This window comes from Lissotriton helveticus, chromosome 1_2, assembly GCF_964261635.1.
Source record: "Lissotriton helveticus chromosome 1_2, aLisHel1.1, whole genome shotgun sequence".
Taxonomy (NCBI): Eukaryota; Metazoa; Chordata; class Amphibia; order Caudata; family Salamandridae; genus Lissotriton; species Lissotriton helveticus.
Genome location: NC_136058.1, coordinates 382690628 through 382762716, shown reverse-complemented (window position 1 = coordinate 382762716; position 72089 = coordinate 382690628).

Sequence of the window (72089 nt, the reverse complement as noted above, 5' to 3'; positions counted from 1 at the left end):
CAAGGGAGCAGAAGGGTTCCGTGACTTCCTTTGCGCCGCTTGTGAGATTACAGAGTCCGGCTTGGGATGACCTGTCAGGGCAGCCGGTCCATCCTCCGGCGCTTTATACTTTTTGTCAAGGCGCGGTAGCACAGGGACCACCGTCGCTGGGTTTTTCATGGTCTTCAAACCCTCCTCCCATAGATGTTCCACAATGGGAAGGAATGGACCTCGTAGTCTTGCGGTGAGTGTCTTTAAAATCGTACAAGAAACAGTCTGTGGTTTGCGCAGGCAATACCAACTTAAATCGGCCGGCTGCCCGTTCCATCAGTTGGTGAAAACTGCCGATGTCAGCAGGAGGAGAATCACCTAGGTCCTGGTGGGGCGAAGCTGGATCCGGGATGATGTAGTCATTGTATTCATCCCCTTCCTGATCCGAGTCCTGATTATCACCGGATGACGCATCCGTATCATTATCATGATCCCCATCCGGATCATCCGCAGTTCCAGACCCAGCCTGGGGCACTGGCCACTGTGGTTGAGGAGGAGTCTGTACTGGGTGTACAGGAGGGACAATTGAAGAGTGGTCCTTTACTGGTGTCGACGGAGTAGACCTCCTCGGCGCTGGTCGCTCAGCCTTGGACTTGTAGTCTTGCAACATCTTGTGCAGGTCATGCAGGAAGGACGTCGGGACTGAAACCATGTCTTGTGATTCACAGTCCATTAAGTGGTCTGTTTGTGGGTAGTCACCTCCACCTTGTTCATATGCCTCCTCTGAGTCCGTCTTCTGACTTTTAATGAGAAGCTGAGATGGGCTATTCGCATAATCAAAGCCATCCTGACCGTCTCCCTCAGAGTACTCCTGGTCTAGCAACATCGTTGGGGGTAATGAGGTCACCCTCCTTGGGGATGTCATTTCAGGCGTGATCCTTGTGAGAGATATTGTTATCCTTCTCTCTGCAGCCAGTATCGTTGGTTGGTCCGTCGACGCCGGTGAAATCCTCGTTGACGAGATAGGAATAGTAGATGTCGTCGTCGACGCCACCGACGACGAGCCCGCCGTCGATGTAGAAATTGTTGTCGTCGTCGAAGCACTCGTCGACGACATGACCGTCGTCGACACCGTCGTCGACGTCGTCGTCGGTACTGCCGTCGTCGACACCGTCGTCGACGATGATGGTTTCTTCGTCGACGATGTCTTCGCCTTCGTCGACGATGTCGTCGGCATACTGCCCGTCGACGCCGCAGTCGTCGAGCTCTTCTTCACCGACGACGAAGCTTTCGTCGTCGACGCTCCCGCCGACGAGCCCGTCGACGGGACCAATTGGATTTTGGGCTTCATTTTCGTCGTCGACGGAGCCACCGTCGACGAAGTCTTCGTCGTAGAGGACTTTGAACTCCTCTCTGAAGAGTGTGAAGAGGGTCTCTTGAAGGCTGGGTCTGTCTTCTCACCCTTAGGAGGCGAAACCAGTTCTGCCTTGCCCGACCCACTGTGGTGGGGGGAACCTCCTGAACCCCGGCCATCAGACTCCCTGGGGGTCTTCTTTGAAGCCTTAGAGGGGCGCCCAATAGAGGAAGATGGGGAACCTCTACCCCTTTTCACTGACCTTTTAGAGGAAGCACAGGACGCCGATTCCTCCTCATCACTGGAAACTCCATGTTTCCTTTCCTTCTGCCTCTGCAACCATGTAAGAAGCCTTCCAGCACGATCTCTCAAGGTCTTGGTGGAGAGAGTGCGGCAAATCTTACAGTCCTCTGCCTTGTGATCTGGATACAGGCAGTAGATGCAATCCTTGTGTTTGTCTTCCACAAACAGCCTTTTCTTCCCACAGGTGGAACAGGGCTTGAAAAGGGCTTTCTTCTTCTCAACCTCAGACATTTTGAAGAAGAAAGAGTTTCCTGAAGACATCTGAAGAAAATTCTGAAGAAATATCTGTAGAAATGAGTTTTAAAGAGTAGAAATAGAGCAGAGCTCAATGGAGACTCCCTAGCACAACGTGCGGTAGAAAATCTGAGGCTCTGAGGTTCCTTCAGGAAGGTTCTAAGGGTGAGGCTCTTCTGATTGGCTGACGCCTAGAGTTTGGTCTTTTTTACAAAAAGAGGCTGATATGTTACAAAAGGGAATGAGGCCTAGGCCTTCCTTTCTCTTTTGTACCTACTACTATGATATTTTTTATTACCGAGACTCCCAGTCCGACGACGGGGAATGATACAAAAGCATGGGAATCTATGAAAGTTCCAATACTGGGGTAATCTGCACATACTTGGCGTACCTGAAGGACTTGAGGGGCAAGATGTTCAAAAATTTGTAATTGAGTTAATTGAGGAAGCACTCCCCGAGCTGAAAGAATGGAAATGGACACAAGAAATTCAACGGGCATATAGATTTCCGTTTCGGCAATGACCTCCAAGGAATGGGCAACCGACACGGCAGCCGCAGGCTATTCTAATCTCTCTTAATAACTTTTTGGCTCGGCAGGCACTGTACTATCTGGCCAGGCCGGACAAGAGGAGAACAGGGAAGGGGATCCAATTTTTTGTCAGACCTGACTACTGCCATTCTACAGTGGAAAAAAGATGGCAGCTAAAACAGCTGATTACTCCTTTCCAAGCAAAGGGTGCTCAAGTGTTTCTACTCCAGCCAGCGACTTTAAAGACTATCATTAAGGGACAGATTCATTTTTTTTTTTACTTCTGAACGCCTAGCTAAAGAATATCTTCAATCTATTTAATGAGGATTATTATTTTGGCTGTTGTTGTAGAAATTGTTAGGACTTGCGCATTTGCTCAGCAAAAACCAGAAGGGTGTAATTTGTAAAAATCTGGGTCCACTTATCTCTTTTCTTTTCTCTCAGCAGTATCTTGTATATGGTTCCGGAGGGGCGAACACTAAGCGGACTACTCACCGAGGATCACAAGGGCGATGGGCCCTAAGGCATCTTTGTTTGGGGAGGGTTGTGTTGTTCAGGGGTGATGGGGGGTGAGGGTCACTTGGGGAGTGTGGGGTGGGGTTGGAGACTGGTTAAAGGGGAAACATTCAGTACATGGTTTGTGTTGTAGGAATGGTAGGATATATCTATGTTTATTGATGGCTTTGAGATTTTCATATCATAATGACAGATAGGAGGCTGCGTGTATGTACCTTTAATGTCTGTGTGCTGAATAATGTCCTTAAGGGGAAATCGGTTATAGCTGACCTATGGTTAATAAATCCTGATATTCTTTGTTTACAAGAGACACACGTTCCATGGGCCAATCAAAGGATATTATCGGAGCTGGGCTTTACATTATTAACAACCTCCAGACAGGCTACTATGAATAGGGGGTGGCGATTTTGGACCGCAGTGGTATGGTGTGCACGGGTCGAGAGAAGGTAGATAATTTGGGGAGGTGGGCTATTACGGAGTGTATATTAGGGGGTACCAAAACTGTGCTCTGTACAGTATATGCCTCAAACTTGGATGAGGTAGAGACCTTGGAGCTTTTGAACGTTGAGCTGGCATTGTGGGGGACCCCCTTGATACTATTGGGTGATTTTAATATACATGGGGACGGGCAGACGTAGGACCCTGATTTTGCAAAGTATATAGGACGCAAGCCCAAGGTATTTAGGGCCTTACAGCAGTTGCTGCAGGATCATGGATTGGTCAATGTGTGGACCGCTTTGAATCAAGAGGATCCGGGGTACACGTTCTACTCTTCCCCACACAATAAGCTCTTCCGGTTAGATTACATTTTTCTACCTCGATCGATGACTGTTGGGGCAAAGATGCAGGTTTGACCCCGTATTACATCAGATCACGGGCCAGTGGTATTGGATCTGGTTTGTTTTAGCCTCTCCAGGGAATATCGATCTTTCACATTTAATAAAAAACTACTATGTGATGAGGAATATACTCGACATATGTAAAATTGGACTATAATATATATAGAGAGTAATAGAGGCTCGACTACTTTGCCAATGGTCTGGGATTCACTTAAAGCTGGTTTAAGGGATGAAACACTTAGCTTTGGGTGGGCCAAGCAGAGACGACAGAAGGAACGTATACTGCACCTGCTTGAGGACAGAAAAATAGCTGAGCGAGAGCTTATACATGCCGTTAGAGTCAATAATGATAGTCAAGATGCACAAACCAAAGTTGCATGCTGTAAGGCTAAGATCAACGGGGTTTGGAGTAAGGAAATTTCCGCTCAATTTAAAATATATAAGACAGAAAGATATGAATATGGGGAAACAACTGGTAGGTGTTTAGCTCAGAGGATGCGGGGTCGACAAGCTGCTCAGCAAATCGAGATTCTTGAAGATGGCAAAGGGGTATAGTTGAGACAATGGAAGAAATTGTGGATGTATTTCATGCCTACTATAAAGAGCTATACACTCAAGATCCAGTAGTAGGAGAATATTGAGCAGTTTTTGCAGAATTTTGATTTAACAGAACTTGCTATACATTCAACAAGGAGCAAAGAGGGAAAAGAAACCCAGGGTCGCACTCCACTCAAAAATCATCTGCAACATGACCCGGTTTCTAAGGCAATTCTATAATTCTATATTTATATATTATAAAAAAAAATGGTCTTATCTGGTGAGTAACTACCAGTTACCCTGTTGGTGCTGTGCCCGTGAGGGGTCATTTTGTCCTTGCACATTTTTTCACAACGTGTATGTTTGGTACTGAATGTATTTGGAATTTCTTGAACATAACTTCAATCACCTTACGGTTCTTTTAGACTGTCTTTTGGAAAAGGGATTTTTTAGCAAGGCAAAGAAACGTGTTGCATACTATCTCTTAAAAAATAAAAAAGAGGAGTGTTTTGTTATGTAGAAAACTACAGTATTCTGCACATGTTTTAGAAATATAGAATTATAGAATTGCCTTAGAAACCGGGTCATATTGCATAGATGATTAACTGAACTTGCACCAGCAAAACGAGAAGACCTAGAAGCCCCGATCACCATGTTTGAACTTCAGAAAGCCCTTGATGGACTTGCATCAGGGAAAGCTGCAGGGCCAGATAAACTTCCATTAGAGATATACCGCTTAGTTATTCCTATTATAAAGGGAAATATGTTGGCAACCTTTATAGCGTCTCAGCATGGAGACCCTCCACCATCATGGGACGATGCTAATATCGTGATTTAAAAAAAAAAAGGATAAACAGCCTAGGTTGCCGGGGTCATATAGACCTATCTCATTAATAAACGCTGACAGTAAGGTATATGCCAAAATGTTAGCAACTCGGCTGGCGCAACTTCTACCTCCTCTGGTATCACGACACCAACATGGCTTTCTGCCTGGTAGGAGTACTGTTAATCACCTACATATGGTGATTGCGCTGCTTGATTATGCTACTGTACAACAAAAAGATATCGGCTTAATTTTTTTAGATGCTGAAAAAGCATTTGACCACGTATCGTGGTCATTTCTCTGGGCTACAATGTGTAAAATGGGTTTTGGACCTCAATTTTTGAAAGAGTTACAAACCATGTATAAACAACCACGGGCTAGAATTTGTGTAATGTGGCAGGAGTCATCCTATGTATATATAACTAGGGGGGACCAGTCAGGGCTGCCCCTGTTTGCCATTACTTTTTGCCATTTATATAAACCCACTGGTACAATTGTTAGAAACAACACATAACATACAGTCAATGGTTGTGGGGAACACCACGCTTGTGTCCTCGCCTATGTAGACGACATAACGGTAATAACATCTGATCCTGAGCAAGCATTGTTGGAGATAGAGAATCAGACACAAATTTTTGGGGCAGTTGCCGGGTAAAAGTTGAACTATGATCTAACGGTATGATTTACAAAAAAAATTGTATGCTATGTACTGAACAATAAAGCATAAAAAAAAAAAAAGAAACCGAGCAGCGCATATCCGACTTAGACGATGCCTCCACTACCACCATCACTAAAACACTAGATGTGGAGAAAGTGCTGAAACTCATAGCGGCAAAAAATGAGGACTTGGAATTGCTTAAGGCGCAACAATCTATGAATTTTAGGTGTACCATAATCCACCGCCACTGGCAAAATGGAGGACTATGTGGAACCCATGCTTGTGGCCGCCTTTGGCAGGGAGGCGTTCTCTGCAGTGTTTACCGTGGAGAGAGCGCACCGTTCACTGGCTCCCCATCCGGTGCAGGGAGTCCCTCCTCGTCCCATAGTCGCGAGGATCCTCAACTACTGAGACCGGGATGTGGGACTTAGTCTCGCCAGAGAATGCAAAAAAGTAATATTTCAACGAAACAGAAGTCCCCCTATACTATGAATTCACACTGACTGTTCAAGAAAACCGAGGAAAATTTCTCCCAGTTAAGAAGAAATTCCAACAACTGAACATTGAATATGCCATGCGCGCCTCAAGATCAATCATCAGGGAAAGCAGCACTTCTTTACAAACCCGCAACACATCTATCACTTCTTGAAAACTCTGCCAGGTCAGTTGAAAGACCAGTCCTCCCCACCCAGGCGCATCCAGGATGTTGGAGGTACGTCAGATGTGGAGTGACGCCTCGGGCCCAGATCCACGGCGCTCACATATACCCCAGCGAGGCAGGGTCGATGACGGCGAAATCTTCCCCCTTGATTTCTCTGTATTGTCTGTGGGCACGCATACCCCACACTAAACTGTGACACAAAATCTCCCGCTTGCGGAGACATCCACCATGGACTGAAAAAGATTACCACTAATACCCCGAGCACCCTTGCTAAAGCAAAGAGGAACTGGTTGCCCTCTCTCTACCACCCACTCAGATGAACCCTAAACAAACTTAGTTTGCAATGGTTAATGGGTTGGACTTAGCCTCCCTTGTTGGGAGCAGGACACAAAGGGACTTTGGAGAGGGGGGAGGGACACACCACAGCGGGTTTCGGCTGCTGATGTGGGGCGGGGGATGTCATTGGGACAGTTTTTTACCACTTGGAACTGTATTAACCCGCCCGTACATGCCCAGCCATCTATTCAGATCATATTCCACACACTCTACGCCACTACCAATATGCATAGCAGCCATGGAGACCCGACATAGCCCCCCCCCAATACAATTTTGTGACATGGAATGTACGCGGCCTGAGCGATCCCCGCGATCGCAGACACATCCTGTCCTACCTGGACCGATTCAATATTCACTGTGCCATGCTTCAAGAAACACATCTCTCACCCACCACAACCGCCACATTTGCATCCCGTTGGGCGACCTGCAGCTTCTCATCCTTTTCCTCTTACGCCAGGGGCACGGTTATCTTAGTGAAACGTACACTTCCCTACAGTCCCATCGGCTCCTACGGTGACCCACAAGGCCGATACAGTATACTCTGGGGGCGACTGGCCGCCCAATCCATAACCCTGGTCTCTTGCTATGGGCCTAACACTGATGATCCAGAATTCTTCCAGATACTTTGGGGCAAAATACTTGACAATGGATCCACACACTTGGTATGGGGGAGACTTTAACGTCACCTTAGACCCGACAATAGACAGATCGCACCCACAGCCTCATCACTAGTGTAACGCACACTATACCCTCAACCGCATTGTGGGGGATCATGATTTGATCAACGCTTGGCGTACCCTTCACCTACAGACTCGAGAGGGCTCCTGTTTCTCCACAGCTCATTCCTCCTGGTCGCGTATAGATGGGTGGATACTCACTAAAGGATTGGCACCCTGGCTAACACAAGCCTCTCACCTTTCGCTCACATACTCTGATCACTCACCAGTCCTCCTCACTCTCACGCCACCTCATGAGGAATCACCCTATATCTCCTGGCGTCTCACCCCACATGCCCTCTTAGACCTCAGTTTTTAAGGAAGAGCGGGAACAAGAGATAATTGATTTTTTCCCCCGAAATGATGGCTCCGTCCCACACTACTCCACGGTGTGGGAGGCCTTTAAGGTCACCATAAGTGGAATCTGCATTGCTAAGAGCGGAGGAGTTCTGAGAGATATCCGCACCACATTACGCAAACTAGAGATTGAGCTTAAACAAACAGAATCGCTAATACAAGATACGCCCACCTCGGTACTAAAGGCACGCTTGCGAGATCTCCTTACAGATTACCAGGAGACGGCAGAGCAGGAAAGTAAATTCAAGGGGAAATACCACCAAGCGCGCCACTACGGAGAGGGGGAAAGGCCGGGCAATGCGCTAGCCTCTGTCATCCACCTCCCTAGATTCTCTAGCACAGTTCTAGAAATTGAAGACGAAGATGGCCAACTACATAGGAATACCCCGAGAATAGTCAACATTTTCAAACGATTTTATAAAACTTTATACAAGACGCACAGAACGCAGCCAGTAGACTTTACCCCTTTCTAAGAAGACACTGCCATCGATTGGCTGGGAGACAACCAATGAGAATTCCTACTTGTGCACCACGAAGATGAGGAGATTATATCTGCTATAATGTAACTGCAATCCGGTAAGGCCCCAGGACCCGATGGCCTCCCAGCCGAATTTTATAAAACGTACATCTACATCTTCTTATCCCTGTACTACGGCATGTCTTCGGAGAAGCCCGCGAGACGGGCCTACAACCCAAAACAATGCGCGAAGCACTAATTATCTCTCTACCCAAACCGGGTAAACCACCATCGCAATGTGATTCGTAATTACCCATGTCTCTTATTAATGTGGACAAGATACTAGCCAAACTAATCGCGAATCGAATCAGTCCCCTTATGCCTGTATTGGTACTCCCTGACCAGTCAGGGTTTGTGCCCAGCCGAGGCACGTCTCATAGTTTACGTACACTGTTTGCGATTCTCCACGATATTGAACGCAGTGGCCATATTCCTGGACGCCACTAAGGTGTTCGATTCCCTAGAATGGGACTATCTTGCCTACGTACTTCACCGCATAGGATTCCCCACTCCTTTCCTGGCTTGGATAAATCTGCTTTACACAGGCCTATGAGCCACTGTAATGATCAATGGCATTTGTTCCTCCTCCTTCACGATAGCCAGAGGCACCCGACAGGGATGCCCCCTCTCACCCCTAATCTTCGCCCTGGCTATTGAACCCCTTGCCGCTAAAGTCCGTCAACACTCCTGGGAGCATGCCTTTATATATCCAGAGCGACAAACACTAATCTCCCTTTACACAGATGACCTCGCCCTATACTTACAGAACCCAGACGAAAGTCTTAACCCCATCCTAAGGCTACTCATACTATTTGGTCACCTCTCTGGAGTCAATATAAATTGGGGGAAATCCCGAGTATATCCTCTCACTGACGCCACACCACGCTTTGTGCCTGACTACCCCTTTACGTGGTGTGCTCACACACTTACCTACCTTGGTACTATCATCTCTCTTGATCGAGACGAACTAATGAGGTTCAATAATGGCCGTTCACTTGACCTAATAACTGAGAAAATTACCAGATGGATCGCGCTACCCCTTTCCCTGGCTTGGAGAACCGCCCTTATCAAAATGGTAGTCCTCCCCAAGCTGCTTTATCTGTTCACTAATATCCCTAATGCCCCTAGCCGCCACTTTGTTAAATCGGTCAAAACTCAACTCATACGCCTCACATGGGGCGGAAAACAGTCACGGCTATGCTGGGACACACTCACCTTTGAGGCTGGTGGCTTTGAAGACCCGGATCTGGAATTATACTTTGTCTGTGCTCAAGCTCACTTAGTGTCATACTGGATAAAACCTCCCCCCTACATGCGATAGAAGACGGGTACATGACTCCGACCCCGTGCACAGCCTATTTGAGCACCCCTGCGGTCCCTCGGCGCTCCGCATCCACCACTGTACAATGCACTACTAGTGACTGGCACGATCTACCTAAAAAGCTACAATGCACACTGATGTACTCCCCTCTCCTTCCTATCCCTGGTAGGCATGACCTCCCGGTCACACAAGAGAGGGGTTGCCATTGTCTCCTCCTCAAACTAGACGTTCAGACCTGGGGACAACTTTACATTGGGGGAAAGTTCTGCACCAGCGAATACTTTTTTGGCTCCACATCTCCCACCCCATTGGAGCGTTTCTATTATGTTAGACTGCGTCAGGATGTAAGGGCTCTCACTCCCACAGGAGTCCCCACCATGTCTCCCCTACACTCTATTCTACAACAAACTGCTCCCACACATGTGTCACTGCTATATTGCACAGAGAGACAGAACTGACAACCCCACCCCGGCCAGGTGCAGATGGGAAGAGGAACTAGGCTCCGCCCTCACTGATGAACAGTGGTCCTTCTGCTGCAGGCAAACTGGAGGATCTCTCCTAGCAGCAGATTGTGTATCATCCATTATAAATAAGTCCATCATCTTTACTACACCCCTGCGCGCTTACACTGCCTGCATCTCCGAGACAGTGATCGATGTGATTGCTGCAGGAGCGCAGGAGCAGCTTTTAGACACGTTGCCTGGGACTGCCTGCCTATTCACGGATTCTGGACGGAGGTGTTGGCAGTGCTGGACCACATGCCAGGACTACATATCCCTGATGACCCCCTAACCGCACTCTTAGGTTACACCGAGACACTGACCGTCAAGATACGGAGGTACACCTCCCTGGCACTCCTCCTCACCAAAAGAATGCTCGCTTGCAGATGGGGAAGAAGAAGGGCACCTAAATTCAAAGATTGGCTACAAGATCTCATCTACTGCCAAGAACAATTACACATTTACGCAGACCTTCTACCCTCCTCTTCTCACCCATGCAACATATGGGCCCCCTCCAAATGTATTTATTAGAACACGATGCCGCCACTGACCCAGATGTTACCGCATGCTCCAGTGCAACAGAATCACACTCCAGGGAGTTAAATTGAAGCATTAAGGTCCCTACCTAGGCCGAGAGTCACAGCCCGGGAGGGGTGACAGGTCCCCAGGTGACGTTACTCCATACCTCACCGATCGTTAACATACATGGGCATCTATCCCCTGAAAATGTATACAAGTGGTACTGTTAATCTTCTGTTTGTTTGTTTTTGACACAAAATGCTTCCGATTTTATGCTGCAACCACCCTAAGTCATTCTATCTGAAGCGGCCGGCCCAAAGTGGTTGTAGGCGGCTTGCTGCGTAACCCTTCCCTGCATACAATGCTTTACGATACATTACTTTACGCTGCCGGCCCGCCCAGGGTTGAAGGCATCATGCTGTGATCCATACTTATTGCTTCTAATAAAAGTTTTGAAAACTTTAAAAAAAAAGAGCAATGTCATACATTCACCCCAGTACAGAGATCTGGGCCAAAAGCCATCATTTTTTTGCTCATCATGCCATTCCAGTTTGAACCCAGCCATATGTAAATCAGTCTTGACACTGCTCCCAATTGGAACAGTCCAGCCTAAATTGCCAGGCCAGGTCCTCCCTGGACTGGAAACAAGCGTCGTAGGACTGGTTTCAGGGTTTCACCCTTCATCAGCCAGAATAGCTTGACTCCAGGGGTGATGCCCCCAAAACGGTCTCAGAATGCTTGTTTACGGTCCAGGAGGACCTGGCTTGGCAGTTCGGTCTGGACTGTTTGTTTGAGGCACAGGGTCAAAACTGATTTGCATATGGCTGGGTCTAAACTTGGGTGGGACGGTGAGCAAAAGAACGATGGATTTAACTCATATCTATTGACTGGGGGAGAATGTTTGATTTGCTCTGCATTCCGTCCATCATCTGTGTGTTTTTTGCTTTCTCGCCCTAAGTGCCCGGGGTATGCCCAGACGTGGGCCTCAGGCTCACTGTGCCACTGGATTCAAGCTAACCTGGCTGATGAGGGGTGATGCCCCGAAACCGGTCCCAGGATGCTTGTTTCCAGTCCAAGGAGGACCTGGCTTGGCAGTTCAGTCTGGAATGTTCCTATGAGGCTCAGGGCCAAGACTGATTTGCATATATTAGGGTCTAAACCGGGGTGGCATGGTGAGCAAAAGAACAATGGATTTAACCAAGATCTATTGACTAGGGGAGAATGTTTGATTTTCTCTGCATTCCGTTCATCATCTGTGTGTTTTTTGATGACCAAAGAGGCAGCTGCAGCATTACCTAGAGGGCTAAGAATAAGGAATTACCACTGGGACCATAGACATTGCTGCAGCACTGGCTAGAGGACTTAGAGTGAGGAATTACTACTGGGACCAGGGAATCAGCTGCAGCATTGCCTAGAGGACTAAGAATGAGGGATTACCACTGGGACCAGAGAAGCAGCTGCAACACTGTCGAGAGGACTAAGAATGAGGAATTACCAATGAGACCAGAGAATCAGATAGCGACACTGCCTAGAGTACTGAGAATGAAGAATTACTACTGTAACAGAGACACTTCTGCAGCACTGCTTATATGACTTATAATGTGGCAATTACCGGCAGGACCAGAGAAGCAGTTGCAGCACTGTGCAGAGGAGTTAGAATGAGGAATTACCGACAGGACAAGGGTAGCAGCTAGCACCACTTTTCTGAAGACTTAAAACGCGGATTTACCGACGGGACAAGAGTAGCAGCTAGCAGAACTGTCTAGAGGACTTAAAATTACGAATTACCGACGGGACCAGAGAAGCAGCTAGCCACACTGTCTAGAGGAGTTAGAATGAGGATATGCTGAGGGGACCAGAGAAGCAGCTAGCAGCACTGCATAAAGGACTTAGAATGAGGAATTTTCAACGGGACCAGAGAAGCAAAAAGCAGCACTGCCAAGAGGACTAAGAATGAGGAATTACCACTGAGACCAGAGTAGCAGCTGCAGCACTGTCTAGAGGTCTGAGAATGAGGAATTGCCACTATTGTTAACCGCCACGCTTCCTGTACTCTGTCTTTGTTTCATGATAGCCAAAACTACCATTTCCATAGTGCAATGAGACGGGTGCCACGTTGTATGCTTTCCCATGCTGCTCTGGTTTAAAGTCAGGTGACCTCGATAGCCTATAAGCTGTCAGCTCCCATTCCCAGGTGCTTGGCTTTCTTCCCTGCATGGAAACACCATTCCTGTTTGTTCGGATCCTCTTGGCGTTAGATTTGGGGGTCCCTATTTGGCACAGGTACGTACTTGTAACAAATAGGGACTCTCGCCTCTAATCAGGATAAGGGGATTAAACTCCTAAAATAACCCCTGCTCACCCCCTTGATAGCTTGGCACGAGCAGTCAGGCTTATTTCAGAGGCGTTGTGTGTTAAGCATTTGTGACCACGTACAGTAACCCAGTGACAACACTACAGATGGACACCACACAAGGTTTTATATAAAAAGAAGTATATTTTATATAGAGTTACCACAAGACCATAAACGACAAAAATACACAATACTATTACTTTAAGATGGAAGATTTAAGCTTAGTTCAGTTCAGTTCTTAGATGCGACACTCTGCGTCAATGTACCTTAGGTTGTGTTGCGCTTCCACGACAAGCGATGTCGCAGCGATGGGAATGCGGCAAAGTTCAGGTGCAAAGAAATAAAGACGTGAAGATCTTACAGATGCGGCACGCTTCTCGGGGATGCGAGAAGTTCTCGGTTCGAAGCGTGGACTGCAAAGGCGACACCCTGACGATGCGACGGCAAAAGCTCCAGCGGCGACGCTCTTCTCCCACGATGCGTAAAGCTTCCGCTCGATGCAACAACTACAGCGGCGACATACAAGATGCGACGACATCAGCTCCGACTGTGGCGCGCTTCTCTGGGATGCAAGGTGATCTTCTTCGATGCAGTGCAGTGCGACAGTTCCAGCGGCGACACCCTCCTTCGGAGTTGCAATGGCAGGCACAGCAACGGTAACACGCTCCGACCTCGTTGCGAGATTCTTCTCCTGATCCAGTGCAGTGCGACAGCTCCAGCGGCAACACCCTCCTTCGGAGTTGCGACAGCAGCAGCAGCAACGGCGACACACTCCCTCTTCGCTGCGGCACGCTACTCTCCGATGGGGTGCAGTGCGACATTCCCAGTGGCGACACCCTCCTTCGGAGTTGTGACGGTAGGCCCAGCGACGGCGACACGCTTCTTCTCGTTGAGTCGCGCTTCCAACTCCTTGCAGCACGCCGTTCCTCAGAAGGCCTAAAACTGCAGCAGACACTTCCAAAAGAACTCTGGGGAGCTGGGGGGTTGAAGTCTATTGTCCCTTAGACTTCAGCAGGAGGTAAGCTCTTTTCCAAGCCCTTGGATATCCTTCACAAGTTGAAAGCAAAGTACACAAAGTTCCTTTCTCCTTCCTTTGGCAGTAAGCAACCACTGCAGGCCAATCCCCCAAGCAGCACTTCAGCTTGGGAATAGTCTCTCCTCAGTTTCTTCAGGTTCCTCTCCTCAGTAAACGTTTCTTCTTGTAGTCCAAAAGTGATCTAATTTCATGGGATCAGGGTCCCAATATTTAAACCCCAAAATCCTTTGTTCTCCAAGGGGAGAGGGGCCTTTGTCCAGTCCAAACCAGTTCCTGAACACTCTGTTTACCAGACTTCTCCTTTCCTTTCACAGTGCAGGGCAGAAACATCAGACACCCCACAGGAGGTGGAGCCAGCATTGTGGAAGGCAAGTACAGTCCTGGAGCACTTTGTTTACAGGACTCCTTCTCTTCTTTCAATGTGCAGGGCAGAGACATGAGCCGCTCCCCAGGAGGTGGAGCCAGCATTGTGGAAGGCAGGCACTGCCCTATTCAAGGTTCAGGTGCAACTCCTCCCTCCCATCTAGATGCAGATCTCTCTATTTACCACTGGGTGACTCAGCCTGTCTTTTGGAATCCCCCAGCCCTGTCACTCACAAAACCAGACAAAGAAATACACAACCTAGCAGATGGAGAATTGAAAGGTAGGGCAAGCAAATACCTACTTTCTAAAAGTGGTATTTGCAAACACAGATTAATAAAATCAACTTCACTAAATGATGTATTTTATTATTCTGAGTCCAGTCATACTACACTCAAATTTCTACCATTTTCTCTGAGACAGTTAGGATTATAAAATGTAATACCTCTAACAGCCCATTCTGGCCTATGGAGAACAGGTAGCCTTGCAATAGTGAAAAACGAAAATGGATGTAATTCACTATTAGGACATGCCACGCACATCAGGGCTTGTCCTACATTATACTTACAATGCACCCTGCCCTTGGGCCTACCATAGGGGTGACTGATATGAAGAAAAGAGAAGGTTTAGGGACTGGCAAGTGGGTGCACTTGCCCAGTTAGCATGACAGTACCAGACTGCAAGCATGCTCTGCAATGGCAGACCTAAACACATTTTACAAGGCTACTTCTGTGGGTGGCACAACCAGTGCTGCAGGCCCACCAGCAGCATTTGGATTACACACCCTGGGCACACTCAGTGCACTGTACTAGGGTCTGACAAGTAAACCAAACATCCAATCATGGAATCACTAATCCATACATCAATTTACAACAGGGAGCACTCGCACTGTGGCACTGGGCAGCAGTGGCACAGTGCCCAAAGCATCTAACACCAGCAAAAATACATGAGGCAACAGCAAAAATGGAAGGGAGACCCATGTCAATGGTGCCAGGTCTAACACGTGTCCCTTCAAGCTGAAAAGTGGGGAGAACTACCCTAAATCCTGTGAGTTCTCTTCACTAAGGCAGAAAAATCTGGACAGACAATCAGCGTTGGCATGTTCTGTACCAGGGCGGTGTACTATCGTAAAGTCCATACCCTGTAGGGACATGGACCACCTCAACAGCTTTGGGTTCTCACCCCTCATCTGCATCAACCATCTGAGGGGCCTGTGGTCTGTCTGAAACCGGAAGTGAGTCCCAAACAGGTATGGTCTCAGCTTCTTAAGAGCCTAGACCACAGCAAAACCTCACGCTCAATAGTACTCCACCTCTGTTCCCGTGGAAGTAACCTTCTACTGATAAAGGCTACAGGTTGACCTAGGCCCTCCTCATTCATCTATGACAGAACAGCCACCAAACCATGCTCTGAAGCGTCTGTTTGAATGATAAAGTCTCTTGAGAAGTTGGGTGCCAGGAGCACAGGCGCAATGCACATGGCAGCTTTCAGGGCTTCAAAAGCTTTCTGACAGGTGTCAGTCCAGATCACCTTCTTGAGCTGCTTCCTGGAAGTCAGCTCTGTCAAGGGTGCAACAATGTTGCCATACCCCTTGACAAACCTCAGGTAATACTCTGTGAGACCTAAGAAGGCTCTCACCTCTGTTTGGGTTTTGGGCGGTTCCCAAGCCAGGATGGTTTCAATCTTGGGTTGTAGGGGCGCACTTGGCCACTCCCAACTTGGTGTTCCAAGTACACCACAGAACCCAGCCCGATCTGGCACTTACTCGCCTTGATCGGGAGGCCTGCCTTCCGCAGCGCCATCAACACTTCCCAGAGGTTGCGCAGATGTTCCTCCCAACTGTCACTGAACACTGCGATGTCATCCAGGTAGGCAGCGCTGTACTCATCCAGCCCAACCAATACCTGGTTGACCAACCTCTGAAAGGTGGCAGGGGCATTCTTTATCCCAAAGGGCATAACACAGAACTGGAAATGCCCATCTGGTGTGGAGAAAACTGACCTCTCCTTTGCCCCATCAGTCAAGGCGATCTGCCAGTACCCAGATGTTAAATCAAATGTGCTGAGGTACCGTGCAGCCCTTAGCCGATCAATGAGCTCATAAGCTCTGGGGATGGGGTACGCGTCAGTCTTCGTGACTGAATTGAGCCCTCTGTAGTCCACACAGAACCGGAGTTCGGGTGTGGCACCCGGCGCTGCAGCCTTCGGGGACCAAGACCACTGGGCTGGCCCAAGGACTGCTGGAGGACTCAATCACCCCTAGCACAAGCATCCTTGAGACCTCCTCTTTGATGCAAGCCCTCACCCTGTCAGTTACCCTGTAAGACTTGTGCTTCACAGGTAAGCTGTCTCCTGTACGAACATCATGGACGGACCAATCTGTGATACTAGGAACCAGGGGGAACAGATCAGCAAACTGTCCCAGCAACTGGCGGCAGTCATTCTGTTGCTCATGGGCCAAGGTGGAAGAGAGGTTAACACCATCCACTGACCCATCTTGCTCGGAGGCTGACAGGAGGTCAGGAAGGGGCTCAGTCTCCTCCTCCTCTCTAAGTGGGGCTTAAGGCTGTTGACATGTAGGGGTTCTTAGGAGACTGCAAGTCCACCAAGTAGGTAACTGGACTCTTACACTCCACAACCTCAAATGGTCTGGTCCACTTATCTTGGAGTGCGCAGGGCTCCACTGGGGCCATGACCCACACTTTCTGGCCTGGTTGAAGCTCTACCAGAGTGGCATTCTGGTCATACCAGCGCTTCATCTCCTCCTGGCTGGCTTCCAGATTCGCCTCAGCGAGTTGCCTGAAACGCCTAGTCTGGTTCTTGAAGGCCAGCATGTAGCTATATACATCCTGGGGAGGTTTCCTGGGAGATTGCTACCAGCCTTATTTATCCAAACCCAGAGGTCCTCTGACCGGGTGTCCATAGAGAAGCTCAAAGGGACTGAACCCAAGAGATTTCTGTGGCACCTACCGGTATGCAAACAACAGGCATGGTAAGAGAACGACCCACTTACGCCTCATGGGTTCCTCAAGATCCATAATCATGCCCTTCAGGGTCCGGTTGAACCTTTCAACCAACCCATTACATTGGGTGTGGTAAGGAGTAGTGAACTTGTAAGTTACACCACACTCCTGCCACAGGGACTTCATATACTTGGAAATGAATCACTCCACATGGGGTATCTCCGCGCTGTGAACGCATCAGGAATAGCAGTGGGGGATTAATAGTTGAAGAGTGAGGTTTTTTGTTTTTTTCTGAAGCTAAGGTAGTTAGTACAGAGGCGAATGTCCAATGGGAGCTGATTCAGGAATTGGGGCGCCAGATAGGAGAATGATTTGCCTCCCAATCTGGTTTGTTTTATTCGCGGGATGGTGAGAAGGCCTTTCCCCTGCGAGTGGAGAGTGCGCGAAGGTGAGTATCTGGTCAATTTGTTGGTCAAGTATAAGGGACCAAGCTGGTTAAGGCCCTTTAACACAAGGCAGCAGATTTTAAATGTGATTCTCATACGAATAGGTAACCAGTAGAGTTTATGGAGCAGGGGCAGTGAGGGGGTGCGGTGCGGTGAGCTGGTTACTAGACGGGCAGCAGTGTTCTGGACTCCCTGAAGGCTATCCAGGGCAGATTCTTTGGCAGTGATGAGCAGGGCGTTACTGAAGTCTAGACGGCTGAGAACCAGGGCATGAACCAGAGTTTTTCGGGTGGACTTGGGGAGAAAGTGAAAGACTTTGCGGAGAAGTTTGAGCGCGTGAAAGCAGGCTTGTTTTGTGGTGGCTATATGTTTGTCGAAGTTGAGTTTGCTGTCGATTAGGACTGCAAGGTTTTTAACAACTAGCTTGGGTAATGGTGCCTGGCCCATTTCTCCCGGCCACCAACTGGGGGACCAAGTAGAGACTGCTTCTCTTAAGAGTATTATCTCGGTCTTGTCCGCATTTAGTTGCAGAAAGTTTCTGCTCATCCAGGTTGTTATTGTCCTCATTCCTTGGAGGAAAGTGTTTTTAATGTTCGGAGTGTCTTTGTCGAAGGTGAGGAGGAGCTGCGTGTCATCTGCGTACATGATTGGGATGAACCCGCTTTTCCAGAGAAGTGTGGCGAGAGGGGCTACATAAATATTAAAAAGCGAGGGGCTAAGGCAAGACCCTTGCGGTACTCCTTTGGTCACTAAAGTGGTTTCTGAGCTGTAAGGTCCAAGATGAACCGTTTGTGTTCTGCCCCTAAGGAAGTCCCTTATCCATTCTAATGCCGTGTTCTGGATCCCAACTGCTTCTAGTCTTTCAAGCAGGATCTGATGTGAGACGGTATCGAATGCGGCGGAGAGGTCGAGCAGTATGAGAATTACCGTTCGACCTGCGTCCGCCTGCATACGGATGTCATCGATCACATTGACCAGGGTGGATTCAGTGCTGTACGTAGGACGGAATCCCAATTGTGTGGGGTCCAGACAGTTGGAGGATTCGAAAAAGTTGGAAAGGTAGGTGTTGATGTGTTTTTCCAATAGCTTACTGTAGAGGGGGAGAAGTGAGATTGGTCGGTAGTTGGTGATGATTTCAGTAGAGAGTTTGTTGTTTTTCCTAATGGGCATAATCTGGGCTGCTTTCCACTCATCCGGCAGCTTGCCTTCTTTGATGGAGCTATTCAGGACTGCACATAATGGTGCAGCCAGTTCGACTGTGAGTTTTTTGGCCACTTTGGCTGGGAGAAGATCTTTGGGAGAGCCTGATTTGGCTGAGGAAAGAAGGGATTCAGTTTCGGGAATGGTCAGCAGGGGAAATTTGTCCAGGGTGATGAGACTTAGTGGTCTGTGGGCAGGATCAGTGACTGAATTGTGGCTGAGATTGGCATTTGAAGCAGATATTTTATTGTAGATATCATCGATTTTTTGAGGGAAATGACTGGCTATTTAGTCGCACAGAGATTGAGTGGGTCCGTCAGCCGGACTGCAGGCAGTGGGATTAATGAGGCTATTAAGGACCTGGAAGAGGGATTTAGGATCGTTGTCGGCTTGTTGCAGTTGGGTGGCTATGTGCTTTTTTCGGGCCGCCTTTAGGTTCTTATGGTAGGTACCAAGAGCAGTCTTGAATTGCTCCTTGTCAGAAGGGTCCTTAGTGCGGCGCCAGAGGCGCTCGAGCTTTTTACAAATACTTTTTTCATCTCTAAGTGTGGACAAGTACCAGGGGGTCTGGGTGCGCTTGGGGGTGTGAGAGGTTTGTTTAAGGGGAATGAGGGTGTCAATGGTAGATTTAACTGCGTCCTGAAGGGCCTTAAGACGTTTGTCCACAGTGTCTTGGGTTGGCACATCAGGGGGAGTGAATTGTACGTGAAAAAGGACAGGGGAAAGTGTGTGCCATTGTCTGTGGGCCTGTCTGGGTGGGATTATCTTAGCTGCGTGTTCATAGGGGCCTTTGAGGTTGAGATCGATTATAGAGTGGTCTGACCATAAAAGGAGTCTGGTGGAGTTATAGGTTGTCTCTGTGGAGTTGGACAAGATCAGATCTAGTGTGTGACCTGCAGTATGTGTGGGCGCATCGTTGATTTTCGTCAGCCCTAATGCAGACATTTCTGATAGGAGGGAAGCAGCTTCTGGATCTGTAGGGATCTCGCTATGTACATTAAAGTCTCCGAGTAGGAGAAATTTATTGGAGGATATCACGTGAGGAGTGATCATATTTACTAGATGAGGCAGAGAAGGAGAGAGCGGGCCTGGCCGGCGATAGATCAGAGCTCCTTTCCAACTCAGCTGAGAGTGGATGTCTATTCTAAATATAAGGATTTCTATGGTGTCATTGCAGATTTGATCTAGCGTGTAGGCTTTCATAGGATCCTTATATATGATAGCAATGCCTCCACCCTTTTTCCGTGGCCTGTCTGCTTTTAAGATGCGATAGCCATCAGGAAGTGCAATGGCGATGGCCAGGGTAGAGGCCGGTTTGATCCATGTTTCAGTAAGAAAGCCGATGTCTGGGCCGGAAGAGGATATAAGGTCCCAGATATTAATAGCGTGCTTGGGGAGAGAACGTACGTTGGCTAGAAAGCAGTTCCAGCTTGCTTTGGTGGCGTCTGAGGTAGCAGGCAGAATTATAGTGTCGGGGTTGTTCGAAGACAGGGGTGGTACGGTCTGGAATTTGCAATGATTACATAAGAGGGGACCTTCCACTACAAAAGAGAATTTGTGCCTACACAGAGGAGTTGCTGTGCATGTGTCGAACGTGGGTTACCTGCTGCCTGGCTTGCAGCCTGCTGCCACAAACCCACAAGAGAAGGGCATTGTTTTTGCTCCCTGCAGAATTCTTCCCTGGAGGGGCCTCTTTCTTGCTGCCAATGGGTCAGCTCAGGCAGGTCCCCCAGTTCAGATACTTGCTCCCCGGTAGGCTCCAGGGCATCCCACTCAGGGTCTACCTCCTCCTGGGCCGTGGGAACTTTGGGGGCGGTTTCCCGCGCCCCCTGCCACTTCTCTCCAAGGCAGGTTCCTGGGCCTCCCTCTCAGGCTCCAGGTCCTCTTGAAAACCCCTATTGGCTGACATTGACCAGGTGGTCACGCACGCCCAGTCAGGCAGTACAACCATCTTCAAGTGAGTTGTTTTCTCCACCTTTTCCCAAGGGGAGCTCTCCAAATCGTTCCCCAACAAACAGTCAACAGGCATGGCCAGCCTCACAGCTACCTGAAGAGTACCAGTGACCCCCCCCCACTCAAAGGGAACCTGAGCCATTGGACAATGACTCCCTGTGTTGTCGGCGTTATCACCTCGGCAAAATGCATGAGGGACAATCTGCTCTTGAGACACCAGGTGACACCTGACAGCTGTCACACTGGCTCCGGTATCTCTAAGAGCCTCCATCTTATGGCCATTGACGGTCATCCATTGCCCATATTTCTTAGTGTTCTTGGGCAGCTGAGTTTCTGAGACCATCTCACAGTCTCCTAAAGAGACAAGGGTTACCTGTGCGGGACCCCACCCACCTTGGACATCAATCTCCTCCCCCAAGGCTACACTAGCCATCTGCCGGGACGAAGCACCAGTGGGTGCTTGTTTACCAAACAGGCGGCACCTGGTATCATTCGCCTTATGACCCAGGTCACCGCACTTGCAACATTTCAGGGGCCCCTGGGGAACAGGACTACCTGTCGGGGCTCCTTGCTTTCTCTCAGGGGGAGGCTGAGAACCTTTCCCTTGGTTCCTTTGGGGACTACTTTTGGACCCTTTGCGGAACTCCTTCTGTTTACCCTTGCCTTCCCCCAATCTTCTGCTGGGGACCCTGCCAACCTTTGGCTGTCTCCCACGTGACCCTTGTGGACCCGGGTGCACACCCAGCGGTCCGCCTCCTCAGCAAGCTTCCTAGGGTTAGTGAGCTTGCTATCTATCAGATGCTGGTGCAGCTCTGGAAAACAATTATCAGACAAGTGCTCCCATGCAACCAAATCAAAGAGACCTTGAAAATCATTAACCTTGCTGACTTTTACCCAACCATCCAATGCTCTGCAAAAGAAAGTGACATATTCAACCCAAGTACTGTTTTCTAACTTTACGCATTTCCTGAACCTCTGCCTATAGACCTCAGGTGTCAAACCATATCTAGACTAAGCCTGGGCTGAAAATTTGTTCCGCTCGCGGAATTTGCGGATTTTCCGCGATTTCGTGATCCGCGAATCTCGCGAAATCGCGGTAAAATCCGCAAATCAGCGGGGACGAATTTTCAGCCAAGCACGTACAGGGTTACAGCAGCAGGTGCAAAAGTTGAAGCGAATTTTTTGTAACCTTTTACAAAAGGGTTACAAAGAAATTAACTTCAACTTGGGCACCTGCTGCTGTAAGCCTGTAAGTGCTTCCTGGTGCCTCGTTGCCTACTAGCAACTATTCTCTGACCCTGCTCTGACCCTTGAAGCAGGGTCAGAGAATAGTTACAATGAGGCACCTGTCACGGAAATTAAACCTCAACAGGAAGCACTGACAGATATAAAAACAAGCATTTGCAATGCAATAGGTCTAGCTTAGGAAAGTTTGAGCTATTGGTCTTATAAATGACAATTTTTGTATTTATGTGTTGGTTTTGAAAATAGCTAAATTAATAGCTTTGTCATTTACAATGCCAATAGTTATAACTTTCGCAAATGTGACACCTATAGCATTTGTAATGCAATATGTTTTGTATTTACGTGACTTAGATGTATTGATAGTACAAATTACAATGGCTTTTAATTTTTCAAAATAATTAATACTTCAATTAAAGTGATTTTAATTTATAATGGCAATAGCTTAAACTTTTGTAAATAACTTTTCTGAAGATTATGTTCAGTGTATTTTATTGTGACGAAAATCCAAGAACAGAAGTGAAATATTAACATCTTTTTGTGACATTTGTAATAAAGCTTGAAACATTGAGAGAACATATTTGAACCAGTTGTTGTTGAATGGTTGCGCAGATTGATGCTGGGGTGGCGCTGAGTGGTGCTGTGGTGGTGCTGAGTGATGCTGTAGTGGTGCTGAGTGGTGCTGTGGTGGTGCTGAGTGATAATGTGGTGGTGCTGAGTGATGCTGTGGTGGTGCTGAGTGATGCTGTGGTGGCGCTGAGTGGTGCTGTGGTGGTGCTGATTGATGCTGTGGTGGTGCTGAGTGATGCTGTGGGGGTGCTGAGTGATGCTGTGGTGGTGCTGAGTGGTGCTGTGGTGGTGCTGAGTGATAATGTGGTGGCGCTGAGTGGTGCTGTGGTGGTGCTGAGTGGTGCTGTGGTGGTGCTGAGTGATGCTGTGGTGGTGCTGAGTGGTGCTGTGGTGGTGCTGAGTGATAATGTGGTGGTGCTGAGTGATAATGTGGTGGTGCTGAGTGATGCTGGGGTAGCGCTGAGTGATGATGTGGTGATGCAGAGGGCAGAAAGGCACAAAAAGCAGTCTAACAAAGGGCAGAAAAACAAGGGAAAAATGAGTCTAACAGAGGGCATAAGGGCACAAAAACCCAGTCTAACAGAGGACAGAAGGGCAAAAAAACAAGGGAAAAACGAGTCTAACAGAGGGCAGAAGGGCACAAAAAACGAGTCTAACAGGGGGCAGAAAGGCACAAAACGAGTCTAACAGAGGGCAGAAGGGCACAAAAAACAAGTCTAACAGAGGGCAGAAGGGCACAAAAACAAGGGAATAACAGAGGGCAGAAGGGCACAAAAAACGAGTCTAACAGAGGGCAGTAGGGCACAAAAACAAGGGAAAAATTAGTCTAACAGAGGGCAGAAGGGCACAAAAAACAAGTCTAACAGGGGGCAGAAGGGCAGAAAAACAACGGAAAAATTAGTCTAACAGAGGGCAGAAGGGCACAAAAACAAGGGAAAAACCAGTCTAACAGAGGGCATAATCTACAGTGGTGAACCGGAGGGTGCTGTGATGAACCAGAGGGTGGCAGTGCTGAACCAGAGGGTGGCAGTGACTACCCAGAGGGTGGCAGGGGTGAACCAGAGGGTGGCAGTGGTGAACCAGAGGGTGTTGTGATGAACCAGAGGGTGGCAGTGCTGAACCAGAGGGTGGCAGTGATGAACCAGAGGGTGGCAGGGGTGAACCAGAGGGTGGCAGTGGTGAACCAGAGGGTGCTGTGATGAACCAGAGGGTGGCAGTGCTGAACCAGAGAGTGGCAGTGGTGAACCAGAGGGTGGCAGTGGTGAACCAGAGGGTGACAGTGCTGAACCAGAGGGTGGCAGGGATGAACCAGAGGGTGGCAGTGCTGAACCAGAGGGTGACAGTGATGAACCAGAGGGTGACAGTGGTGAACCAGAGGGTGACAGTGATGAACCAGAGGGTGGCAGTGGTGAACCAGAGGGTGACAGTGGAGAACCAGAGGGTGGCAGTGGTGAACCAGAGGGTGGCAGTGGTGAACCAGAGGGTGCTGTGATGAACCAGAGGGTGCTGTGATGAACCAGAGGGTGTTAGTGGTGAACCAGAGGGTGCTGTGATGAACCAGAGGGCGCTGTGATGAACCAGAGGGGGCAGTGGTGAACCAGAGAGTGGCAGTGATGAACCAGAGGGTGGCAGTGGTGAACCAGAGGGTGACAGTGATGAACCAGAGGGTGACATTGATGAACCAGAGGCTGGCAGTGGTGAACCAGAGGGTGCTGTGATTAACCAGAGGGTGCTGTGATGAAGCAGAGGGTGGCAGTGATGAACCAGGGGGTGGCTGTGATGAACCAGAGGGTGGCAGTGGTGAACCAGAGGGTGGCAGTGGTGAAACAGAGGGGGCTGTGATGAACCAGAGGGTGCTGTGATGAACCAGAGGGTGGCAGTGGTGAACCAGAGGGTGCTGTGATGAACCAGAGGGTGGTAGTGGTGAACCAGAGAGTGGCTGTGATGAACCAGAGGGTGGTAGTGGTGAACCAGAGGGTGACAGTGATAAACCAGAGGGTGACAGTGATGAACCAGAGGGTGGCAGTGGTGAACCAGAGGGTGCTGTGATGAACCAGAGGGTGGCAGTGATGAACCAGGGGGTGGCAGTGATGAACCAGAGGGTGGCAGTGGTGAACTAGAGGGTGGCAGTGGTGAACCAGAGGGTGGCAGTGGTGAAACAGAGGGTGACAGTGATGAGCCAGAGGGTGACAGTGATGAACCAGAGGGTGGCAGTGGTGAACCAGAGGGTGGCAGTGGTGAACCAGAGGGTGCTGTGATGAACCAGAGGGTGCTGTGATGAACCAGAGGGTGGCAGTGATGAACCAGGGGGTCGCAGTGATGAACCAGAGGGTGGCAGTGGTGAACCAGAGGGTGGCAGGGGTGAACCAGAGGGTGGCAGTGGTGAACCAGAGGGTGGCAGAGGTGAACCAGAGGGTGGCAGTGATGAACCAGAGGGTGGGACTGATGAACCGGAGGGTGGCCGCGATGAACCACAGGGTCGCAAACAGGCTGGACACGTGGAAACAACATGGTCCCGACCGTTGTGACCACACATGTGGTATTGGGTTTCGTCAGGTCTACATACTCTGCAAAAACTCTCGAACACCATAAAATAGAAGTTGGCACGGAAACTGGAAAATGCAAAAGACAAGTTTATTAAGATCCCATGGGGTGGTGGTACATTCCTACAGCACCCTTCGGCAATGCAAGAAGTATCACACCGAACATCGGTGCGCAACCTCTTTTATACAAGTTTAACAGTTATAAAAAGGTAGGAGGTATACTCTTTTCACAGTTTAGGTACATATAAGGGCATTTTTGGAACACAGCCAACATGTAGGAGGAGTTTAGTACCACTGGTCAGTTGTAGAGAACATTCCTAAGAGGTGACCACTCATTAATCTGAATGTTTAAGTACGCATGCGTGAGCTTGACCAGTGCTAAAAATAGCCTGTTGCCGGGCAAGGTAAATGGCCATTGGTACAGAGGAAGGACAAAAGGGCATGCTGACCACGAGGCCGCCTGTTCATACAAAATGGAAGCCAGGAAATACAAAATGGCCCCCGCACATTTGTTCAAGTTAACGGTGAAGGTTCGTGTAGCACAGCTAAATGCTAACTCAGTTGCTGCCAAATTACGACAGACGGCCCTTTTAGCATTTAGCTGAAGCTACCTCATAATGGAGGTAATCAGGATACTCGTCATCAATATTAATCATCATTATCTTCATCGTTTCTGCGTTAATCATTTGCTAGTTTTTGGCAATAGCTCGTTTGGATGGAATACAGGCTGTAATACATACCGAGCATAAGGTAGGGCCACATTGAATACACAAACAAAGGAAAAAGAGTAATCCAATAATCATACACAGGATAGTCAGCAATTTCCAACCCCAGGTACTAAGTAAAGTCCAGAACCAATTAGAGAATGCCCATGTACCATTTTCGGGGTGTATTTCAGCAGCAATTTTGTGCAATTTAGAAATGGCATTATACACAGAAGGCGAATTATCTGGGACGTAAACAGAACAACTGCTCCCGATAATGCGACATGCACCCCCACGGTCAGCTAGTACTACATCTAGAACCATTCTATTCTGAAGCGTTACAATTCTAGTAATTTGGAGTTCTTCAGTTAAGTTCCCTAAAGCAGAGGCAGTTTCATTAGCAACAGCTTCCACAACACGTGTTAGCCGTCTTATTTTTCTGCTGTTTAAGGCAGCACCAACAAAAGAAAATAGGCCTCAATTAAAATCTACATATTGTTGTAAGGAGGTGTCGGTTTGATCTACATTTTCAATCTCTAATGTTCTCTTAACCCTATTTAATATAAAATCATGATATAATACAAAATCATTATGGTACATAGGCGGGGCAATAAATACAAGGGGTAGTACAAAAGATATATAGCAAGTTCCTATCCACCCAATGGGAAGACAATGATATCCTTTATTTCCACAAATAAAGTAAGTATTTCGCGAGGCTACAAAAGCAATACCACTTGGTGTGTCAAATGTGAGAGTAGTATTACATTCACTTTTCCCTACCGGAATTGTTCCTTTATTCCTTACACATAGGTCAGCCTTAGTATCAATAACCGTAATCACATGTAGACTGGACATATTTATAAGTCTTTGATTAGTGAAAATACGAGGTGTAGATAACTTGTCCGGTCGATATTCTTTCCACTCAAATTTAGTTCCTTCTGCCTGTGGATAACCATCTCTATCATTATAGCATATTTTATTTAGTCGAAAAAGTAGTCCACCTTTTGTTGGCCATCTCAAGGTAAAAAGAAGAGTGTACCAAGCATTACAAGAACCGTTATGTGAGAAAGGAAGAGGAATAAGTGGAGTTCCTCCTTTCTTTTGATGTCCAGGCAACATTCCACATACCCAACAGTTCGAAGTGTTCGTCATATTATGAGTATGATGCAGAATTTGAATGAAGCTGTTATTTAAGTAAGTCTGTCTATGCCTCTCTTCATGATAAGGCAGAGTAAAATGGAAATGTTCAGATTGGATTGGAGTGGTAGGCAGTAAATATTCTCGTGCAGGAAGCAATCGTTCTACAGTTCAAGCTATTACTGCTATTACCACTATAGTTGTAACAAAAAGTACTGCACCCAGAGTTCTTCTGTTTCTCATCGCAGTAGGTGCCATAGTGCAAAGAACAAAAGTTCCAAAATAAACTAAAAAATAAAAATTGAGTGCTGAGATCCGAGATAGCCGCTGGTTTCTTCTCCGAGATTCAAGACGGGTGTAGCTACACTGGACAGAACTGATCCCCCCCCTTAATATTCTCGGCTTCCGTTTTCGCAAACCTCAGAACGGTAACTCAACCAGTCTCGCACAAAACAACTGCTTTTCTTGGCCGTAGGTTATATTTCGCTCCACCAGAAACAGTGTGGTCCGGGAAGGCTCCCTCCGATTCGTGAGGCGTAGCAGCTGGGCTCTTTTCTGCATCCAAGATGTCTCGATAATCAGACAGCACCGCAGGATTCACCAGATCCGGAGAGACACGATGGCAGTGAGTGGAATGTATCCACCGCTTCTTATTCGTGACTCGCACAGCCGTCCGAGTTGCCAGCAATACCTGTTCAGGGCCACGCCACCTTGGCTCCAAACTGCTGGCTCTCTCGAATGCGCGGATCTTAACGAAATCCCCAGGACGGAGATCGTGAGCCTCTCCAATGGAATTGTCGGAGAGCGCTTCTCGAACCTGTTGATGAATAGAAAGTAAATCATTTGTTAATCGTGCCAAATAATTGTTCATCATTATACAAGGCACATCATGTATCAAACGAGGCTTTGGAACTCCCCAGATATTCATAGGCCTTCCAAACACTACTTCATAGGGTGTGAGGCCAGATCGGGAATGTGGCACTGATCTAATAGACAGTAATGCCAAAGGCAAAGCGTCCGGCCATTTCAAAGACGTGGATGCCACGATCTTTGCTAGCTTCAGCTTCAGAGTCGCATTATACCTTTCTACTAGACCTGCTGACTGCGGGTGGAATACAGCGAGGAATTTTTGTTTAATTCCCAATCCTTTCAGGACATGCTCCACTATTTTCCTAACAAAATGAGGACCATTGTCATTCCATAAAAATTTACAAACACCATAACGTGGGAAGTACTCTTTGAGTAACACCTTAGCTGTTGTCAATGCTGTATTATCCTTCGTGGGGTAGGCCTCAATCCATTTACTGAAAGCACACACCACCACTAGAACGTATTTGAGGTTATTACAGCGCTCAAGCTGGATGTAATCCATTTGCAGTACTTCGAATGGTGCAGTAGGTGGAACGAACCCTCCTTTAGGAGTATAAGTCCCTTTGGCAGGATTGTACTGTAGGCATATCAGACAGGTCTGCACTACTCTTTTGGCCGTGCTGGCAATCTCAGGATGCTCCCAAACTCGTGTAAGCAATTTAGTAATTGCAAGAGCTCCAACATGTGCCAGCCTATGTGTAATTTGAACCATTGCTTGCAAGTAAGCGGCAGGCAATTTCCATCTCTCCATATCTTTGCTACGCCAACAACCCTCATCATCCAACACTCCCTCTGTTGCCCAGGTTGCAAGTTCTGCTTCAGATGCTGATTTTTGTATGTCTAATATTTCCTCTCTAGCATCATGCCATCGCTCAGCTTGTGATCTCACCACATACATAGGAGACATTTTGTAACATGGCAGTCTCTCTCGCTATGCGATCTGCAAAAGCGTTTCCTTGTCCTATTTTGTCTGTCACCTTCTTATGTGCACTACATTTGATTATTGCTACTTTCTTTGGACATAATAGTGCATTCAGGAGGTCACGTACTAATTCTCCATGCATAATATGCACTCCATGTGAGGTCAGGAACCCTCGTTCCTTCCAGAGTAGGCCAAAATCATGCACTACTCCAAAAGCGTAACGGCTATCAGTGTAGATATTCACACATAATCCAGCACTTAACTCACATGCTTTCGTTAAGGCTATCAATTCAGCTGCTAGGGCCGATTTTTGCGGTATTCGTGCTGTTTCTACCACTGTCATAAGTGTTGTGATCGCATAGGCTGCGGAAGTCGTACCATCTGGCAACTTTAAACACGATCCATCAACCCACAGTTCCCCATCTACATCTGGAAGTGGCGTATCCTGTAAATCTATACGACCCTTTGTTTGTTCTTCAGTCAGAAAAACACAATCATGATGTTCTTCCTTCTGGGTCTCAGCAACAGGATATGGCAATAAAGTAGCAGGGTTCAAAGTGGCGCACCTCTTCAGTGTAATATGTGGCGCCAACAGTGTTAGCTCGTATCCTCTTAAACGGGCGCTAGTTAGATGCTGTGTTTTCGTTTGGTTCAATAAAGCATCTACCGCATGGGGAACTAACACCAACAATTTGTGTGACAAAACTATTCCCTCACTCTGTCGCATGGCTACTGCTGTTGCTGCAACTGCTAGAAAACATCCAGGCAGTCCTCGAGCCACAGGATCAAGTACTGCTGAAAAGTACGCACAAGGTCTCTGTTTATCTCCGTGTGTCTGCACTAAGACTGACAATGCGCACCCATCCTGCTCATGTACATATAATGTAAAGATCTTTGTATAATCTGGTGTACCTAACACTGGTGCAGAACAAAGGGCTTGTCTCAATTGTTCAAAAGCATTCTGACATTCATCTGTCCATTCAAGGGGAATTGGTGTAATTTTGGACAACAATGCTAACAAGGGTTTTTTATAATGTGCGAAAATCCTAGTATCCATTGCCTACAAAAGGACGTCAAACCTATGAAGGCACGAACATCTTTCTGAGTGCAAGGGACTGGCGTATCTAAAATTGCTTGAATTCGGTCTGATGTCAATGCACGCCCCTCCTTAGACAAAAGATGACCGAGGTAGGTCACCTTTGGTCTACAATATTGCAACTTTTTCCTCGAGACCTTGCGATTATTTTTGGCAAGAAAAGAAAGTAGGGAGAGAGTACTCTCCTCATATTGTTCCTGCGTGTCTGCTGCAAGTAAAATGTCATCAACATATTAAATAAGAGACTGTAAGTCGAAAGAATCAAGCTGTCTTTTTAAAGCCTGGCTGTAAATGCTAGGGCTTTCTGTGTAGCCTTGAGGAACTCGACAAAACCTGATTATTTGTTATTTAATGCAAAGCCGAACAAATATCGACTGTCAGGATGAATGGGAATTGAGAAGAAAGCATTCTTCAAGTCAATAACAGTGAATGTAGTGGATGTAGGTGGAATTAAAGTAAGTAAGGTGGTAATGTCAGACACCACTGGATACTGGGGTACGACTATCTTATTAATTTCTCTCAAATCAATAATGAAACGGTAGATCTTAGTATCTGTGTCTTTCTTCAGGATCGGAAGAATCGGACTGTTATAAACATTATAGGGAACTTCCTCCACCACCCCTGCCATAATCAAGTCATTTACAATATGTGTCAAGGCTACTTCACCTTCTCTGGAGATCTTGTACTGTGGTACACGAGGCAAAGATACTCCCTCCTTTACAGTAATACGTACAGAAGGAATAATCATTTGACCCACATCGGTATCATAAGTGGCCCATAAAGTGCTTGGAAGAGAAGCTAACGCATCGGCCTCCTGCATGAGGCACGATCTCTCAACCTCTGGGTAGTTCTCATTCAAAATAACCTGCACCCCTTCAGGGGCACAGCGTATGGTTGCTCGAAAATGTTTTAGCATATCAAGTCCCACAATATTATCTGGTGTGTTTGGAGATAACAAAAACGGGCATGGGGCAGTGAATTTGTCAATGTGAAATATAAGGGGTTGAGACAATGGGCTAAGAGAAGGTGTTCCATCGAACCCTATTGATGTAATCGTTTCGCCAGACAGGGGAGCCCTTGGAACCAAGTGTTTGGACAGAGCGCTACGAGTAGCTCCTGTATCGACCAGAAACTGATCAGTAGAACCCAAAACATGTGCTGATACATATGGACCCCTTTGATCGACTGGTACTTCAACCGATTCCACACCCCATCCTACGCAATCCTATGCATAATTATTATCCTGAGACTCAGTAAACTCTCCTTCAGCTATCTGATACTGATTCCGTCGATCAAAAGTATTATGATCAGCCTGACCACGACCCCTTGCTTCAAACCTACCACGATCATTCGCTCCACCTCTCGGTCCTGAATAACTATTCCGTGACCTTCCACTCCCTCGTTGTGAGAAGTTGGCCTGATGTGCAGTGCTCACTATTCTAGTGATCACTATATATCAGTCCAAACAACCCTCATTGATGATTGGTTGTAAGTCAACCTTATAGACCAGCTATCCTAGTAGCATGGATACGAGCAGTCTAAGGCTAAGACTCTAGAGGGCGTGTTAAGCCAGCTGTTTTACCATCACATTACCCCTTGAACACCCAGTGAAAGGACACCACACAAGTGTTATGAAAATAAACAATGTATTTATTAGAATCACAACAACCCTGTACTCTTTATGAGGACAGGGTGCTAAGCACACAACAAAACTCTTACGAAAATACTTAAGTTAGCACAGTATACACAAATGCCCGAGGGGCACGAAAAACCATATACTCTAAAAGTGGAATGCGAATTACTAGCAGGTAAGTAACAGTACTAATAGGCTTTGGAATCGCTAGGACTGAACTAGGGAATCGTTAGATTACTTCTAGGAGGCCCAGGGGACTCGGGTGCAGAGTGTGCACTCTCACGCGGGATGCGGGACAAAGTCTATGGAAGCTAGAATTTACAAAGTTAGTGTTCACGGGCGAACCCGACCTGGTAGGGAGACAACGACAGTGGATCCTGACCCTTGGATAGTGAGGCTATGCTGGGACACCGAAGTGCCGAAGTTACCTAGCCCAGGGGCTGCAGCTGCATAGGTCTCAAAAGACGTCGGGAATCCTCGTTGCCGGACCAGGAGCCTGGAAGAAAGATGCTGGCAGGCGACCAGTGAAGAGAGTTTGAAGTGATCCAAGCCTGGATCTCGAAGATAGATGACACCTGAAAGCAGAGGGGACCAAGTTCGTGACTACTAGCCAGTAGTCAGTGGGCACCAGGAGGGCACCGGATGGTAGTCACCTCGACTAGGTGAGTGGGCGACGCTGGCTCTGCAGATCTCACGGACCCGGAGGCGTTGTCGGCGACCAGGATGGAGAGGCGAGCTGACCCACGATGGATGAAGCTGTCGGCGTCGAAGTTACCCAGGATTGGGCAACAAGCCTTGGCTAATTCAAGCCCACGCGGTGGACTCAAAATGGCGTCTTGAGTGGACCAGGAGGGTCCGGGGTGCTCCTCTTCTGGAAGGGAGCAAGGGCCAGTCTGGAGCAACCAGACCAGCAGCAGAAATGTCGTCGGGCGTCGTTCAGAAGGCCACAAGCCAGCGGGCTAGTAGCCAAACAACGCGGTGAGCAGCAAAAAGCAGAAGGGCCCCACGCAGATCGTGGAGATGCTGGGAGGCTGCACTTCGGTGCTGGAGCTGCTCAGGGTCGGGGCTTCTCGGACCCCAAAGCACTCACCAGGAAATTACTCGGCGGGCTTGCTGTGCAGAAGTCGTGCAGTCTTGCAGATGGCCGGTCCCTCGAGGTCTCGTCGCACCCACGGTTCTCAGCTGGGCTGTAGAGGTGGGTAGAGGTCAGAGGTGCCAGGGAAGCCGGTTCTCGTCGAGCTGGGCAGTCGGATTCCGGAGGAAGGACTTGCAGCAGACCGCAGTGTTCTTAGATGGTGCCTGCGGATGCAGGGTGACTACTCCTTAGCCACAAGGGAGAATCTTGAAGAAGAAATCTTGATGTCCTTTCGTAGAAAGTCGTGTCTTGATTCCAAAGATGATCTGATTTGGAAGGGGGCCAGTCCCTACCTTTATCTGGGAAAAGGGGGCTGGCACGCGACTAAGTCCTGCCCTATGGGTGGGACCAGGAGGGGGGTGGTTACACCCACTTCCTTGGCGGGCTTTTCCCCAGCACAGGGTCTGGAGTGTCCCTGGAACTGGTTCAAGCCAGCCTATGCACAGTGAGCACCGGGGTGCCACGTGCAGTCACCTTCCTCTGAAGCCCTGCCTACCTACAATACACAAAATCCTGTCTGGGACGGTGCTGGCACCGCCCCTGGCAGGAAACCCTTTGTCCTTATCTCCTGCTCTGGGAGGACTCCCAGCAGCAGGAGGGCAGACTTGTGTCTCGGTGGCAGCATCCATTTTGTGGAGCTGAGGCTCTGTTTGAATTTAACCGGGGTTACAGGCTACATGCATGTCGTGTCCCTCTAGAAGGGTGGAATGCTAACCCCGTCGCCAGAATTGGCGAGGGGTTAGTATTCCAATTCGTATGACACCTTACTCGACATGTTTTGATAAAGCGATACCAGAGTTGGCATATAACCGCGAGGATTATAATGCATTTAAGAGTATACGGTATGCGATATCATGGAAACGGCTAAGGGATGGATCCCGAAAGCCGCAGACAGGCTCAGCTCATGCCAGAGCACCATCTCACACGATTCCAAGCACTCTGCCTTCAGGATTGTTAAGGCCTGCCATAGGAGTGACTGATAGGAGATCTGTGTGTCCATTTTAGGGTTAGATATAGGTATACTATATCTAAAGCAAAGGGTGAGCACACCACCTTGCCCCAGCTGTCGTGCAGCCAGTTGTGTCAGTTTAGTTAGTCCGCCCAGGGGTGGCATAATACATGCTTCAGCCCCTGGGAGACTTCTGGGTGCACCTCAGCCCTGGGTACAGGGACTTGGAGAGGGCCCAGTGCCAATTGGATATGTACCTAGGGTACATGGAATCCATTTTACAGAGAGAGCAGTAGGCCTGGGGCCCTGAATAGCAGGGTCCCAGGTCAACTAAGTCAGAAAACCAGCAAAACACCAGGCAGAAAGTTGGGGGCAACCATAGTCAGGGATCTACCTTCCTACAATCTGGAGATTTATTCCCACCCTTCTCTTGAGGCTTGGTTGATTCCTTTTTCTGGTCACCACCTTGGTTCTTAGGCCTAATCCTGGTTCTGACCCATTTGTCTGCCCTCTTACCCAATTCTTGTGGAGAGGTCAGATCAGAGTCTACCAGGTGCTGGTGTAATAACTGGTTCTGACAATTATTTAAGACTTGCTCTCTCATAATAAGATCATACAATCCTGTGAAGTCAGTAACCTTGCTACCCAGTAGCCAGCCTTCCAAAGCCTTAGTGGCACAATCAACAAAGTCTGACCAGTCCTGAGACTGAGTTTTCTGGGTGTCTCTGAACAGCAACCTGTACTGCTCAGTGGTTAAGCCAAACCCATCAACCAGTGCATTTTTCAGGACCTGGTAATTGTTAGCATCCTCCACTCTTGTAGTGAGGAGCTTATCTCTACCTTTACCATCAAAGGAGAGCCACAGTATAGCTGCCCACTGACTCTGGGGAATGCACTGCACAGTGCAGGCCCTCTTCAGAGCAGCCATCCATTTCTGGATGTCATCCCCTTGCTTAAAGGGGGGCACTATTTTTGTCAGGTGTTTAGTATCTAAACCCTTCTCTTTTTCTCTTGGGAGATTGCTGCCACCAGTGGGAGCTAGCCCACTCATCTGCTGATCTCTAGCAAAGGCAAGCTTCTCTTAGGCCAGGGCAAGTTCTTCCCTTTCAATCCTCAGTTCAGCCTGTCTCATCCTAGCTTCATGCTCCATTCTCTGAGGGGAAGTAAATCTCCTCTGTGGAGGATTCCTTCTCCTCTGGGAAGAGGCATTAGAGTGCAGAGATCTATTGGAGTCCCTAGAAAGAGATCTATCTCTCCTAACTCCAAGGTTAGGCCCACTTCGGGTTAGTACTGGGGGTCCCCCAGATCCTAGCCCAAGTAAGTCTAAGTTGGCCCTAGTTAGCCTTCTGACTACCTCAAGACCTTTGTCTACCTCATCCCCAGAGAGTTCCTCTTGATCCTCCTCCTCAACTGCAGTAGCAGTGGTGGGGAGGTCTGGATCCCCAGAGGTTCCCTCTAAGGCTGGCATATTCTCATGTAACTGAGAAATCTTTCTGGCATCATATGTCTCTAAGAGACCTATCAGAAAGGGAATGGTGGGGTTAGACCCCTGCTTCAGTTTCCTGGAGACACAGATTTGTCTCATCTCCTGGAAACTGAGAGCTGCATATCTTGAAGTGACCTGTGGAGGGTCAACACTTACCAGGGGAGTCTCAGTGGACTCTCCATTGGTAGCCATGCTTTTCTAGTGAGGTGTAAGTGGTGCACTTACCTACACTATATGTTTGCCTACTGATCCCTTGCTAGAGTTGTAGTTTAGGGTGTGCTAGGCCCTAGGAGCTACAACAGCTGGTTCAGTAGAACTCAGAGTATTCTAAGCTAAGTTATATGTACCTTTAGTACTTATGTGATCTTTCACAAGATATTCTTAGGGCATGTGTAGTAAAACAACAGCAAGCTCAAATCCCACCGCTGCCACCAATGTGAGAAGTTGGCCTGATGTGCAGTGCTCACTATTCTAGTGATCACTATATATCAGTCCAAACAACCCTCATTGATGATTGGTTGTAAGTCAACCTTATAGACCAGCTATCCTAGTAGCATGGATACGAGCAGTCTAAGGCTAAGACTCTAGAGGGCGTGTTAAGCCAGCTGTTTTACCATCACATTACCCCTTGAACACCCAGTGAAAGGACACCACACAAGTGTTATGAAAATAAACAATGTATTTATTAGAATCACAACAACCCTGTACTCTTTATGAGGACAGGGTGCTAAGCACACAACAAAACTCTTACGAAAATACTTAAGTTAGCACAGTATACACAAATGCCCGAGGGGCACGAAAAACCATATACTCTAAAAGTGGAATGCGAATTACTAGCAGGTAAGTAACAGTACTAATAGGCTTTGGAATCGCTAGGACTGGACTAGGGAATCGTTAGATTACTTCTAGGAGGCCCAGGGGACTCGGGTGCAGAGTGTGCACTCTCACGCGGGATGCGGGACAAAGTCTATGGAAGCTAGAATTTACAAAGTTAGTGTTCACGGGCGAACCCGACCTGGTAGGGAGAAAACGACAGTGGATCCTGACCCTTGGATAGTGAGGCTATGCTGGGACACCGAAGTGCCGAAGTTACCTAGCCCAGGGGCTGCAGCTGCATAGGTCTCAAAAGACGTCGGGAATCCTCGTTGCCGGACCAGGAGCCTGGAAGAAAGATGCTGGCAGGCGACCAGTGAAGAGAGTTCGAAGTGATCCAAGCCTGGATCTCGAAGATAGATGACACCTGAAAGCAGAGGGGACCAAGTTCGTGACTACTAGCCAGTAGTCAGTGGGCACCAGGAGGGCACCGGATGGTAGTCACCTCGACTAGGTGAGTGGGCGACGCTGGCTCTGCAGATCTCACGGACCAGGAGGCGTTGTCGGCGACCAGGATGGAGAGGCGAGCTGTCCCACGATGGATGAAGATGTCGGCGTCGAAGTTACCCAGGATTGGGCAACAAGCCTTGGCTAATTCAAGCCCACGCGGTGGACTCAAAATGGCGTCTTGAGTGGACCAGGAGGGTCCGGGGTGCTCCTCTTCTGGAAGGGAGCAAGGGCCAGTCTGGAGCAACCAGACCAGCAGCAGAAATGTCGTCGGGCGTCGTTCAGAAGGCCACAAGCCAGCGGGCTAGTAGCCAAACAACGCGGTGAGCAGCAAAAAGCAGAAGGGCCCCACGCAGATCGTGGAGATGCTGGGAGGCTGCACTTCGGTGCTGGAGCTGCTCAGGGTCGGGGCTTCTCGGACCCCAAAGCACTCACCAGGAAATTACTCGGCGGGCTTGCTGTGCAGAAGTCGTGCAGTCTTGCAGATGGCCGGTCCCTCGAGGTCTCGTCGCACCCACGGTTCTCAGTTGGGCTGTAGAGGTGGGTAGAGGTCAGAGGTGCCAGGGAAGCCAGTTCTCGTCGAGCTGGGCAGTCGGATTCCGGAGGAAGGACTTGCAGCAGACCGCAGTGTTCTTAGATGGTGCCTGCGGATGCAGGGTGACTACTCCTTAGCCACAAGGGAGAATCTTGAAGAAGAAATCTTGATGTCCTTTCGTAGAAAGTCGTGTCTTGATTCCAAAGATGATCTGATTTGGAAGGGGGCCAGTCCCTACCTTTATCTGGGAAAAGGGGGCTGGCACGCGACTAAGTCCTGCCCTATGGGTGGGACCAGGAGGGGGGTGGTTACACCCACTTCCTTGGCGGGTTTTTCCCCAGCACAGGGTCTGGAGTGTCCCTGGAACTGGTTCAAGCCAGCCTATGCACAGTGAGCACCGGGGTGCCACGTGCAGTCACCTTCCTCTGAAGCCCTGCCTACCTACAATACACAAAATCCTGTCTTGGACGGTGCTGGCACCACCCCTGGCAGGAAACCCTTTGTCCTTATCTCCTGCTCTGGGAGGTCTCCCAGCAGCAGGAGGGCAGACTTGTGTCTCGGTGGCAGCATCCATTTTGTGGAGCTGAGGCTCTGTTTGAATTTAACCGGGGTTACAGGCTACATGCATGTCGTGTCCCTCTAGAAGGGTGGAATGCTAACCCCGTCGCCAGAATTGGCGAGGGGTTAGTATTCCAATTCGTATGACACCTTACTCGACATGTTTTGATAAAGCGATACCAGAGTTGGCATATAACCGCGAGGATTATAATGCACTTAAGAGTATATGGTATGCGATATCATGGAAACGGCTAAGGGATGGATCCCGAAAGCCGCAGACAGGCTCAGCTCATGCCAGAGCACCATCTCACACGATTCCAAGCACTCTGCCTTCAGGATTGTTAAGGCCTGCCATAGGAGTGACTGATAGGAGATCTGTGTGTCCATTTTAGGGTTAGATATAGGTATACTATATCTAAAGCAAAGGGTGAGTACACCACCTTGCCCCAGCTGTCGTGCAGCCAGTTGTGTCAGTTTAGTTAGTCCGCCCAGGGGTGGCATAATACATGCTTCAGCCCCTGGGAGACTTCTGGGTGCACCTCAGCCCTGGGTACAGGGACTTGGAGAGGGCCCAGTGCCAATTGGATATGTACCTAGGGTACATGGAATCCATTTTACAGAGAGAGCAGTAGGCCTGGGGCCCTGAATAGCAGGGTCCCAGGTCAACTAAGTCAGAAAACCAGCAAAACACCAGGCAGAAAGTTGGGGGCAACCATAGTCAGGGATCTACCTTCCTACACTCGTCCACGCTGATTACGCTGTTCTCGAAGCACCGGACAATCCGAAGCCCAATGTCCAAACTGTTTACAGTATGCACACTGATCCTCAGAAATATCAGTACGAGTAGAAGACGCACCATACAATCCTCGTCTACCCCTATCGTTCCCTCTCCACTGCGTAGCATAAACCTGAGCCAACATCACCTTTGTCTTTAAATCCTTCGCTTTCTTGTCACTACTTTCTTTAGCCTCCAATTCCTGTCGTTCATAATACTGAGCCATAGTTAATAAAGAAGCGGGGGTTGCCGTGGTCCATGAACTTTCACTAGTTTTTAAACGTTTTGCAATCTCCGGTAGGAGATTGGCCACGTACTTATTAACAAACAAATGCTCGCCTGTATCCTCTGTTAATGATTGCCCACTGTAATCATGAAATGCTTCCTCGAAACGTGAAAAGAAATCAGAGACCGATTCATCCGGCTTCTGTTTGCAAGAAGCCAGCATCGTCCAATCAATTTTCTTAGGAGGAACAAGCGTTTTTAATTTATTCATAATAGCCGCCGGGAGATCTAAAATCAATTGGCATGGCCTACATGCAGGTTCTCTATCTAAATCAGCTCGGGCTAATTCCTTCCAATCTGCACCTAGAATCGTTCGATCATCAAACTTACGAATTGCCCTCCACATATCAGGAGGCAATATCAACCCAAAAAAAAGATCAATATCAACTAATGTCATAACACATGAAGAAATAGCACCTTCCACACCTTCATAGAAAGCTGCTGGATTTTTACGGGGGTCAGGCAAAGCATTCTTGAGCGCCATAACGTCTGTTCTATTCCATGGCGTATAAACCCAATTATATACAAAATAACCCTTTGCATCTTTAGACCTCCTATCCTCATCTGTGCCTTGCCCTTTAGGAGGGACATACAAAGGCGCAGCTTCTCGCATAGGCATAACATTAACTGCAGCGCTCTTATCTGTTCCAGAGATAGGGCACTCTTTGGATACTTCCGTTGATCCAGACGTAGACGAACCTGATGCCTTTTTCGCCGCTCGTAGCCGTGTTGTCTCATCCCGTAGCTTAACCAAACGCTGGAAAAACTCATCCGCATCTGCAAGAACAAAAATACCTTTACGAAAATTCTCACGACCAACTGATATATCTTTAGGTTCCAACTCAGGTGAATACCGTCTAAACCGTTCGACAACTTCATCTCCAAAATGATCTAAACAATACAATCGTTCTCGGTCGGACCACTTACACATAAGGCCATCAACCTCTGAAACAGTTTTGGAATTTACATTAAGTTTACGAGCAAACCCGCGCAATTCCGTAGCTCGATCAGTAGTTAACCTGGTACACTGATTTCCCTGATCGTCCTCGCCCGAGTCCTCATCCGGGGCCATAGGCGGAACATACGGAGACGGGCAACGATCCAGCAATGAAAAATTATCTAACTCATTAGTAAGGACAGGATAAAGAGGACGTCGAATAGGAAACTGACCATTAACTTGCAAATTACGTTCTCGAATCTCCCTCTCTTTCTGCTCCTGCAATTCTTTTTCCTGCAACTGTAAAGCTTTATCATGAGCAGCCTTTCGCTGCTCTTTGTCCCCCAAGGCTTGTTCATGCTTCATTCATTCACGCACCGCATACGCACACAATCAAACATATCCTGTCTAGACCTGCGCTGAAACAAACACTGCTCCACATACTGAACCTTTCGTAGATCAAACGACCCATGTAGTGGCCATTGCAATTTACGATCAGTTTTTGTATATTTATGCCATAATGTACTATACATAATGAGGGGAAGGCCAGATTTTACATACATTTCACGATTAGGGGTCCCCTCTGGGGGAGCCGGCTGAGATTCATTTAATCGATAACTGGTACCATTTCCAAAACAGCACATTCCTCGAAGTGTGCTTAGAACAGGCATGTCAAAATATCACGAAAACGCGATATTACATAAAATGGCACTTAAATATGTTTTTACACACGGTGTGCCGTTCAAACAAATACAAAGTCAGAGAAATATCTCTACGTGCCTGTCTATGTGAGGTGCACTCCACATATAACTCAAATCATAGGTCCAAACGTTAGCTAACTCAAACAAAGTGTCAGTAGACTACCTTACCAATCACAAGCTTACCAAATATTTTCAAACGTCCAGGTTCCAACTGCCAAGTTCCGTAATCGAATCAGCAAAACGGGAACTGCGCGACAGCCCAACCGATTAGGATCTCAGTCGAGGACCGGCGCCACCTGGAAGGTCGAGTCAGAAGGAAAGGAAAAAACACCGTGGATGCCAAGACTCGGGTCACTCAGTGGCAGCGTACGCGTCCATGGCGAGTTTCCAATCCTTCGTCGCGACCTCTCCTTCGGGCATCCGAGTCGCCGATGAGTCCCTTCGTGGTCGCCAATTTGTGGTATTGGGTTTCGTCAGGTCTACATACTCTGCAAAAACTCTCGAACACCATAAAATAGAAGTTTGAACGGAAACTGGAAAATGCAAAAGACAAGTTTATTAAGACCCCATGGGGTGGTGGTACATTCCTACAGCACCCTTCGGCAATGCAAGAAGTATAACACCGAACATCGGTGCGCAACCTCTTTTATACAAGTTTAACAGTAATAAAAAGGTAGGAGGTATACTCTTTTCACAGTTTAGGTACATATAAGGGCATTTTTGGAACACAGCCAACATGTAAGAGGAGTTTAGTACCACTGGTCAGTTGTAGAGAACATTCCTAAGAGGTGACCACTCATTAATCTGAATGTTTATGTACGCATGCGTGAGCTTGACCAGTGCTAAAAATAGCCTGTTGCTGGGCAAGGTAAATGGCCATTGGTACAGCGTAAGGACAAAAGGGCATGCTGACCACGAGGCCGCATGTTCATACAAAATGGAAGCCAGGAAATACAAAATGGCCCCCGCACATTTGGTCAAGTTAACGGTGAAGGTTCGTGTAGCAGAGCTAAATGCTAACTCAGTTGCTGCCAAATTACGACACACAAGTAAGCTTGTGTTCCCCAACTTGTAAAAAACCCTCGCGAACTGGCAAAAACCCTTGCGAACTAGCAAAAAAAAAAGAATCCACAAATTCGCACAAATTCGCTGATTATGTGAATCGCTAATTCGCTTTCGCACGAATTCGCGGAACGCGAATTCGCAAATTTCGCCCATGCTTAATCTAGACATCAATGCATCTTTTATGTGGATGTATGAATTGTAGACTTCGGAAGGCAAGTCTAACAATGTGTCCCGCGCCTCACTAAGGAACCTTCCCCACAACCCCGCTCCCCAATCTCTCTCAGGGACCCGGTGGGAAGACATGGCTACCTCATAGGCTCTGAACCACTGACCAATATCATCATTTTTTTAAAACTCCTTCACCACATCCTTGGGAATATACACTCTACTTTCTGTACAGATGGCACACTGCCACCAGAGGGAGTAACTTCTAAACGTTTAGTTTCAAACTCCAACTCCCTCAAAACTTTTTCATGCTCAAACTGCATTTTCTTTTAATCAATATCTAATCTTCTATTTTCTAATTCCAGTTGCCTATTCACCTTGAATTTGGTCATCTCCATTTCATGCTTTCTTGATCTCTCTCTGTCCTCCAACTCCTCTGGAGACAGACTTTTGCCAGAACCAACGCTACATGCGGGGAAGGTACTCTCCTTCCTCCTGAGCCCACTGGCCCTTCCTGTTGCACAATTGCATGGTCATCCTCCTCAATCTCAGGAGTTTCCCTTGCTTCTACCCAGGCCCTCGGCGCCTTGTAGAATTCTTCCTTCACTCTGAACCCAGAGGTGGAAACACTGAACTTTTTGCAAAAATACTTTAGCTGTGTAACGTTGTAGCCTTCCAATTTCTCTTCTTCCCATTCAAGATCAGTAGAGAATTCTGCTCTCTCTACTACGACTGAATCAGGCATCTTTCAAAAATAGAACAAAAATCCCAAAAGGAATCTACCAAAAAGTATGTGGTATCGTTATGGTCTGCACTCACTAAGTAGTGTTCACCAGTCACTGTACATGAGTTACAAATGCAAATCCAGAATCCCTTCTGCTGACCAACAATGTTAGATTTGGGGGTCTCTAGTTGGCACAGGTATGTACTTGTGACAAATAGGGACCCTCGCCTCTAGTCAGGACAAGGGGATTACACTCCTAAAATAACCCCTGCTCACTCCCTTGATAGCTCAGCACGAGTAGTCAGGCTTATTTCCGAGGCGTTGTGTGTTAAGCATTTGTGACCACGTACAGTATCCCAGTGACAACATTACAGATGGACACCACACATGGTTTTATATAAAAAATAAGTATACTTTATATAGAGTTAAGAGCATAGACCTTAAACAACAAAAATACACAATACTATTACTTTAAGATGGCACATTTGAGCTTAGTTCAGTTCAGTTCTTAGATGCGACACTCTGCGTCAATGTACCTTAGGTTGCGTTGCGCTTCCACGACAAGCAATGTCGCAGCGATGGGAATGCGGCAAAGTTCAGGTGCAAAGAAATAAAGATGTGAAGATCTTACAGATGCGGCACGCTTCTCGGGGATGCGAGAAGTTCTCGGTTCGATGTGTGGACTGCAGCAGCGACACCCTGATGATGCGAAGGCAACAGCTCCAGCGGCGACGCTCTTCTCCAAGATGCTATGGCGGCGCGCTTCTCGGGGATGCGAGGTGCTCTTCTTCAATGCAGTGCAGTGCGACAGCTCCAGTGGTGACACCCTCCTTCGGAGTTGCAACGGCAGCGACAGCGACACGCTTCCTCTTCGTTGCGGCACGCTTCTCTCCGATGCGGTGCAGTGTGACAGTTCCAATAGCGACACCCTCCTTCGGAGTTGCGACGGTAGGCCCAGCAACGGCGACACGCTTCTTCTGGTTGAGTCGCGCTTCCAGCTCCTTACGACACGCAGCTCCTCAGAAAGGCCCAAAACAGCAGCAGGCACTTCCAAAAGAACTCTGGGGAGCTGGGGGTTGAAGTCTGTTGACCCTGAGACTTCAGCAGGAGGCAAGCTCTTTTCCAAGCCCTTGGATATCCTTCACAAGTTGAAAGCAAAGTACACAAAGTTCCTTTCTTCTTCCTTTGGCAGTAAGGCAACCACTGCAGGCCAATCCCCTAAGCAGCACTTCAGCTTGGGAATAGTCTCTCCTCAGTTTCTTCAGGTTCCTCTCCTCAGTAAACGTTTCTTCTTGTAGTCCAAAAGTGATCTAATTTCATGGGATTAGTGTCTCAATATTTAAACCCCAACATCCTTTGTTCTCTGAAAGGAGAGGGGCCTTTGCCCAGTCTACACCAGTTCCTGAGCACTCTGTTTACCAGACTTCTCCTTTCCTTTCACAGTGCAGGGCAGAAACATCGGACACCCCACAGGAGGTGGAGCCAGCATTGTGGAAGGCAAGTACAGTTCTGGAGCACTTTGTTTACAGGACTCCTTCTCTTCTTTCAGTGTGCAGGGCAGAGACACCAGCCGCTTCCCAGGAGGTGGAGCCAGCATTGTGGAAGGCAGGCACAGCCCTATTCAAGGTTCAGGTGCATCTCTTCCCTCCCATCTAGATGCAGATCTCTCTATTCACCACTGGGTGACTCAGCCTGTCTCTTGGAATCCCCCAGCCCTGTCACTCACAAAACCAGACAAAGGAATACACAACCTAGCAGAGGAAGATGTATTTTATTATTCGGAGTCCAGACATACTAAACTCAAATTTCCACCATGTTCTCTGAGACAGTAAGGATTATAAAATGTAATAACTCTAACAGCCCATTCTTGCCTATGGAGAACAGGTAGCCTTGCAATAGTGAAAAACGAATATGGCTGTAATTCACTATTAGGACATGCCACACCCATCAGGGCTTGTCCTACTGTATACTTACCATGCACCCTCCCCTTGGGCCTACCATAGGGGTGACTGATATGAAAAAAAGGGAAGGTTTAGGGACTGGCAAGTGGGTGCAATTGCCCAGTTAGCATGACAGTACCAGACTGCACGCAGGCTCTGCAATGGCAGACCTTAGACACATTTTACAAGGCTGCTTATCTGGGTGGCACAACCAGTGCTGCAGGCCCACCAGCAGCATTTGGATTACACACCCTGGGCACACTCAGTGCACTGTACTAGGGTCTGACAAGTAAACCAAACCAGCAGCTTTGGATTACACGGCCTGGAAACACTCAGTGTACTGTACTGACAAGTAAACCAAACATCCAATCATGGAATCACTAATCCATACATCAATTTACAACAAGGAGCACTCGTACTGTGGCACTGGACAGCAGTGGCACAGTGCCCAAAGCATCTAACACCAGCAAAAATACATCAGGCAACATCAAAAATGGAAGGGAGACCCACGCCAATGGTGCCAGGTCTAACACCTGGTGTTTAGACTCTTGTGCTAATCTGGACTACTGTGTTCTTCTGTGATCTGAGATCTGCCTGTGAGCTACAGAGGAGTCAGGACCTGCTTTAAAACTCTACAGATTACATTTTGGTAATTTTGCCTCTCTCTAGTGAGAGCGAGGATGCACTACATTTCTCTGCTCCACCCCGCCAGTTAGCGCGAGGACGCGCTGAAGCCCCTTCCCTTCTCTGGCCAGGGAGCGCGAGAACGCGCTGTGTTCACATTTTCCCATTTCCCCCTGTGTCAAAGACTGAGACTGTTCATTTAAAGCATTAGGTTGCGCTACTGTATTTTGGATTTCCATTTTCCGCTGACGAGCAGCGCGTTTTTTCCTTTATTCCTTTTTTTTGTTGTTATTTCAATAGGCGCCTTGACGGAACGAAGCGGATACATTGTAGCCGCCCGATTCTGCTCGCGCCGATGGCAGTTCCTGAGCACTCTACATTGGAACAGAACGTGTAACTACACTGACATCTTGTGGACTTAAATTAGTAGACACATGCTATTAGTGGAAAGTCTGCCTCAATGCTTCCCATCCTATTTTCTATGGATTGACTATGCGCAGACGTATGCCATGAACTGTTTATTTGTAAAACTCGTAGCCCGAGCTGTTATTTCTTTTCCTCCATCCATAAAGTCACTGAAGAGACCTCCTTTATGTGAAATGCAAGCAATTGCAGAAGTAAGTATGTGAAAGTATGCAACCTGTGTTCCTTAAACCTATAGTCCTGTTCTATATTTTTGCCTATGGAGAAAAGTCTCCTTTAACCTTTCTCATTCTTGTCTCATGTTATCTATTTCTGCAGGGTTACACTGCCTACAGATCCACCCACCTCCTTACTGGTCCTACTTGAACATTCTTCTGGTGGTCCTAAGTCATCTCTTCCTTCACTCCCTAGGGGTATTAGTCTATCCTTCGGTGTGCCTTGTTTGGCCAGAGGTGACTGTATCATAGGGGAGAGAAAAGGCTCACTCTTCGCTCCTGTGGATATTGGTTCTTCTGCCTAGGGACATACCCCCGACAACTAGGTCCAGAGAAGCAGCTAACCACGCTGTGTAGTGGACTAAAAATGAGGAATTACCAGTGGGAACAGAGACGAAGCTACAGCACTGTGCACTGTCTAGAGGACTAAGAATGAGAAATTACCACTTGGACCAGAAAAGCAGCTAGCAGCACTGGCTAGAGGACTAAGAATGAGGAAATACCACTGGGAACGGAGATGCAGCTGCAGCACTGCCCAGAGGACCAAGAACGAGGAATTACCACTGGGACAAGAGAAGAAGCTAACAGCTCTGTATAGATGACTAAAAATGAGTAGTTATCGCTGAGAACAGATACGCAGCTAGGAGCACTGTCTGGAGGCCCTAGATAAGGAATTACCACAGGGACCAGAGACATAGCAGCAGCACTGCCTAGAGGATTTAGAATGGAGGAATCACTTACAGGACCAAAGAAGCACTGCCTAGAGGTGTGCGAACTACTGAATGGGACTACCACAGTTGGTACTCCAATGTATCAAAAGAATCCTTGCAATAAACTTGACTTGATGCTCAAGTTGAATTTAATGCTTAAACGCCAAGCCTTCCTTTTTATCATTTTAACCCCTCCCATGCTCATGACGAGCTCAGCTCGTCATGATCCACGGTTCCTGTGTGCTCATGACGAGCTCATCTCGTCATGACCTTTAGAACGCTTGCACGCTGGGCAAATTCCCCCGCTGTGCGAGCGTTCTAAAGAAACAGGTGTGGTCATGACGAGCGCAGCTCATCATGAGCACACGACCACCGTGGCTCAAGATGAGCTGAGCTCGTCATGAGCACCTGGGCGCTGCGCGGGCCCCCCTCCCCCCAGCACAGCGGGGGAATGTGGCTAGCAGACATGGGGTTAAGTCACTACTAAAGCCAGCATACTGGGGCTAAAGACAGAGGGCCTTATATAAAGAAGGTTGGACCTATAGTTTTTATGTGTTAAGGTCCTATCAGTAAAAACCAACAGTGTTGTTTATTTCTGTTGAAAAGATAGTAACCCACTTGGCAAGTGTAAATTTACATGCAGACATTTCAGTCTTATTAACTTCCGAATGGGACTACAAAGTTTGAAACTACAAGGTAGATGGCACTAGTGCGAAAAATCCAACTGTAGCAAGTTGCCACTTTGTCACCCAAGGTTCTCCAGTGCTTGTTTACAGTTGTACACAGAGGACTGTCCTCAACTCAGCCGCCTGGAGAGAAGTGAATGCCTACCAAGAAAGCCTGAAAAAGCAGTGCCGGGGAGGAGATGTTATCTCCTCCTGGCAGGAAAAGCTCACAGGGTGTCAGCCTAAAGATGAGCTTCAAATGGCAAGCATAAAGGAAGAGGAGCTGCTCCTTTGTTTAGGAAGACTGGCGGGAGTCAGGGACAGAGAGGGTAGAACAGTGGTTAAATCAGTTTTCCTGTGGGCATGTAGTCCACAGGTAGCCACACCCTGGGGTGGGCTACCAAGCTCCCCAAGCTTAGAAAGGGGTTCTGCCACTTTGAGAGTGGGAAGAACCTGGCATTCCAGGATAGCTAGATGCTAAACTTCACAGGTAGTTGTCATGAGGCAGGAGGGACCCAAGTAATCCATTGACTAAGGATTACCACATCCTCTGAGGGCACCTTATTGGCATAAATGTGGCACCCCTGACTCAAAGACCTCAGATTGTGCTTGTACTGGAGGGAAGAACCGAAGATGGACTGCCCTAGTGACCTGGCAAAGAAGCTGCACTGAATTTGAACTGTGCCTGAGAGAGAATTGTGCCTGTTGTGTCCTGCTTGAGGAGAAGTCATTCGTGAGCCCCAGACAGAAGCAAGGACTCCAGGAGTTAGTAGCCAGGATTACCAGATCATCACCCCTCACAGAAGTACCTTTTCAGCATCAAGTATCACTTGCAAGAGGTCCCCTAAACACTAGCTAAGAGTTTGATGTACTACCAGAATAAAAGAGACATGTTTCCACTAGCTATGTGTTTGATGTACTACATCAAACACAAAGCTAGTGTAAATACGTCTCTTTTTTTCTGGTGACAGTTTTTATGTGAGATGCAGACAACGTACAGCTAATGGCACAACCATGCATTCCCCACATTGACAGGGACACACATGTGGCACCCTCCCAGTGTCACTGCGGTTTTTCCATTTGACTAACAGTATACTGAAACACAATGGCATGCTTAATATGCACCTCTATAGATGGTCTATTTGTTGAGTAGTGCATGTTGAAACACAGTATACCGTGTGGCACTAACTGCTGACTGTTTGGAAGGCGGCCTTAATCAACTCACATTTGTGCTATTTCACAAAAGACACCTTTTAAGTCAAGGAAGGCGTCACTAAGATACTGTACTAAAGATTGCATTTTATGTTACTTGTCTTGTCCTCTTCTTTTTCTTTACAGGTTTTTTCAGATTCAGATTCAGAAAAGCTTTATTTCGGTTAGTTTTAACCATAAAAGCACATGGAGATACATAAACAGTTTTTAAACAATTCATTGATAATTAGAATTGCTAAAATACATGGTCTAAAATTCAGAGGGGAGAAGACAATATGTTAAGACTATAAAACTTTAAATTATTTTCAAATGTTTAAAAAATTAAGATAGCGTTTGCTGATCTAATTAATTCTCAAGTCTCTACAAATATATACATATGTGCCATCCTTATGTAAGCAATTTCCTTCGGGTAATCCACATAGAAAACAGAAACTTAGTTACAGCGGACACTATCACTGGATTTGTGTCAGACTTCAAAATCCTGAAGAAAGATAGACAGTTCCTGATACCCAAGTTATTGCACAGCTGTATTATCCACCTTCTCCGTATGGATGAGTAGGCTGGACAAAAGAGGATGACGTGGAGAATTGTTTCATTTTCAGTTCTACAGCCAGGACATAGGTGTACATGACCCCCCGTCCACCTGTCAGTCATAGAATAAAGGGGCAGTGTTCCATATCTAAACTGTAAGTACAGCTTCTTCGCTAGGGTGGGTTGGATTACGTCTATTTATTGTTCAAAGCTATAGAGAGACTTAGATTCAGGAAGACACCAGTCAGGCTCGTAGGTGTAACTGAGCAAAGTGTCTTCCTGAGGTTAAAGTCCCTTATAGTGATGGACAGTGTTTTCTTAGAAATAGCTGGGCAAGACGCCTCAGGGTTTATCCATAAGTTTTCATATCCAATCAGAGCGAAGGACTGTCTGACAAAACACAGCCATGGAATCCTACCTGCTCCTGGGGAATCCAGGACCACCTTTAGTTCCTCCTTGTAGCTTTCCAGCTCAGGGGTGCTCCACAGCCTCCTCCAATAAAGGAGAGGACGTGAGGCGATGGCATCAGCGATAGGGCTAATGTTCAAATCCAACCTGAGTGGAACGAGTGGGGTGCTTCTGGGCAAGGTTAAAATTTGCCTAATAAAATTATTTTCTGTAGTGGTTAACTCGGTAGAAGGAATGTGCCCCCAGAGTTCCGCCCCGTAAAGGGAAGATGACCTTGCTTGAACTTTAAAAATTTCGAGTGGGGCACTAACAATTTTGTAGGCACAGTTTTTTTGTACTTTTAAGATCCCCCCCCCAGTTGTCTGAGTTAATTTTAAGTTGGCCTTGGCAATTTGTGCACCCCACCCCATTCTATCATTTAGGGTCAAACCTAGATAGTCAAAAGTTGGGACTCTGTCTAGTGGTCTACCTTCCATCATAGGATGGAAGCAATTAGTGGTATTGGCATTAAATACCATATGCTTAGTCTTATCAATGTTGACTACCAGATTTCTTTGGTTACAAAATTTGGTGAACTGATTTAGGACCCTCCGCATGCCCATGGGAAATTTTGAGAGCAGCAGGGTATCGTCCGCAAACATTAATGCGGGAAATCTCTGTGAGGCCAATTTCGGGGAATCAATGTCTTTAATGGAAAGTAGATCTTCTATAAGCCCGTTGAGAAAGAGGGAAAAGAGGGTTGGGGCAAGCACACAGCCCTGTCTGACCCCCTTTTCAACCGGAAAAGGCCCAGTTAGTTGGCCATACATTCCAAAACGTACTCTGGCAAAAGTGCCATCGTGGAGATGTTTAAATTGATAGCATAGGTATGGTGGTACCCTCATGGATAGTAAAATAGACCAAAGTTGATTTCGATCCAGCATGTCGAATGCTGACTTTAAGTCCACGAACGTTAAGTATAAACTTCCCCGGTCCAGAACAACGTGCTTCCAGGTAAGGACCTGGAGCCGAAATAATTGATCGGTTGTGGACGTTTTGGCCCCAAACCCTGCCTGAAGGGGGGTTAAAATGTTGTTATCATTGACCCAGTCCAATAAGCATTGTAAGAGTAGCCTTGCATAGATTTTCTGACTTACATCGATAAGAATAATCGGCCTATAATTTGATGGTTCAAGCGGAGAACCCTTCTTATAAACGGGTATTATCTCCGCCCCCAGCCAAGTGCCTGGGAGAGGTAGGCCCTGCAGAATTGCATTATATAGTAGTAAAAGATAAGGGGCCCAGACTACTTGTTCCTCTTTGAAGAGGTTGCCTGGAATCCTATCTAACCCAGGCGCTTTGTTGGGTTGCAGGCTGTGCACTGCGGTATTGACCTCATCCAAAGTAAAAAACGGTGTAGACCAATTAGGATCCATGACCAGCAGGGATGAAGGGGATGCCCTATTTAAAATTGGGGGATGGAGTAAAGCTCTTTAAAATGCAGAGACCAGGATTCTTCGGGAATATTTGGATCAATAGAGGTCCTGCCTTCTGGTTTCCCGGTATGAATGAGATTCCAAAAGGTCCGTGAGTCTTTAGCCTCGAGTGCGGATCTGATGGCGTGCCATCGTTCTTCTTCCCACTCTGTTTTTGCATTAAAAATCATTAACTTGTAGGCGCGCCTGGCTTCAGTCACTGCAACCGGCGTGCCTTGTTTCAGTGCCTTAAGCATCGCATGCTTCAATTCTCTACAACCCTTGTTGAACCAAGGGTGTTTGGCAGCCTGAATCTTAGGTGTAATGGGCGCTGTTTTGTAAAAGGAGTTCGCCAATAGTGCGGTAAGTTCCTCATGTAACCCAGACAGGAGACTTTGCGCACTATTAGCAGATGGGAGAACCATAATAGAATTTGCCCTTTCTAGCAGTGGAATTAAGCTCAAATACAATTTGCCCATATCTTCAGTGGACTTCTTCAAATTTGCCCAACGGATTCTCCTCCCACCTTGAATTATTCTAAGGTCACTGTTTTCATGAGTTTCATTACCCTCAGATATCAGATCGAAATTCATCTTGATTAACAGAGGGTTATGGTCACTTTCCATACGACTAAGAATGTGGAAGTTAAGGATCTTAGACCAGAGGGGCATGCTAATCATAAAATAATCAATTACAGAAGTGTGCCCCATTCCACTATAGGTTGAATGCCCTGGGCTCTCACCCTGCAATCACCCGTTACATGCTCTTATAGAGAAAGAATAGGTGATGGAAGTTAACTGGAGTACCAGGGCTGACCATTTTTTTACTGGATATATGTTTGGATAAGGGATTGACCATATTTCATCCTCTACTGTTGAGATCTGGGGAACTCCAATGAGTGGTTCATAATGACAGTTGAAGTCGCCACCGATCATCAACGCAACATCTCCTGGAAGGGAGTGAAGAAGAGTGGTCAGGGAATCTAAGGTCTGGGAGGTGCCTCCCAGTCCTGCTGGCCTCGAGTAAATATTAATAAGTGCCAGTTTAGGTGTTTTGGTGTGTGACAGTAAAATACATATCAGATCGGGGCTATTGATGTCTATTCTTTTCAGGGTGAACCCAAGGTGGGCACCTACCCAAATACACAGTCCCCCAGTCCCCCTACAGTTTTTGTATATTTCTCTAGTGGGTGCGTAAGTACGCAGACACCACTGCATGCATGGCACACCTTAGCAAGTGTGCTGAATAAATATACACGTGACGTGTTTTTGCTTCTAATTCACTTATCATTCATATCACCTGGTCCTGATGAAGGTCTCCTAATGTTTCAAGAGGCTGAAACATGTTGACCACAGAAACAACGGAGATCAATTGATCTTTACATTGTCCTTTTTTCTCTTTTAACCTTGTCTGGGCCTTTGGGAATAAAATTTGCTTAAGGATTCCCAGAGACATTTTTAACTTGCACCATTTTTACAGCACTTTCCATTCACACAAGTACAAAACTCCAGCTCCGCTGTAATCAGGCGTTGTAGCACAACTGGGTAGCACTTGGCTACCCAGTGGGGACCCAATGCTGAAGCATGCCAACAACTAGATTGGTGGGTGAGGGGTCTTTTGATAAACCTAATGGGTTTCTGGCACTCAAAAACTACAACTGAGTCGACATTACTAGTTGGTTCAGCTACTGTGTTTTTCTGTACTGTATCCTGGGGATAAGGATGTACCCCACCATATTCCTTAGTCTCTCCATTTTTTTATCTTATGTTATACTTAATTTGTAAAGCACACGTACACCAGGTTGGTTTCTTGGCGCTACTCTGAAAATTGTTAGAGTGATAAGTTACTCTTGCCTGAAAGATGTTAGAGTGCTACGTTACTCGAATGTGTGTCTAAATAGTCATGTTTTTAAGAGTTTGCGGAAGGTCATGAGGTATGTGCAGGAGTTCCAATATCTGGGACCTAGTATGGGAAACCTTGTCCCACCAAAGCGTTTCCGTTTAAAGGGAGGTGTTATCAGGAGGTGCATGTGGGCAGATCTCAGGTTGCAGGTCGGAGGGTACCTGTCGATCAGACTATTGATAAATGTAGGGTTTCTCTCATTCAGAGATTTAAAGATAATGCATCACACCTTGAAGGCGCATCTCCGGGGTATAGGGAGCCAGTGTAACTTCCTCAAGAGGGGAGAGACGTGTTGGCGTCTGTTTTCCTGAAGAATCAATCTGGCCGCCTTGTTCTGTATAAGTTGGAGACGATGGGTGAGATAAGCCGGAATGCCAAAGTATAAGGAATTGGCGTAGTCAACATGGGATATCACCATGACAAGTACTGCCTTTATTTTTGCTTCCTGTGTTAGGAACCTGCTGATTTTCTTTATTTTTCTTAGTTGGAAGAAGCAAGTTGAGATTACTGATCCTATTTGAGTTTTCATGGTAAGATCATTTTTAATTATGACTCCCAGGGTTTTGGCATGTGTGGAAGGAGTGGGATGATGTCCCAGCTCTTTAAGACAGAAATGAGAGCTCCAGGGGTTCAATGAGCCTCCGGTGAGAACCACTTCTGTATTATCTGGGTTTAATTTCAGATGATTGCTGTTCATCCAGTCACGGATGAACAGCATCGTCATCTGGAATTCGTGAGAGGTGGCCGGGGAGTTGTTGATGGGGAGTACTAGTTGGAAATCATCAGCGTAGTTGAAGGTTTGAGCATTCCTTTCTTTCAGTTTGTGTATCAGGGGGAGAAGGTATAGTTTGAATAGATGGGGGGAAGTGTGGATCCCTGGGGAACCCCACATGTAGTTTAATCTTGGGGGTCGTAAAATGGCCAAGGCGGACCGCTTGAGATCGGTTTGTTATGAAGGATCTGGTCCATTCGAGGACTCTTCCTTGGATTCCCGCATCCCTGACACAGTCGATCAGTATGTTATGGTCGACCATGTTAAAGGCAGCGGAGAGATCCAGCAGTACCAGGGCTTGTGGGGAGCCTCTATCTTCCTTCTCTCGCAGGGTATCCAATACTGACAATATCACTGATTCTGTAGAGTGAGCCAGGCGGAAGCCTGCTTGGTGTGCATCCAAATAATCGGACTGCTCCAGAAAGGCAGATAGGCTTTTGGCTACATGGGCTTCGAGTAGTTTGACCAAATAAGGGAGCAGTGAGATAGGTTGTAGTTGGTTAGGATTCATGGGTCTGCTCCTGGCTTTTTTAGGAGGGGGATTACAGAAGCCCCCTTAAAGGTATCCGGTAAATAACCCTGGGGCAGTGACTCGTTTAGGAGGGGCATGGCTGTGTTTGGGCAAGCCGTAATCCCTTAGGATCCAAGGGGGACAGCAGTCGCTGGGAGATCCATATTTTACTTTTGCCAGTAGGTATGTAAATGTTTCTTGATTTATTACTGGGATCTGTTCCAGCCTGTGTGTGTTCTTGGGTTTTGTAGGACATGCAGGACTCGAGCATATGAGGATACTTGCTTTAATGGTTTTCAATTGGTCGATGAAGAAGTTGTTCAAGGAAGCACATAGGGATTGCGAAGGTGTGAATTTTAGTGTCACTCTGTCAGGGTTGGATAGTTCATTAATTATAGAAAAGATGTCTTTTGATCAATTTGTGGAAGTGATGATTTTGGACGACAAATATTCGGCCTTTGTAGCCAGTATCGTTTTTTGTAAGTTCTGAGTGTTTCTAGGTAGGTGCTTTTGTCATCAAGCAAGTATTTACTTCTCCACTTCCTTTCCGCTTGACGTAGTGCAAGTTTTAATTTCTTTAAGTCAGAGGAAAACCATTTCTGGGCTTCATGGTGACATGCTCGATGTATTTTCCTAAGTGGGGCACGTTTATTGCTGGCTATTAGAAGCCAGTCCAATATGTTTTTCTCACACTGATCAATGGAGGATAGAATAGTGGGAGTTGTGTCAATAGTGCTCCAGCTCCTAAATGATCCAGGATCAGTTAATGATGTTTTAGGTCGGGTAAGATTATTCATGGAGAATTTGATGAAATAGTTGTCGGACCATCTATAGGGAGTGACATCTGGATTGGTCAAAGTCAGATTAGTAGACCACACCTGGTCTAATGTATGCCCTTTGATGTGTGTGGCGGTGGAGATATGCTGAGGTTAAGCCCCTCGAGTATGTCTGTTAGTTCGGCTGAGTGAGGTCCACCTGCTGAGTCCTTGGCCCAGTAATTGAAGTCACCAATCATGAGTACTTTAGCATGATTAGTTATGAGGTGTGTCATCTGTTCACTGAGAGATAGTGGGAACTGTGGCATGCTCTGTGGTGGTCTGTAGAGCAGTACACAGACCAATAGGGAAAATTCAGATTCTAGTTAATTCACTAGTTTATCTACTTGTGGTAAGTCGAGGGGAGTGAGTGCTGTAAATTTAAAATATTGGTTTATACTTAATTAAATTTAAAGCATTGCAAATATCAGGTGAACAAACATTTGAGTAGCAAAAGAAAACAAGGGGGGGTGCATGGAACAGGCAGCCTGGGACGGCAGCTGAGTAGCAGGAAACAAAGATGCGGTGTGTGAGGGCAAAGCTGATCCTATGACCCTCCACTGGGAATGCAAGAAATGGCAAGTGATTATTCAATTGAAAAAAAGAGTGCGCCACACACAATAAATAAAGCCCAGAGTAAGGGGACATGTAGCAGGGGCAGTCCCCAGGAAAGTCAAAATACACCCAAAGGCAGGACTGCAAGCAGTGGTTCACGCATGAAAATATAGCAATTTGGACAGGCACAGGAATGAACAAATGGAAAGTGGTGGGAGTGGTCTATGCCTCCAGACTGGATACATCATGCCTCGAAGAGCAGCGCATGGGCGCTGCTAGGCTCAACCTAAAAATGGGCTAAAGGCAAAAATATATTTTTGTTCTCAAAAACGCATTACTATAGTAGTTCCTGGCACTGAAGGAACTACTTTGTGTGAAGATGTCATCCTTGGCATAGGTCAGAGTGGTGTAACTCACAATGAAGTCAGCAATATAAACATAAAAACGGCACCTTTGTGCCTCCAAAGCACCACTACTTTGTGGGTCCGGGTCCTGGGTCCTGGGTCTTCATTGCGGGCGCCATCTTAGATTGGGGCTTGGTATTCGGCGGCGGCCGCCATCTTGGAGCGGACTCGCGCGCCAAGGGCTCATTGGAGAGCCTATTTAAGGCGGTCCTTCGTGGAACAGGGGTCTCTACCACCTACCACATTGCTGCAAGCGCGCTGGACGAGCGCTGTGGACATTTTAACCTTAGTTTGTTTTTATCTGGGATTACCTCTGTGTTTTTCTGGGGTTTATATTTACCCTCGTTTTTAACCTGCTCCCTCCTGCCTACATCCCGCTCCCCTTACTGCACATAAAAACGGCACCTTTGTGCCTCCAAAGCACCACTACTTTGTGGGTCCGGGTCCTGGGTCTTCATTGCGGGCGCCATCTTAGATTGGGGCTTGGTATTCGGCGGCGGCCGCCATCTTGGAGCGGACTCGCGCGCCAAAGGCTCATTGGAGAGCCTATTTAAAGTCGCTCCCTTACGCGCAGCGGTACGCGCAGGTGGACGCCTTCTCTGTGCCTGAGTCGTGCCGGAGTCCTGCCCGTCTGCGCCCGTCAGCGTCCCGGAGGCGGCAGGACGGCGGAGGACTCTGGTCAGGTGAGGGTAAGGATGATCTACTATTCCTCGGCGACTCTTTACGCTCTGCGCGCTTCATCCAGCTTGTGTCGCTCTGTATTCCCGGGTTGTCATAGGGGGAAACGTTCCTGCCCGGCTTGTGGCTGGTCGCCCACGGGGGCACAGCGCAGTGTTATTAGGACACCCGTGGCCCATGTGAAACATCGCTGCTTGTTGCTTAACACTAGATCGGTAGCAAGGCATGCCCTGCACATTCATGATCTTCTTGTCAGGGAGAACCCGTTATGCCTGCTCCTGACCGAAACCTGGTTGGGAGAGGCGTCGAACCCAGATATTTTCACGGCAGTCCCTTCATCCTATAATATTTTCCGCCAAGACAGAGCTAAGGGTAGGGGGGGAGGAGTTGCTGTGGTGGTGAGGAAAGACATTTCCTGCTCAGTTCTTCCCGTGAACTCCATCGAGGGCTCTGAATCCCTGAGCTTTATGCTTAGACTATCTCCTGATCAAGCATTTAAGGGATTGCTGGTTTATAGGCCCCCTGGCCCGATGGGCTCTTTTTGGGACGACCTACAGATAGCCATCTCGGAGTTGGCCCTGTCTGCGCAGCATTGTCTGCTTGCAGGCGATTTTAATTTTCATCTTGATATTTTGGACGATCCGGATGGGATTAAACTCCTAGATATTACATCTTCGCTTGGACTAGCACCGTTTGTGCTATGGCCTACTCACGAGAAAGGGCATACCCTCGATCAGGTGTTCTCTTCTGTCCCTATTGTTGACATCGTTGCACGGCCGGTACTCTGGTCGGATCACTGGCTGATTGGGTTTTCCGTGTTGGAGAACGGGCGATCTGGCATCTGTGCCCCCGCGGTGCCCAGAGCTGCCTCGAGAGCGCTACACAGAGTGACGCCGGCTATGTTGGAGCAGGCGCTCACGGAACATCCGTGTTCTCTCTCGGGCGACCCGGAAAAAGACACTGAGGCCCTTCAGCGTTGGTTGACTGAGAGGCTGGATACTCTCGCCCCAAAGGTTACCCCCAGGTCCACCGCGATACGACAATCTGCGCCATGGTTCACCGAGGCGCTGCGTGTGGCTCGCAGCCAGTGCAAGGTTGCTGAGCGGGCTTGGCGCCTTCAATATGATGGGGAGGCTAAGCTCGCCTATAGGTCTGTGGTGAAGGCCTATCACCGGGCTATTCTTGGCGCCAAGCGGGACTACCTTGCCAGGAGGATTGAGGTGTCGGCGAACTCCTGTAAGGAGATCTTCACGATAGTGAAGGAATTCACGTCTCCGACCTCCTATTCACCCCCGCCTGTGTCACCTGAGGCGTGGGCGTGTGATCTTGCCACCTTCTTCACCAACAAGATTAAGGCAATTCAGGCCTCCTTCTCGGAGAGCCCAATGGAGGATGGCTGTGGCCCTGGGGCAGGACCTGGAACACCGTCCGTGTCCATGGCAGTACTGGCTGACTTTCCACCTGTCTCCAGTGACATGTCTCGGACACTGTTGGCCAGCCTTAAATCTGGCTCACCACTGGACCCCTGCCCTGCCAAATTTTTGGCGGGCATGGCGGCAGTGGTGGATCCCTTGGTTAACCCGATCCTCAACGCCTCCTTGCGGGAGGGGATTGTTCCACGCACCTGGAAAAGGGCGATGGTGATCCCCCTCCTGAAGAAGCCTGGTCTTGATGCCGAGGTGTTGGCCAATTACAGGCCAATTTCACTTCTTCCGGCGCTGGCTAAGATCACAGAGAAACATGTCCATGGCGTCTTGTCGAGCTTTCTTGAATCCAACAATCTGCTCCATCCATCCCAATCCGGTTTCCGTCCGAATTTCAGTACGGAAACAGCTTTGGTGGAGGTCTCGGAGATCCTCAGGGAGACCTTGGTGGGGGGGGCAAGGCCATGTTAGTCATGTTGGACCTGTCGGCGGCCTTCGATACCGTCCCCCATGAGGCACTTCTTGCCAGGCTTCATGACATCGGCCTAAGGGGGACGGTGTTCAGATGGTTTACATCTTTTCTGGAGGGCCGCCGCCAGACGGTCTGGGTGTCCCAGAGCTCCGCCGAGATGCCGCCATTGGGAGTTGGGGTTCCACAGGGGTCTGTGTTGAGCCCGACATTGTTCAACATCTTTATGTCCCCCCTGGCGGCGGCGGCGGCGGTGGAGGCTTACGGAGCCCAGATCGTGTCCTACGCCGACGACACGCATCTCCTCTTCACATGTGGCAAAGATCAGCCATTTGATGGGGAGAGAATTCGGGATTGTCTGGATATGGTCTTCGGCTGGTTCCAGCGTAATAGCCTGAAGGCCAACTCCAGCAAGTCGGAGGTTTTATTCTTCGGCTGTGCCATCGATCCCGAATGGCGGCAGTGGTGGCCGGTTGCTATGTGTCCTCCGGCGCAGTCCTCCGCGGTTGCCAAGAACCTCGGTGTTAGGCTTGATAACAAGCTCTTTCTGAGAGCGCATGTTCTCGGCCTGTCTGGCACCTGCTTCGGTATTCTGAAAATGCTCCGCAAGTTTCTCCCTTTACTATCTGCGGAGCACAGACGGATTACAGTGCAGGCGCTAATCGGATCTAGGCTCGATTATGCCAATGCTCTCTTTCTAGGCTTACCGGACTATTTGGTCCAGCGCCTGCAGGTGACACAGAACTCTGCAGCCCGTGCGATCTTTGGTCTGCATAGACGAACACGGGCTTCTGGGCTGCTGCAGACGTTGCATTGGTTGCCGATCCGTAAACGGATTATGTTTAAAGCCCTGACACTGGTGCACAAAGCTCTGTTTGGCACAGGTGCGGGATATCTGCAGAAGAGATTGTTTTTTTATCGTCCTGCCCGTTCTTTACGCTCTGAATCCCTTTTTACTGTTGTGGTCCCACGGGTGAGGAAGGCTCGTACGGGGGGACGTTCTTTTAGCCTCAAGGCCTCCCAGCTGTGGAACTCGCTCCCACTGGTACTTCGCAGCACTCCCAACTTGCTTCAATTTAGAAGGAACCTGAAAACTTGGCTTTTTAATCTTTCTGTTTAGGTGGGTTTTCTTTTTCCTGCGTCTGGGATCTGTTTTTCATGTCATGTTTTACACTGTAGCTGTTGTGGAAAGCGCCGGGACACTCTTTTAGAGTAGCCGTGCGCTATATAAACGCATTTTAACATTAACATTAACAATAGGCTTAAGTGGGATGATCAATTCCCCCATGATGCATACTGGAGTAGGTCGAAGACAAATGTGAATGACAAAACAACAGACAAACGGATGAAGTCTGGATGAAAAATCTGAAAAGTAACTATGTTACATGCATAATCTTGATAAAATTAAACGGACTTGGCTAACACACACCTGTCTATCGGACATTGGCAGCCAGCCTTTTGCAGTTGCTACTGCTTTTTTCTAATGTTTTTGTGAACTTTTATTACAAAGAGATAGATAAGTTTGAAAAAAAGATAGAGAGGCTTGAAAAGACAGACAGGCAGGCAGGATCGATAGATAGATAGGTAGGTCGATAGGCACTTAGAAATATAAACAAAGGTAGATAGGCAAGTAGATAGACAGAGAAGTAGATAGGCATATATATACATACAAACAGGTAGATAGATCGAATGCAGGTAGAAAGGCAGGTAGCTAGATAGACAGACAGATAATTGGGCAGATACATATAATGGTAGATAGACAGACAAACAGGTAGGTAGATAGACAGACAGATAGACATTTCTGTTCTTTGAATTTATTAAGCGCATAGCCGCCCCAAAAGGATGCCAGCGCTGGCATATACTGAACAAAGCAAAGATTGGTCAGATTAAAATAGTCATAACTGCACTGCACTGACCATTGTTTTTATACAGGCAGTAGTTGGCAGTGCAGTTGTACAAGCATTATTTTTGTTTTAAACTTATCCTGTGTTTTTGAGATTCGTCTGTGTAAAGGAGAGAACTATTAAACAACAAAAGAGTGACTGGCGGCGCAAAATAAAAAGTAAGGTAGAATCACTGAAATTTGCAACCAAATACCAACTGAAAAACAAAAGAAGGGTGAGAAAGGAGAGAACTGGCAGCTACCAAAGCTCATCGAACGGCACTAAGCCTATGGATTTTTCAACATTTCTGATGGCAACAGCAAGCAACCCCCACCTTTTGTTCTACCCTCTTCACTTAAAATACCAAGGGTAGAGAGACTCCCAAACACGGGAGAGATAGAAAAAAGCACCATGAAACCAAAACATAGCCCCCACTAATGATCACACCTACTTGATATTAACATAACATATAACAAAAAACTGGAGTATATGGATGCAGTTTTCCTTGAGAACACATTACTAATCACAATAACCAACAATAACCATGGACTAACCACTAACCTTGGGTTCCAGAGTAGCACGCTACTTGCTGTAAAGCACTTTGACACCTCATCAGAGGTAGTAAGCGCTATATAAATCGAATTACAAAACATCAACAGACTTTTTATATGTTTTAAAGAAGTAATGCATGGGGATACTTGAGAAGCAATTTTGGGAAAAAAAAGCACAAAGCCTACTTTATTAATACATTATACACCCCCCCCCCCCCAAAAAAACAGCATTAATGACTTTCAAGTGTTTTTCTGGGCAGTTGCGTAACAAAACTTGAGGGGGCCCCCCTGTAAAACACAAGGAGGGCCCCCCCCGGCGGCCTGGTCCACCACCTACCACTTTGCCCCACAGCCCAAAAATCTGGGATATTTTGATTTGAAACCTCCAACATTTAAATGAAATGCCTCTATATTGTCTTTCTCAAAGTTCTAATGAGAATGTGGGAAACCCTCTTAACATATAAGGTACGCCATTTGTAACAATAATGTCAAAAGCAAAGCAGGTTATTTAATTGAGGCAGCAATCAGAACAATGCCAAGAAGCGATCCTATTGTCTCAGGAACTGCAGCAATCATAACAATGCCAAAGAGCGGTCCTATTGTCTCAGGAATTGCCTAAGGCTGAAGAATAACAATGAAGGGTCTGAATTAGAATTGACACAAGATTTAAGGCGCACGTATTACAGACAGGTGCAAGCAACACCATAAATAACACTGCATGTAGAAAAAAAAACATATCAGCAAGTACCGAATGACATTCTACACAAGAAAACAAGTTACTTACCTGTAACTTTAGTTCCCCAGTATTGGTAACTTTCATAGATTCCCATGCTTTTGTATCATTCCCCGTCGTCGGACTGGGAGTCTCGGTAATAAAAAATACCATAGTAGTAGGTACAAAAGAGAGAGGAAAGGCCTAGGCCTCATTCCCTTTTGTAGCATATCAGCCTCTTTTTGTAAAAGAGACCAAACTCTAGGCATCAGCCAATCAGAAGAGCCTCACCCTTAGAACCTTCCTGAAGGAACCTCAGAGCCTCAGATTTTCGTAGCCGTTGTGTGCTAGACACCCTACTTGCTGAAGGCTGAGCTTTCCCCGGGGAGGTGGGTGGGCGCATGGGAATCTATGAAAGTTACCAATACTGGGGAACTAAAGTTACAGGTAAGTAACTTGTTTTCTTACCCCAGTATTGGAACTTTCATAGATTCCCATGCTTTTGTATCAGAATAGCAAGCAGTAAACCATCATAAACACATTTTGTAAATAAGTACATCATAACATTAGAAATGACAGAACAAAATGTGTTACCCATGGAAGGTGGGATAGAAAGGAAAGCTCACCAATCACTTGAAGAGGTTTCTCAGGACAGCCTGGCCCACTGCTGCGTCATCCTGCTGCAATGACTCTAAGCAGTAATGCTTAGTAAACGTGTGCACGCTGCTCCAGGTAGCAGCCCTGCAAATGTCCTTGACATGCACCCCCGCAAAGAGGGCTGTAGAAGATGCCACTGACCTCGTTGAGTGAGCACGGATCCTGCCCACCAGAGGTTTCCCTGCCATCTTGTGGCAATGCAAAATAGCACTTGAAATCCATCTGGAGATCCCTTGTTTGGACAGAGGAAGGCCTCTGCTCGGACCGCCGAAGGCAATGAACAACTGCGAAGACTTTCGAAAGTCCTTGGTGCGGTCAATGTAGAATTTGAGACATCGTTGTACATCCAGCGTATGCAATGTTTTTTCCGCTGGAGTGACTGGGTTCGGAAAAAATGCTTTTAGAATTACCGGCTCATTTCAGTGAAAGTCAGTAGGTACTTTGGGGATGAACCTGGGGTTCGTCCGCAAGATGACTGTGTTTTTCTTGAACTGCAGAAACGGTTCTTGAATAGTAAGAGCCTGCAACTCCCCCACTCGTCTTGCGGATGTAAGGGCCAAGAGCAAAGCTAGCTTCCATGACAAGAATTTCAGGTCTGAGCGGTGAATCGGCTCAAAAGGACCCTTCATCAGTTGAGCCAGGACTAAGTTCAAATGCCACGTTGGAGGAGGAGACCTTACTGGCGGAAAGACTCTAAACAGGCCCTTAAGGAATTGCTTGACAATTCTAGACGACCATAACGAAGGACCAGAATCAGATCTTCTGAATCTCGAAATTGCCGCCAAGTGGACCTTGATTGTAGAATGAGACAGATTTGACTTAGCTAGCGAGAGCAGGTAAGGTAGGAGTTGATGAGGTTTTGAGGTGAACGGATCAACCTTTTCTTTTTTGCACCAAACACAGAACCTTTTCCATTTAAGTACGTATGTCTTGTTTGTTGAAGGCGCCCTTGCTTGTGACAGGATGTCCTTGATCTCCTTGGAAAGAGGGACATTCAAGTACTCTCGCTGGTCAGGAGCCATGCCGTCAGGTGTAATGACCTTGGATCTGGGTGCCAAATTTGTCCTTCGGACATTGTCAAGAGATCCGGAACATCCTCCAGACCTATTGGAGGAACTAATGATAGTAGATGAAGCTCGGTGTACCAAAACTGTCTCGGCCATGCCGGGGCTATAAGGATCAGCTTGCATGGCTCCGTCTTCACTTTCCTGATGAGGCGTGGAATCAGGGGAATCGGTGGAAACGCATAAAGAAATCTCCCCGTCCAGGCTAGTGAGAGGGCATTGCCTAATGAGCCTTGATGGTGGAACCTGCTGGCGTAGGCTCGGCACTTCTTGTTGGTTGGCGTTGCAAAGAGGTCCACCTCTGGTCTGCCCCATGTTTGAAAGAGCCGATCCAGAACCTGTTGTTTCAGTTCCCACTCGTGACTGACAGAGGTGAGTCTGCTCAGTCTGTCGGCGCCCTCGTTTAGCGCCCCTGGTAGGTGTTCCGCCCGTAGGGAAATTCCGTGAAGAATTGTCCACTCCAGAATCTGTTGAGCCTCTCGTGACAAGGGAAGAGACCTTGTACCTCCTTCCTTGTTCACATAATGCATAGCCGTGGTGTTGTCCGTCCTGACTAGCACTTGTGAACCCTGGAGACGTGGAAGAAAGGCTTGAAGCGCTAGCCTGATCGCTCGCAGCTCCAACAGGTTGATGTGTAGCTTTTGGTCGCTTGGAGACCAATGGCCGCTGATCTGCAGCTCCTGCATCACTGCTCCCCATCCCTCCAATGACGCATCCGTCGTCAGTATGTGTGGTGATGGGACGCTTGCGAAGGATAGACCTTGGCATAAATTGTCTTGATGCGACCACCAAAGCACTGCCTCCTTCATCACTCGAGTGACAATCACCTTGTCGTCGAACGATCCGCGGACTTGCTGCCACTGAAGGTCCAGTTGCTCCTGCAGGGGACGCATCCGCAATCTGCAGTGCGGAATTAGGGGAATACACGATGACATCACCCCTAGCAGCGACTTGTAGCTGCGTACAGAAAGACACCTTTTTCTTTGAAGGCTTTGGGCCAACAATTGTAGTTTCAGAATCCAACACTGCTCCTAGGAACCGTGCTCTCCTTGAGGGCACCAGCACGGATTTGTTTTTGTTCAAGGTGAGACCTAGATTTTGGAACAGATTGGTGCAAGCCTGCACTGCGTCCTGCGCCAATGCTCTGGTCGAGGCCTTTAGTAACCAATCGTCCAGGTAAGGGAAGACCTGGAAGTGGTTCTTTCGCAGGAATGCCGCCACCGGTGCCAGCACCTTCGTAAAATTCCTTGGGGCAGAGCGAAGGCCGAACGGCAGAACTCTGAATTGAAAGTGGCTGTTGCCTACTGTGAAGCGTAGGAACCTTCTGTGCGCTGGGTGAATCGGGACATGGAAGTACGCGTCCTCCAGATCTAACGTGGCCATGAAGTCCCCCGGGCTGATCATTTTGAAAACGTCCGGTAAGGAGACCATCCGGAAGGACAGGGAGATGTGATAGGCATTTAGCTCCCTGAGGTCCAGGATGGGGCGCCATGTTTCTAGCGTCTTTCTTACCAGGAAGAACCTGGAGTAGAATCCCTGGCCCTGTTGGTTGGAGGGGACCGGCTCTATCGCCCCTTTGCGGAGCATTTGTTGGGCTTCGAGCCTTAAGAGACGCAGATGTTTGGATGGAATCTGTGTCGGGGGCCTGGGTGGAGGTACTTCCATAAATTCTAGAGTATGTCCTCGTCGTATGATGTTGAGCACCCAACGGTCCGATGTAATTTGGGACCAGTTCTGAAGGAATCGTGATACCCTGCCTCCAACTGAAGATCTCCTGGAGGAGGGTACAGTAGGCCGAGCCAGGAGGCCGCTATTGGCGTTTAGACGGATCCCGTCCACGGGCTGCCTGTTTCCCCTTGTTGTAAGGCCTTGAGTAACCCGAAGATTGCCCTTGTCTTTGCTGGTATGACTGGCGGTTTGGTTGGTATCCAGAGCTGTTCGAAGAATAACGCTGCTGTTGCTGCTGGTATGAACCTCTGTAACCCCCTCCTCTGCCTCTCGCACCCCGAAATGGAGTCTTGCGATATTGGAGGGTTCCCAGCGATCTAGCCGTCTCGGTATCCTTCTTGATCTCCTGAAGAGTATCGTCGATTAATTTACCGAAGAGGGCCTCGCCATCAAAAGGCAGATCAAGGACTTTATTTTGGATTTCTGGTCTGAACCAAGTCGCTTTCAGCCATCCCTGGCGTCTCAACACTGCCGCTCCTGCCAAAGTACGAAAGGAAGTTGTGGCAATGTCCATGGCACAGTCTATGATTTCCATAGAAACCGCCTCACCCTCTTGCAAAGTCTTCTTCGCTTCTAGCAACGACTCAGGTGGAAGTTGTTCCAAATATGGAGCTATATCGCACCATAACTGGCGATCATATCGTCCTAATATTGCCAAAGCATTGGCGGCGCGAATCAGAAGGCTAGCCATTGATGAGAACCGCTTGCCCGTGTTATCTAGCCGGCGTCCATCCTTGTCCGGGGGGGCTGTCAATGGAGCAGAGGGGTTTCGTGACTTCCTTTGCGCTGCTTGCGAGATGACAGAGTCAGGCTTGGGATGTCCTGTCAGCGCTGCAGGTCCATCATCAGGTGCCTTATACTTTTTATCCAAGCGCGGTAGCACAGGGACCACCGTCGCTGGGTTCTTCATTGTCTTCAAACCTTCCTCCCATAAATGATCCACAATTGGGATCGACCTTGTAGTTTTACGGTGAGTTTCCTTAAAATCATATAAGAAACAGTCCGTCGTCTGGGCTGGCAGTGCCAATTTAAATCTCCCCGCTGCTCGTTCCATCAGCTGATGAAAACTGCCGATGTCAGCGGGAAGAGAATCACCTAAGTCCTGATGAGGAGAAGCTTGATCCGGGATGATGTAATCATTGTATTCATCACCGTCCTGATCTGAGTCCTGAGGATCCTCTGATGACCTATCATCATCCTCGTTGTGATCCCCCTCCGGATCATCTGTTGGTTCCGACGCAGCTTGAGGCACTGGCCGCTGCGGTTGAGGAGGAGTAAGTATCGGGTGGATTGGAGGCACCCCAGATGATTGGCCCCTCACAGGTGAAGATGGCGCAGACCTACGTGGTACTGGTCTGTCAGCTTTCGACTTGCAGTCTTGCAGCATCTTGTGTAGGTCATAAAGGAATGTTGTCGGCACCGAAACCATGTCTTGTGGCTCATAGTTCCTAGAGTGGGCCGCCTGTTGATATTCACCCTCGCCTTGTACATATACTTCCTCTGAATCAGTGTCCTGACTCTTGATGAGAAGCTGAGATGGACTATTGGCATATTCAAAAACATCCTGTCCGTCTCCCTCAGAGTCCTCCTGGTCGAATAGCATAGTAGGTGGCAATGAAGTGACTCTTCTTGGCGACGTCATCTTGGGGTGATTCTTGACAAAGAAATCGTCACCCGTCTCTCCGTAGCCAGTATCGTTGGTTGCTCCGTCGGCGCAGGAGAAATCCTCGTCGACGAGATAGGAATCACTGCTGTCGTCATCGTCGACGCCACCGACGACGAGCCCGCCGTCGATGTAGATATGGTCGTCGTCGTCGATGCACTCGTCGACGACATGACCGTCGTCGATACCGTCGTCGATACCGTCGTCGATACCGTCGTCGACGACCCTGCCGTCGTCGCCATCGCCGTCGACGAGGATGGTTTCTTCGTCGACGATGTCTTCGTCGACGATGACGTTGGTACACTTTCCGTCGACACTGCCGTCAACGAGCCCTTCTTCGACGACGACGGAGGTTTAGACGTCGACGCTCCCGTCGACGAGCCCGGAGGTTTCGTCGTCGACGCTCCCGTCGACGAGCCCGTCGACGGGACCAACTGTATCTTGGGCTTCATTTTCGTCGTCGACGGAGCCACCGTCGACGAAGTCTTCGTCGTAGAGGACTTGGAACTCCTCTCTGAAGAATGTGAAGAGGGTTTTTTGAAGGCTGGGTCTGTCTTCTCACCCTTAGGAGGCGAAACCAGTTCTGCCTTGTCAGTTCTACTGTGGTGAGGGGAACTGCCTGAACCCCGGCCATCAGACTCCCTGGGGGTCTTCTTTGAAGCCTTTAAGGGGCGCCCCACAGAGGAAGAGGGGGAACTTCTACCCCGTTTCACTGACCTTCTTGAGGAAGCAGATGACGCAGACTCTTCCTCATCACTGGAAACTCCATGTTTCCTTTCCTTTTGCCTCTGCAACCATGTAAGAAGTCTTCCAGCACGGTCTCTTAAGGTCTTGGTGGAGAGAGTGCGGCAAATCTTACAATCCTCTGCCTTGTGATCTGGATAAAGGCAGTAGATGCAATCCTTGTGTTTATCTTCCACAAACAGCCTCTTCTTCCCACAGGTGGAACAGGGCTTAAAAAGGGCTTTTTTCTTCTCAACCTCAGACATGTTGAAGAAAGATAAAGATCACTGAAGAAATCTGAAGAAATCCTGAAGAAATAACTGTAGAAATGTTGTAGAAAGAGTTGAAATCAGAGCAGAGCTCAATGGAGACTCCCTAGCACAACGTGCGGTAGAAAATCTGAGGCTCTGAGGTTCCTTCAGGAAGGTTCTAAGGGTGAGGCTCTTCTGATTGGCTGATGCCTAGAGTTTGGTCTCTTTTACAAAAAGAGGCTGATATGCTACAAAAGGGAATGAGGCCTAGGCCTTTCCTCTCTCTTTTGTACCTACTACTATGGTATTTTTTATTACCGAGACTCCCAGTCCGACGACGGGGAATGATACAAAAGCATGGGAATCTATGAAAGTTCCAATACTGGGGTAAACTGTAGTTGGTAAAGTAAAAGAAAAGTGCAAATACTTTCAAAGTGCACAATAAAGCAATCACAAGTCCCAGCAATAAACAAAAATCAAGCATGTTTAGTAAAACAGTTAACTTTCTTCTTGCATCAACGTGAAAACACATTCAAAGTGCATGATAAAAACACATCCAGCAGTATGCAAAAATGAAGCCAGGTTATTCAAACAATTCCCCGTTTGGTGTGTTGTAGTGCTAGAGGCACTCTGGTGGTCTGACACTCTGTGATGACCTTTGACTACCATTATTTTAATTGACTTTGATGTGTTATTTTACCCTAGCCTGAATGTATGACGTCCTGCATATGTCTGTTTCTCTTAACACCTTGGCTGCTTGGCAGATTTTTCCCCTGAGCTGGGACTCATTGTAAATGGGTGTGGTCATGACAAGCTGCTCGTCATGAGCACCCTAGAGGTATACCTCATGACGAGCTGAGCTCGTCATGAGCATGGAAGGGGTTAACCCCTCCCATGCTCGTGACGGAACTGTTCCGTCACGAGCCTCGGGTGGGATGTGCTGGTGACGGAACGGCCCGCTCGCCGCGCCTGCGCGGCGCGAATTCAGCGCCTGCGCTGAAGGTTCTACTAGGTGGGCGGGGCCGTGACGGAACCGTTCCGTCACAAGCACAGCTCACCCGCGGGCCGTGACGGAGTGGTTCCGTTACGAGCACAGGACTGCCGCGCGGCCCCGACTCCCCCTTAGCGCTGTGGCGGAATAGCCGCCACAGCGAAGGGGTTCAAAGTTTCTTTCTTGTATGTAATATTGCAGTCTTTCAGTGGGAGCTGTCACAGAGTAGGACAGCCTTGCCAAGAACAGAATGTGTGGGCTGTGCCTTTGAAAGCATGTGAAAGAGAGGTGTGGAATGTACTTTTTGGTCTTGAAATGCAGTCTGTGAGCAGTAGTGCACTAATGTGCACTGTGTTGTTCATTGAGAGATGAGGTATGTGATGCTAAAAGCAGTGATGCACAAATGTTCATTGTGTTGTACATTGGTAAAATTATGAAGTTCTTACTATTGGCTTTGACATGGCCCCATGTCATCCTGAATTCTGACTCTGCCTGGCTGGAGCTTTATCTGTGTGCACAGCAACGCTTTTAAGTTGTTTGGGTTAATCACGTTTAAGGATTGTTTTTGTGTGAGATTGTTAAATGTACCTTAGGAGGCTTTCATGAACCTTGTCAAGATAAAGGCTGGAACATGCAAGATTGGAGAGGGAACGTGGGAACTCCTTCCTGCCATGGAATGCTTTCTTGGAAGCTGGTCTGTTCTGGTAAGATTCCTCTGGCGCGGGGGGAAGATTGGCTGAACCTTCTAGTGTGTTTTGAGATTATAAAGCAGAGGGTTGTTGACTTAAAACTGGGATTTTGGAATCATAATGGGGATGGACGCTTCTACTTCGGAACCCTGGTTTCTGAGGCTCTTAACCACGTCTGTTAATCCCCTGGTCAGGAGTGGGCTAAGATGCAGTGTTCGCACCAGGTGAAGGGTTGAGTTTTGATTATTGCAATTGTGAAGTTTGGCCAGTGGCTTTGATCATTTGATGTGTTTGAGTTTTGACTAGTGCCATTGTGATGCGTGGTTCCAGTGGTTGTGGTCATTTGAGGTGTTTGACCTTTGATTATTGCCAATGTGATGTGTGGCCAGTGGCTCTGATTGTTTGAGGTGTTTTCTTTTTGGTGTGTGACTGAGTGAGGTGCACATCCAAAATAATAATTTGATATATATATATATATATATATATATGTCTTTCTGATCTCTTGCAGGATCTCTTGCAGGATGTTACATTATATTTGCATGAGTCTTATCTCATATTATTTGCTGCTTATTATTCATGGTATTATTAATGCATTTAACTATTGCATTTACCAAGTGTGTTATTATTGCTTGCATATAAACATATATATCTCTTTGTGTATTTGAATGTTCTGCATTTGAATTTGAATTTGAAAACATTTATATAGCGCGCTTATACCATGCGGTTTTATGGCGCTGCCAGATAGCGAGAGAGCAGTAGGAGCGGGGAGAATTGATTAAGCTGCGAAAGCTCGAGAAAAGAGTAGAGTTTTCAGACTTTTTCGAAACACAGTGTATGAGGGTGTCATGCGGAGTTCTATGGGGAGGGAGTTCCAAAACATAGAGGCAAGAATCGAGAACTTTGTTCCGCCCGCCCTTTTCTTTTTGAATCTGGGAATGATCAAGAGGGCTGTGTGGGCGGAGCGGAGTTCTCTGGCCGGGGTGTAAGGCTTAATGGCAGAGCAAATGAACTCCGGAGCGGTGCCCATTTTGGCCTGGAAAGTGAGGCATCCGAGCTTGAACAAGGCTCGCTCCTTCACCGGCAGCCAGTGTAGTGCCTGCAGTAAGGGAGATGCGCGATGGAATTTAGGCAAGCCATAGATCAGGCGAGCAGCCTGATTCTGCACCAGCTGCAGACGGTGGATGGCGTAGGCCGGTGCGCCATTGTAGATGATTTTGCCATAGTCAAGTCGCGATAGCACCATTGCCATCACTATGACCTTTAGAGCAGGGAGGGAAAAGAAACGGGAGACCTTCCTAATCGTTCGAAGGGAGAAAAAGCAAGAGGAGATGACCGAGCTGACCTGTGAGTGGACCAAGAGCGAAGGATTAAGGAAGATACCAAGGGTTTTGACTTTAGGAACAGGGAGTGGAGGAACACCAAGTGAGAGGGGCCAGTGAGACGGGGACCAGGGACTGCAACCACCTCCGGTCAAGACTAGTTCCGTCTTGTCCGGGTTAAGTTTAAGGTGGTTGCAGTTCATCCAATCCTGGATGAACAACATAACGGATTGGACCTTCTGAGAGGATGTGGGGGAGTGGGAAAGATTAAAAATTAGCTGGAGGTCATCGGCGTAGTTGAACACCGTGACCTCGAGCTGCTGTAACATAAAAATGAGAGGGTAGATGTATAAATTAAACAAAAGGGGGGAAAGTGAGGAGCCTTGGGGGACCCCGCACACCACCTTACGAGAGGCAGCAGTGAACCCCGCTAGATGGACAGCCTGGGCCCGGTCCTTCAAGAAGGACTCAAGCCATGCGAAGGCTAGGCCCTCTATGCCCACCGCCCTGACACGGGAGAGGAGGATGGAATGATCCACCGTGTCAAAAGCGGCGGACAGATCTAAAAGTATGAGGGCCTGCGGAAGATTGGTATCAATGCCCTCGCGTAGGCTGTCCATCACTGAAATCACCACCTTCTCCGTAGAATGGCGGGGGCGAAAGCCCGCCTGCCGGGGAGAGAGGCAGAGATTGGCTTCCACATGGGAGCTCAGGATACTAGTTACGTGGGTTTCCAGTACTTTGCCCAGGTAAGGTAGGAGGGAGATGGGACGGTAGTTGGAAGGGGATGAGGGGTCAGCACCGGCTTTTTTAAAATAGGAATAACAGCTGCAGATTTGTGAGGGATGGGGACCATTCCTTTGCCAAGTGAATCATTCAAAAGTGTGAGAGGGGGAGTCGGACATGTTAGGAAGATTTCTCTCAAGATGTGAGCAGGGGCGAAGTCTAGGGGAGAACCAGACTTCACCTTTTGAAGCAGAGGGAAAAAAGTGGCAGTGGTCAGAGGGGGAATGGAAGTAAGTTTGGAAATAGCAACGGGAGGGGAGGGATTGATGAATGTGGAAGATGGAGGGGAAATATTAGCCTTAATCTTAGCGACCTTTTCAACGAAAAAATCGTTGAGCGAGTCGCAAAGAGATTGGGAAGGAGGAATCGAGGCCGTGGCTCTATTAGATGAAGCAAGCTCATGCACCGTAGCAAAAATTTCTTTGGATTGTGACTCCGCTGCCAGTATCCGGTTGGAATAGAATAAGGTCTTGGCAGCGAGGATGCTTTGCTTGTATTCCTTGAGCACAGCAAGGTACGTTATATTTAGGGCGGGGCAGTATGCTCTTCTCCATGCTCGCTCTGCTCTGCGCGCGGCCAGCTTCTTCTCCTTGAGGTCAGAGGTGAACCAACGGTTGGCAGCATGAGCGCGTTTAACTGTGATCCGCCTCAAGGGGGCGAATTCGTCGCCTGCTTGGGTCAGCCAGTTATTAATGGCGGCCAGTTGTAAAGGGGCGGCAAGGCCCGAGAGATCAGGACTGGAATTGACCAAGGACGAGCAAAGGGATGGCATATCTGCTTTGCCCCATTTCCTAACCCAAGTGTTCTTGGGGAGAGGAGGCTTAATAACTGGGGCTAAGGCAAGGGAGAAAGCAATTAAAAAGTGATCAGACCAGGAGCAGGGTGAAATGTTGGGGGGTGTAACGGGGATGTTCAGGGACCAGACCTGATCAAGGGAGTGACCTTGCACGTGGGTGGGACTATGAACGTGGGGGATGAAGTTAAGACTGAGCATAAGATCAGTAAAT